General features: G+C 42.8%; 2 long non-coding RNA genes across 2 annotated transcripts; both read right to left on the bottom strand.

The window, feature by feature from the left end:
- Positions 1-36473: 36473 nt before the first annotated feature.
- On the bottom strand, positions 36474-40775 carry LOC310769218. The gene is made up of 4 exons (XR_014551539.1): positions 40667-40775; positions 39248-39397; positions 38425-38571; positions 36474-37475 (listed from the first exon to the last, which is right to left on the bottom strand). It is a non-coding gene; the product is annotated as an uncharacterized lncRNA (long non-coding RNA).
- A 5635-nt stretch (positions 40776-46410) lies between these two features.
- On the bottom strand, positions 46411-49253 carry LOC310769241. The gene is made up of 3 exons (XR_014551564.1): positions 49110-49253; positions 48484-48630; positions 46411-46741 (listed from the first exon to the last, which is right to left on the bottom strand). It is a non-coding gene; the product is annotated as an uncharacterized lncRNA (long non-coding RNA).
- Positions 49254-72089: the final 22836 nt, after the last annotated feature.

Here is a 72089-nt window from a genome sequence, read left to right as displayed (position 1 = left end):
TGATTTTAATGGGAGACCTGAATGGAGTAGCATCAACTTTAATGGATAAAACACAGGGACAGAAAAATCCAAGTTCCAGCAGACTACCAAAGATTTTCTTTGATATGACTGATAAATACGATTTATCAGACATATGGAGGCTACGAAATCCAATGGAGAGAGATTTCACTTTTTTCTCAAATTCAAATCTATTTCTCGCGAACTGACTACATATGGGTATCTAGAGATTTGGTTCCTAAGGTTACTAAAACAGAAATCTGCCCTAAGACTTGCTCAGATCATAATCCAGTGGTTTTGGAAATGAAATTATACCTGCAGGGTTCCTTTAGATGGAGGATGAATGATGAGTTGTTGAGGAATGAACAGATGATTAGTAAGGCCCAAAAGACTCTAAAAGACTATTTTGAACTAAATATGAACACAGAGGTTGAAACAAGAGTCATTTGGGATGCAAGTAAGGCAGCAATGAGAGGTTTCCTCATACAACAGAACTCAATAAGGAAAAAGATACAGAATGGGAAAAAAGAGAAAATTCTGTCTCAAATAAAAGACAAAGAGAAAAGTTTAAGATTAATGCCAAAGAGTCAACAGATTCCAAAAGAAATTAAAGCATTGCAGATTCAATTTTCTCAAATTATTAACCAAGAAATAGAATGGAAAATTAAAATGATGAAACAGAGAAATTTTGAATCTGCAAATAAATGTGGGAAATTGTTGGCTTGGCAATTAAAAAAGAGACAGAAGCAAAGTACTATTGCAAACATTGTATCTGATGGAAAATCTATGGAAAACCCTGCAGATATAAGAAAATGTTTTCAGAAATACTTTAAACAGCTGTATAAAGAAGGTAAAGAAGATAAGGATAAAATTGAGCAATTTCTTGTGGCAAATGAAATGCAGAAAATTCCTGAGGATAAAAGGTAATAATAATAATAATAATAATAATAATAATAATAATAATAATAATAATAATTTATTATTTGTACCCCGCCCATCTGGCTGGGTTTCCCCAGCCACTCTGGGCGGCTTCCAACAAAGATGAAAAATACACTAAAATGTCACATATTAAAAACTTCCCTGAACAGGGCTGCCTTCAGATGTCTTCTGAATGTCAGGTAGTTGTTTATCGCTTTGACATCTGAAGGGAGGGCATTCCACAGGGCGGCGCCACTACCGAGAAGGCCCTCTGCCTGGTTCCCTGTAACTTGGCCTCTCGCAGTGAGGGAACTGCCAGAAGGCCCTTGGAGCTGGACCTCAGTGTCTGGGCAGAATGATGGGGGAGGAGACGCTCCTTCAGATATACTGGACCGAGGCCATTTAGGGCTTTAAAGGTCAGCACCAACACTTTGAATTGTGCTCGGAAACGTACTGGGAGCCAATGTAGGTCTTTCAAGACCGGTGTTATATGGTCTCGGTGGCAGCTCCCAGTCACCAGTCTAGCTGCCGCGTTCTGGATTAGTTGTAGTTTCCGGGTCACCTTCAAAGGTAGCCCCACATAGAGTGCATTGCAGTAGTCCAAGCGGGAGATAACCAGAGCATGCACCACTCTGGCGAGACAGTCTGCAGGCATATAGGGTCTCAGCCTACGTACCAGATGGAGCTGGTAAACAGCTGCCCTGGATACAGATTTGACCTGTGCCTCCATGGACAGCTGTGAGTCCAAAATGACTCCCAGGCTGCGCACCTGGTCCTTCAGGGGCACAGTTACCCCATTCAAGACCAGGGAATCCTCCACACCTGCCCGCCTCCTGTCCCCCAAAAACAGTACTTCTGTCTTGTCAGGATTCAACCTCAATCTGTTAGCCGCCATCCATCCTCCAACTGCCTCCAGACACTCACACAGGACATTCACCGCCTTCACTGGTTCTGATTTAAAAGAGAGGTAGAGCTGGGTATCATCCGCATACTGATGAACACCCAGGCCAAACCTCCTGATGATCTCTCTCAGCATATAAATGTTGAAAAGCATGGGGGAGAGGACAGAACCCTGAAGCACCCCACAAGTGAGAGCCCAGGGTCTGAACACTCATCCCCCCCCCACCACTTTCTGAACATGGCCCAGGAGGAAGGAGCGGAACCACTGTATGACAGTGCCCCCAGCTCCCAGCCCCTCAAGACGGTCCAGAAGAATGTTATGGTCGATGGTATCAAACGCCGCTGAGAGATCCAGCAGAACTAGGAAACAGCTCTCACCTTTGTCCCTAGCCCGCCGGAGATCATCAACCAGTGCGACCAAGGCAGTTTCAGTCCCATGATGAGGCCTGAATCCCGACTGGAAGGGATCCAAATGGTCCGCTTCTTCCAGGTGTGCCTGGAGTTGTTCAGCAACCGCTCACTCAATCACCTTGCCCAAGAATGGAAGATTTGAGACTGGGCGATAATTGGCCATTGTGGCCGCATCTAAAGATGTTTTTTTAAGAAGCGGTTTAATAACCGCCTCTTTCAGCGGGTCTGGGAAGGCTCCCTCACAGAGGGAAGCATTCACCACCCCACAAAGCCCATCGCCCAGTCCTTCCCGGCTAGCTTTTATAAGCCAGGATGGGCAAGGATCCAGGAGACAGGTGGTTGGCTTCACCCGTCCAAGCAGCCTGCCCACATCCTCGGAGGTAACAGATTGGAATTGATCCCACACAACTTGACTAGACAGGACTCTAGCACTCTCCTGCCCTGCACCTGCTCCCATGGTGGAGTCTACTTCTTCCCAAATCTGAGCGATTTTATCTGCAAAAAACTTTGTGAAATCATTGCAGGAGATCATGTGGCCCGTACTGGGCCCCGATGTCGCAGGTGGTTCCGCTAAATTGTGAACCACCTGAAAAAGTCTCCTGCTGCTGTTTTCTGCAGATGCAATAGAGGCGGCGAAGCAAGTCTTCTTTGCTGTCGCTATCGCCACTTGGTAGGCTCGACGTTGAGCTCTAACCTGTGTCTGGTCAGATTCGGAATGAGTTATCCGCCACCGGCACTCTAGCCGTCTCAACGATTGTTTCATTGCCCTCAGATCCGTGGAAAACCACGGGGCTGCCCGGGCTCCATGCAATCGGAGAGGGCGCTTCGGAGCCAAACAGTCAATAGCCCTGGTTAATTCCACATTTCAGCGGGCCACCAGGGAATCGGCTGAAAGGCCATCAACATGGGATAAAGCATCCCCTACCACTCTCTGGAAACCATTTGGGTCCATTAAGTGGCGGGGGCGGACCATCCGGATCGGTCCCACCTCCCTGCAGAGGGGATGGGTTGCAGAGAAGTCCAGTTGCACCAGGAAGTGATCTGACCATGGCACTTCTTTCGTTTCGCTTTTACTTAGTGTCAGATCACCAACATCCATAGAGGTAAACACCAGGTCCAAGGCATGTCCGCGGCTATGGGTTGGGCCAGACTTATTCAGGGACAGCCCCATGAAGGCCATGCTTTCCACGAAGTCCTGAGCAGCCCCTTGTAAGGTCGTGTTGGCATGGATGTTAAAATCCCCTAGGACAACCAAGCTAGGTGTCTCCAGGAGCATATCCGCCATGACCTGAAGCAGCTTGGGCAGGGAATCCTTGGTGCAGCGGGGAGGTCGGTACACCAAAAGGAATCCTGTACTGCCCCTATTGCCCAACTTCCAGAACATGCACTCGGAAAACTGGGTCTTCCCAATAGGACGCCTGGTGCAAACTAATGACTTCCTAAAAATCACTGCAAACCCCCCCTCCCCGCCCACATGACCTGGGTTGCTGTGCGTATGAGAAACCTGGTGGACAAGCAGCGGCAAGGACAGGCCCATCTGCTTCATCCAACCAAGTCTCTGTTACACATGCCAGGTCAAGTCCTCCATCCTTGATCAAGTCATGGATGGCAGTGGTCTTATGAATCATTGACCTGGCATTGCACAGCAGCACCTTCAGGTCATGTGGGTATCCCTTGCTGATTCTAGTATCCATCTAGTCAGAACAAGACCCGGAGGCAGGGATAGTCCTCAGACAATGACTAAACCTGCCTCCTCTGTAATGACATGGTCTGGTCTTAGCGTAACTCCTCCTCCTACCCGTGATCACTGAGATCGGTTGTCCCAGTGCATCCCCCCCCCCTGTGGAACATGCCCCAGCCATTTTGTTGGCTGGGACCTACTCCCCAGCAGCCCTGACCCCTCCCCTTAAGAACAAAATAACACCTTAAAAAAAAACCAATAAAACAATACAAACAAAAAACAGTAAAAATTACAAAAACATAAAATCAAACAAATTCCCAGGCCCAATAAATATCCATCCCACCCCACCCCCCCACATACAAAAAATTCAAAAGAAAATTTTAAAAACATTTTAAAAGCACTCTGCACCCCTCCAGCAGTAACAGCAACTGTCCTAGTGAGGCCCGTCAGGCCCTGCCCTGGGCCAGGTGGTAAGTGGCAGGAAGGAGCAGGCCCCCCAGACACTCACACAGGAGAGTCCTCCTGGGCAGCAGAGCACAACAGTCCCTGTGAGGCTTCAGGCCCCGCCCTGGGCCAGGTAGATGGTAAGCGGCAAGAGCAGGGCCCTCAGACACTCACACAGGAGAGTCCTCCTGGGCAGCAGAGCGCAGCAGTCCCTGTGAGGCTTCAGGCCCCGCCCAGGGCCAGGTAGGTGGTAAGCGGCAAGAGCAGGGCCCTCAGACACTCACACAGAAGAGTCCTTCTGGGCAGCAGAGCGCAGCAGTCCCTGTGAGGCTTCCCAGACCTGCTGAAAGAGGCGGTCATTAAACCGCTTCTTAAAAAAACATCTTTAGACCCAGCCAATTTGGCCAACTATCGCCCAGTCTCAAATTTACCATTCTTGGGCAAGGTGATTGAGTGGGTGGTTGCCAAACAACTCCAAGCACGCCTGGAGGATGCGGACCATTTGGATCCCTTCCGATCGGGATTCAGGCCTCACCATGGGACTGAAACTGCCTTGGTCGCGCTGGTTGATGATCTCTGGCGGGCTAGGGACAAAGGTGCGAGCTGTTTCCTAGTTCTGCTGGATCTCTCAGCGGCCTTTGACACCATCGACCATAACATCCTTCTGGACCGTCTAGAGGGGCTGGGAGCTGGGGGCACTGTTATACGGTGGTTCCGCTCCTTTCTCCTGGGCCGTGTCCATAAAGTGGTGGGGGGGATGAGTGTTCAGACCCCTGGGCTCTCACTTGTGGGGTGCCTCAGGGTTCCGTCCTCTCCCCCATGCTTTTTAATATCTATATGAAGCCGCTGGGAGAGATCACCAGGGGGTTTGGGCTGGGTGTTCATCAGTATGCAGATGACACCCAGCTCTACCTCTCTTTTAAATCAGAACCAGTGAAGGCGGTGAAGGTCCTGTGTGAGTGCCTGGAGGCGGTTGGAGGATGGATGGCAGCTAACAGATTGAGGTTGAATCCTGACAAGACAGAAGTACTGTTTTTGGGGGACAGGGGGCAGGTGGGTGTGGGGGATTCCCTGGTCCTGAATGGGGTAACTGTGCCCCTGAAGGACCAGGTGCGCAACCTGGGAGTCATTTTGGACTCATAGCTGTCCATGGAGGCACAGGTTAATTCTGTGTCCAGGGCAGCTGTCTACCAGCTCCACCTGGTACGCAGGTTAAGACCCTACCTGCCCACGGACTGTCTTGCCAGAGTGGTGCATGCTCTAGTTATCTACTGCTTGGACTACTGCAACACGCTCTACCTGGGGCTACCTTTGAAGGTGACCCAGAAACTGCAATTAATCCAGAATGCGGCAGCTAGACTGGTGACTGGGAGTGGCCGCCGAGACCACATAACACCGGTTCTGAGAGATCAGCACAATTCAAAGTGTTGGTGGTGACCTTTAAAGCCCTAAATGGCCTCAGTCCTGTATACCTGAAGGAGCGTCTCCACCCCCATCGTTCAGTCCGGACACTGAGATCCAGCGCCGAGGGCCTTCTGGTGGTTCCCTCATTGCGAGAAGTAAGGTTACAGGGAACCAGGCAGAGGGCCTTCTCGGTAGTGGTGCCTGCCCTGTGGAACGCCCTCCCAGCAGATGTCAAAGCAATAAACAACTATTTTACTTTTAAAAGACAACTGAAGGCAGCCCTCTTTAGGGAAGTTTTTAATGTCTGATGCTGTACTGTTTTTAATATTCAGTTGGAAGCCGTCCAGAGTGGCTGGGGAAACCCAGCCAGATGGGCCTGGTATAAATAATAAATTATTATTATTATTATTATTATTATTATTATTATTATTATTATTAGATTCTAAGAGGGGACAAAGCTCCCAAAACCTGGAAAGATGCATTTATCACTCTGATTCCAAAAACAGATCAAGATTGATCCGATGTACTTAATGTGGATTATAAAATCTTTGCAAACATTTTGGCCAATAGATTAAAAAAGGTTCTATCAAATTATATACATAAGGACCAGGCAGGATTTCTGCCTGGGAGACATATGAAAGATAACATTAGAAATATAATTGATATAATAGAAAGGTTGGAAACGAAAAGAAATTGTAAAGCAATGTTAATGTTTATTGATGCTGAAAAGGCCTTTGATAATGTTTCTTGGTTATTTATGATGAAAAATCTAGAAAGAATTGAGGTTGGCCAGGAATTTTTAAATGGTATTAATGCGATCTATTTTGAACAAAAAGCAAAAATCATAGTTAATAATGTGGTCTCAGAGGAAATCAAAATTGAGAAAGGAACCAGGCAAGGGTGCCCGCTTTCCCCTCTGCTATTTATTTCTGTTCTGGAGGTTTTGTTAAACATGTTGAGGAAAGAGGAGGAGGTTAAAGGCATTGTAGTAGGATCCAAGCAATATAAATTTGCTGATGATTTGGTTTTAACTTTACAAGATCCAGAAACCAGTGCAGTGAAAGCACTGGAGCTGATTCAAGAGTTTGGGCAGGTAGCAGGATTTAAATTAAACAAGAGCAAAACCAAAGTTTTAGGGGGAAAAAACTTAGATAATGACGAAAGAAAAAACCTTTTTGAAAGGACAGGCCTTGTTTCAGTGAAAAAAGTTAAATATTTGGGTGTGAATTTATCGGTAAAGAATTTGAATCTTTACAAAGATAACTATGAAAAATTATGGAATGAAATCAAGAGAGATCTTGAGGTATGGTCAAATCTAAAACTCTCATTGATGGGCCGAATATCGGTGGTTAAGATGAATGTATTGCCAAAGATGTTGTTCTTATTTCAAGTTTTACCAATCATTGATAATGTCAAATGTTTTAAAGAATGGCAGAAGGTATTGTCTAAATTTATCTGGCAGGGGAAAAAACCTAGAATTAAATATAAATTACTTACAGATATAAAAGAAAGAGGGGGCTTTTCCCTGCCAGATTTGAAGATATACTTTGAAGCTGCTGCATTCTGTTGGATCAAGGATTGGATTCAATTAGAGAATGATGATGTGTTAGACTTGGAGGGACTGGATAATCGATTTGGATGGCATGCATATCTATGGTATGACAAGGTAAAGGCCCACAGGGGTTTTAAGAATCATGTAATTAGAAAGACATTATACAATGTATGGACTAGATACAAAGATCTATTAGTAAGAAAAACACCAAAAGGGATTTCACCAATGGAAGCACAGGCCCCAAAAAAGTTAAATATGGAAAAGAAATGGTTGAGGTATTCAGATTTGTTGTTAGAGAATCAGGAAGGTTTTAAATTAAAACCATTTGAACAAATTAAAGATAAAGTGAATTGGTTGCAATATTATCAAATTAACGAATTATATAAGATGGATAAGAGAAAACAGAAAAAACCAAATTGGAAACGGAGTTGTTAGATACTAATGATAAGAATATGTCTAAAATGTACAGTTTGTTGTTGGAGTGGCATACAAAGGATGAACAAGTTAAATCGGTCATGATTGATTGGGCAAGGGATGTGGGACATAATATAATGATGGAGGACTGGGAGAGGCTATGGAGGAAAGGGGTTAAGTTCACTGCATGTACGATGTTAAAGGAAAACATTATGTAGATGATGTATAGATGGTACTTGACCCCTGTAAAATTAGCAAAGATTTATCACAAAAGTGATAATCTTTGTTGGAAATGTAAAGAAAAAGAAGGTACTTTTTTCCATATGTGGTGGACTTGTCCCAAGGTGAAAGACTTCTGGGAGAAGATTTATAATGAACTGAAAAAAATGTTGAAATATACATTTATTAAGAAACCAGAGGCCTTTCTCCTTGGAATAACAGGTTTAGAATTGCTCAAGAAAGATGTTAAATTATTTTTGTATGCCACAACGGCCGCTCGAATATTACTTGCTAAAAATTGGAAAACACAAGAACTACCAACAGTGGAAGATTGGCAGATGAAGATGATGGACTTTTCGGAGCTAGCTGACCTGACTGGAAGAATCCGCGACCAGAAAGAAGAGGAGCTTCAAGAGGACTGGAGGAAATTCAAGGAATATTTGAATAAATATTGTAATATAAAAAATTAGAAATTACTTGAAAGAAACAAATATGCCTAGGACAAATTAAGTTATAATTAAATAAATGGGATTCAGAATGTCAAGAAAAGTGAATAAGATGACTATAATTGGAAATTGTTTTAGTTTAATAATGATATTCGAAAGCTGTTACTTTTAAATTACAAGGAAACTCAGAAGGGAGTGATTTGAGGAAGTCAATCAAGATGTTTAAAAAGTTGGATTTGTGAAGAATTAAGTTTGTTATTATTGTCTATTTGTTTATTGTTCCCCCCTTTTCCCCCTCCCTATTTTTCTTTTTTTCTCTTCTTCTTCTTCTCCTTTTCCTTTTCTGTTTTTGTGTATTAATTTGCTTTGTGGTTTGTGTTATTATGGTGGAAAAGTTTAATTAAAATTTATTTTTAAAAAAAGAAAAGAGAAAAATAATCAACCATTACAAGATAGTACTTTGCATTGCCTCTAGAGAGCGGTAGAGGACCAATTACATCAGCATACACTCGCTGAAACACTTTGGTAACATTTGTTGGACCTTTCTGGATTTTGGCACCTTCTGAACCTGTTAAACAAGACACGTTAGTTTTACAATCATTACAATCAGTACTATCAAAATGCAACAAATACAGTCCATTTATTCTTTAGCAGAAAGGAATGGCTTCTTATTCTTGAAGATTGTACATCTTCTCTTATTGAAGGACACCACCAGTCCTTGCTTTGTCAACTGCGACACACTGAGCAGGTTAAACTCCAAACTTGGCACATAGTATACATTGTTAATGGTAAAATTGAGACTCTGAAGAAACACTGTTCCAAACCCAGTAGCTTCTAGCTCCTGACCATTAGCTTGCTTCATGGTGAAACGTCGACTCTCAAACTTGGAAAACAACCCCCTTTTCCCAGAAAGGTGGTGCGTGGCGCCTGCGTCTGCCACGAATGAATTCCAGGTTGATGATGAAGACTTTGGCGAAAACAAAGCTTTAGCAGCCTTTGTCTGAGGCTTAGCACGACTTTTGCTACCGACCTCTGTTTTTCCAGAGCTCCCCCTGGCTTTGGGAACTCGAATAATTAGAGTTGATGGGGGGGGCAAAGCATCTTCCCATCCCCTTGCCAGGAATCCATCTTGGCTCCAATTAAACAGCTGCCAGCTCCTTCAAAGCAAGCTGTAAAACTTCAAGCAGTCTATGAGCATCTTAATTGCTCAATTCTGACTCAAGGATTAGCAGCCTCATAAATCAAACACTGATTACTCATAGTTCCTTTGTTAGTGGCAAGCAGTCCATCAGCTCCCAACTTCTTTGACCGGCAGGGAAAAACAGCTATAACAGGCTGCTTAAAACTCCTTGGAATGAGGAACTTCGCTGTGCTTAATTCCAAAGCAGCAGCTTCTTGAGCAGCAGAGATCCGATACATCCTGGCACCACCAGTCGAGCCTTTTGACCATCGATCCGCACCGGCATCCATCTGCAAACTTCAGAGGTCTGGTTTCCAACAGCCGTCCATGGTTCCGCAACCATCCTCTGCTACCAATTGTTGGGAAAACGCCCACCCGGGAGCGTTGCCAGATCCCCAGGCACTCCGGGGCTTTTCTCCGGAGGTCACTCTCTGGCTGGAATCCAGGAATCCAACTTCAGTCCAGAGAGACTGATGAATTCTGAGAGGAGCACACTCACTTTCTCCTGGCATCACATCACAGAAGAAAGAGGACAGTCCGTAGTCTAACAGCTACTTTATTAAGACTGTAAAATACATATCTACTCGCCTTGAGCAGTCCAGCATGAGAGTCTACGACACGACTCTGCTTCAATCCAGAAGCGGAAGAGACATCCAGTAACTCCACCCAGTTACTCTGAGAACTCTGAGAACTGACTCAGACTTCCTGTCTCACGCTCAGTCACATCACATGATGTAAACAAATTTGCTGCTTCCTCGCAGCTGGTGGGAACTGAAATCCCAACAGTCTCAACCACATGATATGAAAGTATTGGTCTGAGCTTTTACAATAACATCACATCACATATAAAATAAATAAATAAAATAAAATAAATAAAATAAAATAAATAAAATAAAATAAAAGGCTTAATGTGCTGCCAGTGGTGGTGAGGGAAATCTCAATCTGGTGCCAGTAACCAGGTGGAGAGGTGGAGAAGTGGCCATCTCATAGGGTGAGAGGCTGGGTGAGGAATTATCCAAGGTGAAAATGGGGAGAGCATGTCATTGGGAGCCAGGGAGTGTGCTTGTGACTTGTCAATGCTGTCACTTGTTTGCAAAAAATATTGAGGAAGTAACTGCTTGCATCCACTGGAAACTTGACCCCTCTGTTACTGCAGATGAATCTCAAGGGGTGTGCAGAGCACAGTCTAGCCCTGTTGTGTTGGATGAGTTTCAGTTGGTAACATTCAAGGACAATGCCCCTCGCCCCTCTTGTCTGAGGAATATTAGCAGAGAGGGGACAGCTGACTGGGTCAGGCAGGGAGGTGATAATGCCTCCTTGCAAAAGGGGGTGGTCCCTGCCCACTTGAAGGAAGCAGTGGTGTGCCATCATCACAGGTGGGTTGGGTGAATCCCCCCAAAAATCATTTTCATGGTGGCCCTTGGAGGTGTGATGGGACTCTTGGGGTGGAGTGTCATATGACAACACCAATTAAACACAAGAGGGGTGGGGAATAAGCAATTGACAGGAAGTAGTATTATTATACTACTGATGCCTGTTGTATGCATGACCAAAGTATCCTGCCAGGTGCAAAGGCACAATGGCACTTTTCCTCTGGTGCAGTTGGGCCCGCCCTCACTTAAATATAGTGCATCCACCTCACAGAACACCAGTTACTTGAATTCTTACAAACTACCCCAGACTCTTTTATTTTTGTAGAAGAATCTCTCCCCTTCTGACTGGAATGAGACCTAAGTAGACTGTCTCTTTCCAGCTTCTACTTCTCCTGGTTCAGCCTCCCAGTTAATTCCTGGCCTATTACTCTTACAGGACACCACACACTGTCCTTCATGCTAAGCTCACAGACACCTTTCTCTAGCTTCTTATATATTACTCAGTGTGGATGCTTCTACCCAGAACCAACTCCTTCTCCTCTCACTCCCTATCTTCCTACCTATCTCCCAACCTATTCTCCCAACCTCTGTCCCAACCGAAAAACCTGTCTCTCCAAATCCTCTCCTTTTCAACTCCCTCTCCTGGAATTCCGGTCAGTCAGAGGCTGCTATTCATTAACCGTTTGCTGGCAGCGGAAAAGAAAACGAAAAAACTTGGGGACCCAACCTGCCCAGCAAAACAAACTTTCCCACCACACCAGGCTGCTCAGTCAGTGGAATTGGGGGGGGGGGCGACAATTGCTTATGGCACCCTGTCTGAAGGCAACTAGGAGAGACAGTTGTCATGCCCCTGGCCTGTACATCAGTTTCAGGAGACATGAGCTGGCAGTGTCCAGGAATGATACACCATTGACTGGAAAACGGAAACTGAATCCTGATACTGAAGCTCCACCATGATTGCCCCAAGGGTCCTGTATCTTTCATCCTTCCTGTCTGCTATATATGCTTCTGCATCTTAAACTCAATTTTAAAAAGACTTATGTTTTGATTTCAGCTCTCAAAACTTACAAAGTCAAAGTCACCCCACAAATCTGTTATGGTGCACAAAAAGGGGATCTCCTCAAGAGCGGAATTTGTAAAACCACGGAATAAAAATATATGTACTATCTTAGAGCTGCCCAAAAAAGACTTGATAATACAGGAAAAACTTAAACTCAATTATAAAAAGGCTGGCCCAAGACATGTTGGCAGCTGAGGCAAACCACAAAATAGTACCTCCCCATTCCAGGGAAAAAGGGGTTAAGTGAAGATCGATATTAGGAACAATGTGAGGGGTGAGGAATAAAGATCTCCACAGGAAACATTTCACATAGAGACCTGCCATCTCGATCCCATGTAATCTGTGGCCCAAAAGCAGCAGGAATCCAATATGGGTACGACTTTCAGATATGCTCATATCTTAGAAACCTGACTGTACCAACCTATTGGCATTTATTTACCAAAGCCAGACTAAATGTATTTCCTTCGGAAGTGCTAAATGGAAGACTGAGAGGCATCCCTTATCAGAATAGGCTTTATGTTCTCAGGACATTGACTGCATGAAGCATATCTTACTGCATTATGGACAGTACGAGCAAGCAAGGGACCAAATGATCAAACCCCTACTACCAAATCTGCGGCGGAAATCTGAAGCCTCCCATTTTAAATATTGTTTGGATGACAGGTCTGATCGTATTACACTGGCCATGGCAAAGTTTCTTTTGGAAGTCAAAAGAAACAAAGATCATCAAGCTCGAGACAAAACAAATTGACCGCCTCGGTTTCTCTCTCTCTTTTGTGGTTGGCTGTCTTAACTGTATTTTGTTCTGAAATTGTTCTATGGGTCTGTGGACCTCAATAAAGATTATATATATATATTTATATCCCCACAGGAAACAAGGACTGGAGGAGACTAGCAGCACCTCCTAATGGCCAAGAGCCCACTGAAGAGGCAACCTGATTTGGGAGGGGAGGTGTAAATCTGGTCTCTAAGGAGTGCAGCTGTTGCTGCCACTGTGGCAGCAGCAGTGGGCAAGGAATTCGTTGGATCTTTGGTGGGCAAGCAGCCTGATAAGCAGCAAGGACTCTCTGTCAGTTTTATGTAAGTTTATTTACAAGAAAAACACATCCAGAGCATGCCAAACCTTCGCGCAGAGATGTCAGGAATCCCAGCCATCTTTAATGGCTGCCTGCCTGGCCCCCTCCATTCGACCATTCATTCCATAGCGTGCTGATTTGGTTGCAGAGTAACCTGTACCATGCTCTCTAATGAGGAGGGGGTGCATCCTGGCCAGCTCATCCAGTAAGTCCCCATTAAGCCCGGCTCGATACAACATCATGAGGTTGCTCTGTCCCAGCTCCTGCCAACCTAGCAGTTCAAAAGCACACCAGTGCAAGTAGATAAATAGGTACTGCTGTGGTGGGAAGTTAAACGGTATTTCTGTGTGCTCTGGTTTCCGTCACGGTGTCCCGTTGCACCAGAAGCAGTTTAGTCATGCTGGCTACATGACAAGGAAAGCTGTCTGTGGAGTAACGCTGGCTCCCTTGGCCTGAAAGCGAGATGAGCGCCACAACCCCATAGTTCCCTTTGACTGGACTTAACCGTCCAGGGATCATTTACCTTTTTTACCTTTCTTCCCCAGAAGATACAGCCTCAGACTCTGGCTTATCTGATGGTTGCCTGGCTTCCAACTCTTCCTCTATTCCTTTTGAGAACAAACAGATTACTCCCTGGGAAGGTGGGGTGGGTGGGCTGTCCTCTCTAAACCCAAACAGACAGCTCGCATCTGCAGAGTTAGCCCTTTGCTAACTCAGCTCAATTTCTGAGGGGGGCCGTGTTCCTGACAGCCCCTATGGATTCAGCCACCTAAGATGGTCACCACACCTTGCCCCATGGGTGGGACCATCCTGCACCTTGATATGCCAAACTATACATTCAGCACCCTCACTATGTAACCTGCATCACAAATACCAAATGGAGGAAAGCATTTACAGTTCTGTGACTCCAGTGTATGAAGTCTGTCATAGTTGAAGGATGCTATCGCCGGATTCCCTATGTAGAAAAAGTTTGCCTACATGGAGATAAGGTTCCTAAATATTTACCCATCTACTTGCTTGTTTGTCCCATCTATGAAGACGTAAGAGAAGGTTTGTTCAAATATTTAAACCTCCCAATTGAGAGATGGATTGGGTATATGATATACTTTTTATTAAGGGACAAGTGCCCATACACCTCTGAAAAAGTGGTCTGTTCTGCCTTTACAGTGATGATTATGAGAGAAATTTTATGTTTTATGTATTTTAGAATTTTGAAATTGCTTCAGCTAAACCCATAAATAATAATTGCATTTGCATCTGAAACAGAACTAAGAACCAAAATTTTATTTCCCATAACCATTTATTATGTTTTGTAATGATCACAATGAAAATTTAACTATTTGTTAATGATACAATACAGGGTTCTTTGTATCGATACAGGCTTCTTAGAATTCACAATCCCCACATTTTGATCCATTTTTCTCTTCCCCTGGCTTCCCTTTACCTCCACCAAATACAAAACAGAGAGAACCACAGACCCTGAGTCCTGGATTTCACCACTAGGCCTCCAATTCCCCCTCATTGCCATGGATTTTGCAATACACAAGGAGGACATCTACACTGTCCTATTTACCCTTCAAGTTCAGGCTGGTGTGAGATTCCTGAAGCATTATAACATCTTTTTTGGGTAATAAAAAGGGTAAATCCCCCAGTTCCAAACATTCTTCTGTTTTTCGGGACGGCACAAAAATCTGTTGTTCCACAACCTTCGAACGTGACATTGTGGTGCTTAGTAAAAGCTGGGGGGAAAGAAAACAAATATTGACATAAGGCCTTTACTCAGGGATTAGAAGATTCTGTCTGTGATGGTGAATGAGAATTTTAATTAGTTTTAAAATGCGTATATTTAAAAAATCTGAAAAATATAATAATTTCATTGGAACATGAATATACAAAATTTTCAACATCAGAAGTTAAGGTAAAAAAAAAACTCATATGTAATTCAGAATTGCCATTATACCCAAAGGAGTCTCAAGACACAAAGATTATTAATAAACAGGTTATATTTACAAAATATAATGAAAGTAGAGGATCTGAAAACAGGCCTAATTAACTAGATTAACCAGATCAAATTCTAGTGTGCAGCTGAGTTCCAATAAAATGGGAGGAATTCTATCCCTGCCATCTCCTGGGCATGTTAAAAGCCACATGCTGTGGCCACACAGCAAGATTTGAAAACAATACTCCCTCCCTGGTGTGGGAGCCTTGAGTGTTTGAACCTGGCATGAGTCAACAGCCACACACACAAAAAGGTGGAGGTGCACTCCATTGTGTCTCAGGATGGTTCGATGCCCACTGAGGCTTCCTCATTGCCCCACTGTGATCTAAGCATCCAGAGAATCCTCCTTTTATTTTATGAGTTTCATGTTAAACACATCTAGCATGAAGTAGGTGAAAAGGGGGGACTACAAGAGCCAATTAGGAACTCCTCTCAGAATTCTTACAAAGCCCTTAGAAGAGAAATTTGCAAAGCCCAGGCTATAAAGGGCAGGAAAAGGATAAGAAGAAAGAATGTAGGACAGAAGCAGCTCAAATGGCCTTGACTCTGCCTCTTCCTTTATGGGGAAATCAACCCATATTCCCTTCCCCCGTTCATTCCAAATACCCTCTCCTTTTCAGAAAGGAGGGATTTGGCAAATTTGTCTTGTCTCCAAACAGCATTATTCCTCAAAACTATGTTGATAGGGAGATATCCATCTAAGGCTGGATCTAGACACATCAAAAAAGCCATTCAGTTAAATGCATTGCAAACTTCATACAAGCAAATGCCATTTACAAAAGACGGGATTCCATCACATCATCTTGTGTCACAGTGTTATAACGATTTTAAAGTGCTATATCTTTACTAATGTAGTAAATCATGACATCAGCAAAATGATGTATTCTTGTGGAACTGAGTATATACTCCCTCTCTTCGTTCTCCTAAATACATTCTGGGTTTTCCCCCAATTCTGTGGAGCAGATTTTGGGACGATACAGAGCACATACAGGCAGAAGAAAACGGACATCCTGTTGCACAACTGTAAATCCTTGCACTAACGGCTGAGTTAGCCAGATACTGCTCATTGTCACAGAATTTAAGGAAACTTATTACATGCCTTTTACATAATGTGCTTTTTGAGCACGAGGGACACATTTTGTCCTGGACTGCAACCCAATGGTGGAGAGATCCAGAAGCAACTGAGGTGAAGCAATGAATGCACTTTTTACTTTTGTTCAGAAGGGTGTTTTATATATACATTTCGCTCTGAATCCTCCTTCTGGACAAGCGAGGCATTATGAGAGTTAAAGGAAACAGTCCAGGTAGGCAAAACACTAAGGAAGGTGGCAGAGTGGGGCCAGTGAGAGATGTGGTCCCTCTCACATTTTTAGGAATATGCAAGGGAAAGGGAAAGGGAAAGGGAAAGGGAAAGGGGGGGAGGGAGAACAGGAGAACAGGAGGGAGTTTGCATGACCCAGCCAATGACTAGGCCATTTCCCCCTGTCTGAGTAGCAATGTTACCTATATTAAGAGCTCCTTTAAAAACAACACACTGGGTCTCATTCTCAAGGCAGTTGATGGTCTTCTCACTTTTACACTGTGTGGTTCCTTTGGAGAAGCAGGCTGGGCATTTCAGGCCATTTTCAGCCAGCACGTTGCGATCAGGAACTGCCAAAATCAAAAGTATAGTGAGCATATTAATGGTTTTATCTGTTTTTGTATCTGTATGTTATATTATTGTAATTAACCCAAGGGCTTTACAGTTTTGGTGGGGCACCAGCAAGCATTATTTTGAAAATAAGATTATCTAGACCCAGTCTGGGTTTAGGATTGGCATTGGGACAGATTCAGGAGAGAGGCCTGGTTGGAAAGGGAACCCATCCCTTCTCAGGCAGAGATGTAGCTGCCCAGTAGGTCCCTCTTCTTCACAGTTTCTCCTCATGCCTGCTTCTTCATCCTGCCTGCCTCTCCACCCCTTGAGAGGTCCTGATAGTGCTGAATGGCTCAACCCATATAGCCACCTGGGGCTGCTCACCCCTTTTGAATGAGGCCCAGGTCCTCTGAGTACTGCTGATTGACTACCTATCCAGCCTTTGGCCAAATCCATTTGTGGATTTTAAAATTATACAGAAACTTACGGCTGAGAGTTGCATTGTTACACAGTTCCGTGTTGCAGCAGTGCTTCTTCATCTCAAAGAATTTACCATCCCCTGCAGTGAAGCTGTAATTGCCTGAGAAACAATCGTCGGATGATGTGCATTTATTCAAAAGTTGCACTTGGAGTACCACTATGAAAAAGAAATTGAAAGAAATATCTAGATCTGGGGAAAATATTCACGACTATTGCTCCTAAAGTACATTCATTGTAATGGTTCCAATTTCCTTTGATGTCTGAATCAGGACCTTTTCAAAGTAACAATATGGAAAGTATTATTAAATTTGGCAATCTAAAGTGAGGTGCTGTTTGTTTCTTTGTTTAAATGTGTGTGCACTGCTATAACAAAAAGGAAAAAATATCAAAATATTTTTCAGTAATAATACATAAAAGGTACAAGAAAAACCACATTAAAAGTAAATAAATAGATATCAATTAACCAGTGTGGAAAGATCTATTCTTAATGATCTGCATAGCCCTGGTGGAACACAATAGTTTTCTGCAGGCATTTATGAGTTCACCTCTCTGCCACAAGCAGTAGTCTCTTGCCTCTTTAATCCATAGGACCAACCTCTGTTTTCATGTTTGCAAGTAATTTATATAATGCTTTAAATTTGGAATGTATGCAGAACTTCATTTCACATCAAATTTCTAGCACGAGGACTCATGCCTTCTCCTATACATCTGACATACACTGCACTCTCTCTGCTGGTCGATCATAACATTTTTCAGGATGGGGGAAATGCATCCCTGAACTCCTGTTGTTGAACACAAGACACTTGGCAAGACTAATAATTTGATCACTGTGAGTTATTTCAAAATTACTTGAGGGGGGAGGTGGAGCCATGAAAGTGTGAAGCACCTCCATTTCCCATCCCAATTGCTCAGCTTTTGAATAGTTTTTTATAGATCTCTGAAAGGACTCTCAATTTCAATGTCATTTATGGAAAGGGGACATCCAGGTTATATTCTAGGCTTATTTCTAGTTTGATAACCAAAACTAAATTGGAGTTCATTATTCATTTCATGTTGATGCAAATCAAGTTCCCTAAGCTTGGAGATAAGCGCCCAGATTCAGCCATTGGTTGTGATCAGGTGATGTTACATTCCCCATTTTCATATGCAAGCTATTGCTTACTTCAGGATTGGGAAGCTATGATCCTCCAGATGTTGTTGGACTACATCTCCCATCATCCCTGACTGATGGCCAGGCTAGCTGAGGCTGATGGGAGTTCTAATTCATCTATAGCTGAAGTGCTACAGCTTCCTAAACTCACTTTTTTCATGGGTGAGTTGCCGTACCATAGACTTCTATATGCTATAGAACCCTAATCTAATCCAACAGCAAAAGACAAAAAGGCAGGAAAATCTTACTTATATTTGTACGCAGAACACTGGAAACACAGGAATCTTCCTTGGAGTCACAAGTTGTTTTAAGATAGTTATTGTAGGTCATTCCAGTATCGTTATAAGTATATCTGCATTTCAGAGTTAATACTGAAGACAGAAGCAAAAGTTTACTTCATGGATTATTATTATTATTATCATCATTATTAGTTGATTTTGCAGTTTGCTTAATGAGACTAAGAGGAGGAGGTGATAGTAAATTAAAAGGGGTTCAATTTTAAAAGCATTTTAACAGAATAAAATAAAAGGAAAGGAAATGAGTAAAACACTCATTAATTAAAACTCTTGAAGCCATTGCCAACAACACTGGTTTACAGGAGAAGTAGAAGCTGTAAAGAGACAGTCTACTTAGGTCTCATTCCAGTCAGGAGGGGAGATATTCTTCTAGTAAGAGAAGACTCCCAAACCAGTGAAACCTTGGAGTACCTCAGGAGTAGGGTTGTCTAGGGGTGTGTAACTGACAGAAAGTACCACCTTGTTAAGAACCAAAGTATTAAGTGTGAACAACTGAGAAAACCTTGAAGTGAAATAACATTGTAAACTGAAGTATCCTAAGTTTTATCTACTCGTGTCATAAACTTCCTTGTTAAATAAAATTGTTATTGTTAATTTGAACAAATCCTGCCTGAGACTCCTAATTATTAAGTTTTACTTCACGCAAATCCCCTACAAAATAATCTGAGGTAGGCTGTGGAAATCCGTGGGATAGGTGTTCTGTGCGTTGGGTGCACTATACTTAAGTGAGAGGACGGGCCCAACAGTGCCAGGGGGAAAAGGGTCATCGGGCCCATCATAATGACATCACAAGAAATATTCATGACTTAACTCTCTGCTGCTTTCTCTTGGTAACCCTGCACTCCTTGCTCTCTGGGGTGTTGATCTGCACTTCTAACTCCCCTTCTCTCCCAAGCTGCAAGTTCTTTTCAGTGTCCTCCAAAGGTAATTAAATGTCCCCCATCTTACCTGGAGAAAGCAGGACCAAGAGGAGGCTTGCGCTTAGGAGTGCCTTCATCATTCTGGAAAGATTAGGAGACTCAGAGCAGAGATGGATCAACAAGGGAATTGATGCAGGTAGAGGCTTACGTGGAGTTATTTATAGGCCATGGTCTCATGTCGCAGGCAACACTTGGGAACAAATGGTTCAGTGAGGATAAAGAGGAACATGCTGAATGTTTCAGTGAGGATAAAGAGGAACATACTGAAATTCAAAGCTCAGCGTAGGAATTGTCTATGATCTCATTAGTTGTTCATAGACACCTCTAAGATTTATTTTTCGATATAGATAATTTACAGTTTACAATGTCAATGATGAAGGCACTCAAGAAAGCAATTTAGAGCCAAATAGGCAAGGGCAAAAGCCCTGAAGCCACCTACAAAATAGCCCCTCAAAAATGCCTCCATCTAAGGATTCCTCTTAATAGTAATAATAATAATTTTATTATTACTACTCCCCACCCTATCTGACTGGGTTACCTCAGCCACTCTGGGTGCCTTCAAGCATATACAGAAACATAATACAACATCAAACATTTAAAATCTCTCTATACAGGACTGCCTTCAGGTGTCTTCCAAAAGTTCTATAGTTACTTATCTCCTTGACATCTAATAGGAGGTCATTCCATAGTGTGGGTACCACTGCCAAGCAGGCCCTCTGCCTGGTTCTCTCTAACCTCACTTCTCACAGTGAGAAAGCACTCCAGAAGGCCCTCAGAGCTAGATCTCAGTGTTTGGGCTGAATTGGGGGTGGGGTAGAGATGCTCCTTCAGGAAAAGCCTGGATACTAGATCCATTCCAGGAAGGCTGGAAAGTGTGGAATGGGCTGTGGATGCAATGGAGACTTTAAGCAGTAAAACTGATCCTGCTGTCTTCGACGTGGTTTCCAGAGAGTGAAAAGAATGAAGTGAGACCTCAGGAGTTGAATGTGCCAATGGCCGAGTGTGCCAGGTATGAATCAGCCACTTACACAACTACGAGGAAGGTCTCGATTGGAGCCAGCAATGGCCATGGAGCTTTCTCTATTAGGGAGCTACACAAATATGGCTATTCTCTCTTTTTTTAAAAAAAGAAAAGAAAATCTTTTTTATTCAATTTTACACGATTCATTTGAATGCAAACATTAGTGACTATCATCAACATATAGGATTCTCTCCACCCCTCCATGGTTTCCATTTTCAAATACTTTCTACTGCATCATATATTTTCTCTATTTTTCTTAAAATAATCCATTTTTACCTTAGCTTTTAGTACATTGCAAGCGTTACTCAAATCCTGTCAAATTTTTAGTTCTTTACAGTGTTCTCTTAAGTAAATTGTATATTTTTTCCCATTCCTAATTAAAGTTACTATGTCCTGGTTTCTGATTTCCCTGGTCATTTTCGCCATTTTGGCGTTGTCCATCATCTACATTAACCATTCACGTCTGGTCAGGACTTTGTCTTTTTTCCATCTTTGGGCCAGTAGTATCCACACTGTTGTCCTTGCATACATAATCTGCTACTTTGGCATCTCTACATCTGAAATTCCTAGTAAAAAAGCTTCTCCCCACCCCAAAAAAAAAACATTATTTTAAACATTTCTTCTGCTCCACTGACTAAGAGTATGCTTTGAAATAAAAATAACATCTTGGCAATACATTCAATTTCATTGCTGAAATTCTTCCCCATAGTGATAAATTCATCCTTCCCCAAACATCCATATTTTCCTTTATTTCTTTCCATAGTTCCATACATAGTTATCCTTAAAGAACTTTATATTCTTAGCTGTCAACCAAACCCCCAAACAGTTCACCTTTTTTTTTCAATTGTCAATTATGTTGCTAGTTGTAACTCATTTTTATGTTGTTCTGTCATATTTTTAACCAGTACTTTCATTTCATTTTTATTTATCTTAAATCCCGCTACCTCACCAAATTCAGATATTTTATCTAGGACCCTTGGTACATTTGCCAATGGGTCTTCTACGGTCATTACAAGGTCATCTGCAAATGCTCTCAGCTTATATGCTTTGCACTCAACTGTTATACCTTTTATTTCTTCATCAGATCTTATATTTCTCACCAGGGTCTCTAATACTAAAATGAACAGTAATGGTGACAGGGGCCAAACTCTGTCTTGTCCCTTTTGTAATTTTACATTTTCTGATACTACATTATTGACTGTCATCATGCCCTGTTGGTCTGCATAACTTGCGTCAATTCCCCTTAGGAATGATTTTTGGAGAAATTTATTGGCAGCTTCGCTTGCCCTCCTCTTTGGAGCCCACACGCTTCCCTGTGTGTCTCTGCTCCCCGGGCCTCCAGCTGCAGTTAGCAGAGCGTAGCACAGCGACAGAAGTAAGAGCCAATGATAGCCTTGTGTGCTCAATAAATCAGTCAGACTCTCGGTGTCTTCCTTATCTTACAAAGAGCTTTAATCACGTACAAATCAACAGATCGTAAAGCTCGGTGACAGCGCACTCATCTTCGATCCTCTCCCGGATCTGGCTAGACTCACTCTGTGTGTGTCTCTCTCTCTCTCTCAGAGATACAGAACACTCCCACTTCCGTCAGTGTTCTAAACACGCCTCCAAGAATGTGAGGCGTCACTCAGAACTTCTTAACCCTGTAAGTTCTGACTCTCTCAATACCCCCTCTCGCATCACATTCTGAGAGGACTTGTGAACACACCTTTACAGACCTCTGTGTGTCCCACACCTTCCCACCTGCCTGGTGAGTCTCCTCACAAATCTCTGGTTCGCACTGTGCGAGACCGACCCACGCATTTGTGACTCGAAACCTCTCAGGTGAAATTCCCTTTGTTGCCCGTGAAGACCGCCTGGGCACAAACTGGGGTTCTTCTTCTGACCCACTGGGGCCAGCAAGTGCATCTCTCTCATCAGACGACTCCCCCTCTGACTTGACCCGTCTGTGAGCTTTCTCCATCACTCTAACAGGAGATGAGGGCTCACTCTTGGACACTCCTTTCACAACCTTTGGAGACGCCTCCCCCTGGTGCTGATCCTGATCATCGAACAGGTCACCATTACCTGGCTCTCCCTCCTCCTCAGATTCGGACAGACAATCTGAGACAACGTCAAGGCTGACTTTGCGCCTTGACCTACTTCCCTGCTGCTCATAGAACTCAGCATGCTTACTGACCAGAAGCTTGGTCTGATCACCTTCTGGGTATGCAAATCTCCACCTCTTCGTCGCGGGTTCATACCCACAGAAGATCATTTCCTGGTACCTTGGACCACCCTCTTGCTGCAGACACTTTGGTACAGGCACCAAGGCCCTGCAACCAAACGAACGGAAGAAATGCACCTGCGGCTTCTGTCCGTTGAGCAAGAAATACGGGGTGTCACCTACCACTGAATTGTAGCACCTGTTCATCGTGAAATTGGCCGTTTTTACTGCCTCTCCCCAGAAACTTTGAGGCAACCCAGAGTCACACAATAGAACCTCTGAAACTTGAACCAGAGCTTTACTCCTCAGCTCTGCCACGCCACTCTCCTGAGGCGAAGTCACCTTGTGACGTATCCCCCTCTGGCGAAAGAAACTCTTTAGAGCAGACCCAGTGACCTCTGAACCATGGTCACACTTGAATCCCTGCACCTTGGTGGAGAGCCTCTGTTCCACCTCCGCAACCCAATCCCTGATCAGTTGCGTTGCTTCCTCCTGCGTTTTCAGCGAAAAAGCCCAGGAGTTCTGAGTAAAATCATCTGTCAAAGTCAGCAGAAACCTGGCTCCGCCCAGACTTGGCTGAGGCATAGGCCCAAACAGGTCTGCGTGCACAAGCTCAAAAGGCTTTGTGGTTACTCTCTCCACCCTGGGATAACTGTATCCCTTGTTCTTGGCTTTCCTGCAAGCCCTGCAATTTAGGGTTTCACCACATTCTTTTACCTTGCACCCTTTGGTGCATTCTGATAACATCTGCAAGTCATCACAAGACCCATGTGCAATCCTCTTGTGCCACACGCATGCACATGAAACATGAGTGTGAATGTCAGCTTTCCCAGCATTCCCCACTCCCTTTTCCTCCAGAGGTGTCCCCAGAACAAAGAGGTTGTTCTGATTTTTCTCAACACGTACCAGTTGCTTCCCCCCTCTGGAAATTGTACAGACATTGTTCTCAAAACAAACCATGTACCCCTCCTGTAAAAGACATGGTACAGATAAAAGACAACAATTCAGTCCCGGCGCCACGTAGACTTCCAGCTGCGCCTGCAAGAAAGAAAGATAAACATTGCCGGCTTTTGTCACAAGCCTCTGTGACCCATCAGCAAAACACACTGATTTCCCAGCTGAAACAGCTCTGCAGTTCTTTATCTGGACACCAGGTGTCTCAGGCACGAGATGTCTGTTAGCAGCAGAGTCAATGACCCAACGTAGCACATTGTCCTTCGTTGCCTTAGCAACAGAGTTCCCTCTGCCCCCTTCCTTGGGGCCTTTACAGGTGTCTTTCAAAACAGCCATTGACGCAAACAGCTGATAAGCACCTCCTTCCCCTTCCGGCCGTCCCTGCGACTTCCCACGCTGGCCTCTTCTCCCGGGCTGGTTCCCATGGGAAATGTCCTTGGGACTTTCCTGCCCTTTCTCTCTCTGTGGACAGCAGCGGTGCAGGTGTTCAGGGGAAGCGCAAACAAAACAGCGACGAGTGGAAAACTTTACAAAGTGGCCTTTGGACTTCTGTGCCCCCCCACTCTTGCCAGCAGCACTCCTTGAGGCTTTGAAACTGGGGACGTGGCTTTTGGCTTCCAGCTCGGTGGTTTCTCTGCAAACCTTCTCCAGCTCCTGCCAAACAGCCTTGGCACTTTCAAGACCCTTGGACTGGCCTTTCTGGCCTGCACCCCCAACACTCCTGGGTGCACAGCTTCCAGAGGAACAGCTAGCCACTGCTTTCCTCTTCCCAGCTCTCAGCAGCTTTCCAGCATACAGCTGCCCATCGCTCTGGCGTGTTGAAGCATTGCAGCAGCTTCCTGGGCACTCTGGGCATTCCTCAGCCCCTGCTGGACTCTCTGGGCGTCCCCCAGACTGGTTCCTAGCCCCCTCTGGCCTGGCTCCCACTGCAACCTTCAGTGCCTGCCACGCGACCCAGGGCTCCTTCCCGTCCACCTCTTCAAAAGGGACTGCACACGATTCATGGCTGTCTGCCATCTTCTCCCCCGGGGCCCAGCTTACTTACAGTAGCGTCTCATGCACCCGGTACAGCACAGCTCCTCCAGCGAGCTCCTTGCCTCACGATCTAGGCACAGCTCCCAGCTCCAGCTGGCTTCAGCGTCTCGGCTTTCAGCTTTTCTCCACTGCCCCTCCCTGGCAGGAGACCACAGCACACACACCGGCACGGACTTGGCTTGCTTCACAGCGTCAGCTGACCCCCATAACCTTTGGAGGAATTTATTGGCAGCTTCGCTTGCCCTCCTCTTTGGAGCCCACACGCTTCCCTGCGTGTCTCTGCTCCCCGGGCCTCCAGCTGCAGTTAGCAGAGCGTAGCACAGCGACAGAAGTAAGAGCCAATGATAGCCTTGTGTGCTCAATAAATCAGTCAGACTCTCGGTGTCTTCCTTATCTTACAAAGAGCTTTAATCACGTACAAATCAACAGATCGTAAAGCCCGGTGACAGCGCACTCATCTTCGATCCTCTCCCGGATCTGGCTAGACTCACTCTGTGTGTGTCTCTCTCTCTCTCTCTCAGAGATACAGAACACTCCCACTTCCGTCAGTGTTCTAAACACGCCTCCAAGAATGTGAGGCGTCACTCAGAACTTCTTAACCCTGTAAGTTCTGACTCTCTCAATATGATTTTCCAAAATTCATCATCTCCATATCCCCCCCCCCCATAAAGGTCCATGACACGTTATCAAAGTCCTTCTCTTCATCCACAAACATCAAAGCTGCTTGCTTTTCATTCCTGACTTCCAGATACTCTATTGTATCAATTAATTTTCCTTATATTATCCTTCATCTGTCAGCCAGGAAGAAAGCTAGCTTGATCTTGATGAATTAGCTCTTTTACATCCTTCATCCTTCAACAGTTCTCCCAGAAAATCCTGTAGTTTTTTAATAATATTTTGCTGATAAATCTGGCCCTGGCAATTTACCTAATTTTGAATGGTTAATTTCTTGTTGCCCTTCCTGTATTATTATTGGTGCATTTAAATAATTGATTTACTCTTTTGGAATCTATGGTAATTTATTGTGATCTAAATATTCTCCAGTTCTATCTTTATTTTCTTTACCGGCTCGATATAGCTCTATATAATATTTTACAAATTGTTGTCTAATGTCATTCGGGTTATCAATTATTTTTCCTTCTACTTTCAATTTATTTATTGCATTCAATTCATGTTTCTTTTTTAACTGCCAAGCAAGCAGTTTTCCTCATTTGTTCGCTTTTTTTCTTAAAATCTGCCTTAACATTTTAATCTTTCATTCAATTTCTTGGTTCACTAACACCTCTGAATCTTTTCCAGGTTTTTAAATCACTTCTTCCAATGTTTCTTTCTTTTTACCCTCTTCAAACTTTTTTTGATAAGCATTTTGTTGAGTAAAAAAACCATCTCATCACTGCCATGGCCATTCTCTCAACCAGTCAAGTTGTTTAATGCTCATCATTAAAGCAGAACAACTAATTTAGTGCTTTGGTTGTTCTACTGCAAACAGAGTGCTTGAATGGTTTGTGATAAGGTTTTTAAATTTCCTCTCACTATGGCTGAGACCGCCAACCACATTCTTCAGTGCGTGGCTGTAGCGCTCATTTGCTACAGACATGTGCCTAAACGGCTAATACTATCACATCCAAGATCTATGGGAAGTTCCTTGGTTCTTGATGGATAAAGGTATATTCTGAACTAGTGTCTCTGTCTTTGCTCTTACTTGATGTGGGGTCTTAATGAATTGGAAAGAGCAATATACTTTTTCTGATCTTCCAGGCTGCTAATCAAAGTGCAATGAAAGCCTCAAGGTTCTGCTCAGATGACTGCTGCAGTGGTAGAGCTAGACATAGCTCAGGACTGTTGAAAGGTTCCAGGGACACACTGGTAGACACTGAGTAGAAAACAATGAGTCCAAGATCATTACTGACAGGTAATGAAATCATTTTACAGAACTTCGACCCTCCTTGTTCCAATTGTGTCAGATGGTTAGGACAGAGAGAGATACTTTAACTCAGCTGATCTGTTTGATGATGACTGCCCTAATCCACATTGTCTTGAATTGAAGCCAGTTCACTGTTTATACCCGTTTGAAATACAATCCTGCATTTTCAAAGAAGAACCTTGGCTGTGCTCTTTTTTGCTCTTCAAGATATGGCAACCCTAACTGGAGGCACTGATGGCTACCAACTTAGATGACTTAAAAAGAGGATTAGAGAAATTCAGGCAGGGCAAAGTTACCCACAAAAGCTATGTTCTACCTCTATTGTCAAAGGAAGTTTGCCTCTGAATTCTTGGTGCCTGCCCTTCATGGATCATTGCCTTGCCATGGCAAAGGGGCTTGAATGACTCAGAGAAGCTATGAGCTATGCCGTGCAGGGCCACCCAAGAATGATCTCGATACGAATCCAAGGCAGACCTTTTAACATCACAGAAATCCAACTACTCTTTTCCAACAACACAAGAGACGACTCTACACATGGACACTACTAATAACAAGGCCAGTGGAAGTGATGATATTTCAGCTGAACTATTTAAAATTTTAAAAGATGATGTGAAAAGCTGGGCTGAATGAATCCCAAGCCGGAATTAAGATTGCTGGAAGAAATATCAAGAACCTCAGATATGTAGATGACACAACCTTGATGGCAGAAAGTAAGGAGGAATTAAAGAACCTTTTAATGAGGGTGAAAGAAGAGAGCACAAAATATGGTCTGAAGCCCTGAGTGCTCACTGGAAGGACAGATCCTGAAGCTGAGACTCCAATACTTTGGCCAACTCATTAGAAGAAAAGACTCCCTGGAAAAGACCCTGATGTTGGGAAAGATGGAGGGCACAAGGAGAAGGGGACGACAGAGGACGAGATGGTTGGACAGTGTTCTCGAAACTACCAGCATGAGTTTGACCAAACTGCAGGAGGCAGTGGAAGACAGAAGTGCCTGCCGTGCTCTGGTCTATGGGGTCACAAAGAGTCGGACACGACTAAACGATTAAACAACACTTGGTGCCTGGGAATTGCTGATGGACAGAATATTGTCAAGTCCAGCTTTCAGGCTTCCCACAGGGATCTGTTGAGATGATGGACTTGAGGGGTGATTGCCATGATCCAGCACGTTCACCTTTAACTGGTGAGGGATTGAGCAATACCATCATCTCCCACCACCCAAGGTATTTTTTAACCACACACAGCACAGAAGCCACAGAGGGTATTCTGCACTAAGCTGTCTATCTGGGGGTGTCCTTCTCTTTGCGTCATGATTTTTGTTAGGACTACTTAGCAGTGCTTATTGGCTTTGGGAAGAAGGGGATAGTACTTAGGACCCTGTCAGAATCCTCACCCCTTCTGCCAGAAGGCGTACAAATGCCTCCTTTTGCTGCTTCTTTCAGACCAGAAAGAAGGGGCTTGCCCAACCAATGCACTGTTCCCACACCTCTGTATTGTTTAGCATGGGCAGTAGTCAAAACTATCTGTTTATTCCTATATGGTAACAGGGCTCTTACAACAATGTTATTTATTTATTTATTTATTTATTTATTTATAAATAAATAAATAAATAAATATGTATTCTGTACTTTTCGTGCTTATTTGGATACAGTGTTTTAGTCATGCTGGCCACACGACTCAGAAAGCTATCTGTGGACAAACACTGACTCCCTTGGCCTGAAAGCGAGATGAGCGCCACAATCCCAGAGTTGCCTTTGACTGGACTTAATCGTCTGGGGTCCTTTACCTTTTTTACCTTTCTTCCCCAGAAGACACCGCCTCAGACTCTGGCTTATCTGATGGTTGCCTGGCTTCCAACTCTTCATCTCTTTCTCTTGAGAACAAACAGATTATTCCCTGGGAAGGAGGGTGGGCTGTCCTCTCTAAACTCAAACAGACAACTTGCATCTGCAGAGTTAGCCCTTTGCTAGCTCAGCTCAGTTTCTGAGGGGGGCCATGTTCCTGATGACCCTATGGATCCAGCCACTAAGATGATTGCCACACCTTGCCTCATGGGTGGGACAATCCGACACCATGATATGTCAAACTACACGTTCAGCACCCTCACTATGTAACCAGGATCACAAATAACAAATGGGGGAAAGCATTTACAGCTCTGTGACTCCAGTGTATGAAGTCTGTCATAGTTGAAGGATGCTATTGCTGGATTCTCTATGTAGAAAAAGTTTGCCTACATGGAGATAAGGTTCCTAAATATTTACCCAACTACTTGCTGGTTTGTCACATCTATGAGGACTTAAGAGAAGTTTTGTTGAAATATTTAATTCTCCCAACTGAGAGATGGATTGCGTATATGATTAACTTTTTATTAAGGAACAAGTACCCATACACCTCTGAAAAAGTTGTATGTTCTGCCTTTACAGCGATGATTATAATGAAAAAAAATAATTCTGCTTTTATCCTGTTTTATGTATTTTTGATTTTGTAATTGCTTCAGCTAAACCAATAAATAATAATTGCATTTGTATCTGAAACAGAACTAAGAACCAAAATTTTATTTCCCATGACCATTTATTTTGTTTTGTAATGATCATAATGAAAACTTACCTATTTGTTAATGATACACTATATGGTTCTTTGTAGTTAGAAATTACAATCCCCACATTTTGAACCATTTTTCTCTGCCCCTTGCTTCCCTTTAGCTCCACGAAAAGCAAAAAAGAAAGAACCACAGATCCGAAGTCCAGGATTTCACCACTAGGCCTCCAGTTCCCCCTTATTGTCATGGATTTTGCAATACAAAAGGAGGATGTCTACACTGTCCTATTTACCCTTCATGTTCAGGCTGGTGTGAGATTTCTGAAGCATTATAACATCTTTTTTGGGTAATAAAAAGGACAAATCCCCCACATCCAAGTCTTCTTCTGTTTTTCGTGATGGCACAAAAATTTGTTGTTCCACAACCTTGGAACATGAAAATGTGGCAATTAAAAGGGGCTAGAAAAAAAGGAAAGAAATGTTGACATTAGTCCTTTACTCAGGGACTAGGAGATTGTGCTTGTGAGGCTAAATGAGAATTTTAGTAAGTTAGTTTTAAAATGTGTATATTTAAGAAATCTGAAAAATTTAATTTCATCGGAACATGAATATACAAAATTTTGAACATGAAGTTCAGATAAAAAAAAATAACTCATATGTAATTCAGAATGGCCATCATACCCAAAGGAGTCTCAAGACATGAAGATTATTAGTAAACAGGTTATATTTATAAAATATAATGAAATTAGAGGATCTGAAAACAGGCCTAATTAACTAGATTAAACTGGTCAAATTCTAGTGTGCAGCTGAGTTGAATAAAATGGGAGGAATTCTATCCCTTCCATCTCCTGGGCATGTTAAAAGCCACATGCTGTGGTCACACAGCAAGATTTGAAAACAACACTCACTCCCTGGTGTGGGAGCATTGAGTGTTTGAACCTGGCATGAGTCAACAGCCACACACAAAAAAAAGCTGGAGGTGCACTCCATTGTCTCTCAGGATGGTTGGATGCCCAATGGCGTCGTTGCAGCTTCTCATCCTTCAGGCCATCGACGAGGCGGTCATGAAGCATGTTCTCCAGCTCTGAGAAGTTGCAGAACTGGGCAGCTTGGCGGAGAGAGGTCACAAACCCAGTTATGGTTTCCCCATGGGCTTGCCGCTTTGCGTAGAAGGCATTTCGACGAGCCACCACTGAGGGCTGTGGCGAAAAATGCCCCTTCAGCTGTTCCATTATTGTTTTGTATGCAACAGTAGCAACGTCTTCAGGCGCAAGGAGAGCCCGGGCGATTTCAAACGTCTCCTCTCCGCAGACGCTGAAGAATATTGCCCTCTTCTTGGCGTCTTCTTCATCGGTGACCCCTTTGGCTTCTAGGAGGAAGGTGAAACGGGAGGCGTACGCTTCCCAGTCTCCAGATGCTGGGTTGAATGGCGAGAAGCTGTTGTCGGTTGCCATTCTGAGTTCCTTGTGTCCCGGAGCTGAAGCCTGGATACACGGTGCGAGGCAGCGGTGCGGCAGGTGGCGGTGCTGCGGTGCTGTGTGTGGCAGTCAGCTCAGCGGGATCCCATTCTCGTCGCCAGTGAAATATACTCAGAGTCGCAAAGTGATTTCATGCTCTTTATTCAGCTCATAGTAGTGAGGAGGAATGAATGAATGTCCCCTCAAAGTATCTGCTTTATATACATTATTTACACAATGGGCTGCACATGATTGGCTAATTCTGGAATTCTACTGTAAGCCAATCAGGTTGTGGATTCACTTCTATCTGGAGCATGATTGGGTGGTTCCTGCCAACCAATCATACTGCTGCATTGTTCTAGGACCAATCAGACTGCTGCATTCTGAATCCTATTGTTCTAGGACCAATCAGACTGCTGCCTTTTGGATCCTATTGTTCTAGGACCAAGGGCCATCTAGTCCAACCCCTCAATTCGCCCCATGGGACTCGACCATGAGATTAAGAGTCTCATGCTCTACTGGCTGAGCTATAGTAAACCCACATCAGCAATGAAAGCCACAGTTGGATAGACCTAACTGTGGACTAGTCACATTTATGGAAGAGGCTATCAGGGGCTATTAATTCTGAGGGATGTACTCTTTCCAGTTGCTGGGGGAGAACAGTGGGAGTGGGTTACTGCCCTCCTGTTATGATAGTCCTGTACCCATGGACATCTGATCAGCCACTCCAAGTAGGATACTGCTACACTGCAGGGTTCTTCTTGTCTTCTGAAAATGGAGGGTGGGATTTGAAGCAGGTATAAACAGCTAGCTGGATTCAGTTCAAGACAACGTGGCCAAGGACAGTCATCACTAAGCAGAATAGCTGAGTCAAAGTATCTCTCCCTGTCCCAACAATCTGACATAATTAAAACAAGGAGGGATTAAGTCCCGGAAAATGATTTAACCAGCTCTCAGTGTTGATCTTGGAGTCCTTGTATTCTATTCACTGCATACCAGTGTGTCCCTGGCATCTTTCAACAGCCCTCAGCTATGTCTAGTTTGGCAGCTGAGCAGTCACCTGAGCAGTCACCTGAGCAGTACCTTGAGGCTTTCATTGCACTTTGATCAGTATATTGCTCTTTATCCATGAAGGACCCAGCAACTTCCCATAGACTTTGGATGTGACAGTAAAAAAGGAAAAGGTAAAGGAGCCCTGGATGGATAAGTCCAGTCAAAGGCGACTATGGGGTTGCGGCTCTCATCTCGCTTTCAGGCCAAGGGAGCTGACAATTTTCCACAGACAGCTTTCCGGGTCATGTGGTCAGCGTGACTGAACCACTTCTGATGTAATGGAACACTGTGATGGAAGCAATAGCCCACAGAAACGCCATTTAGCTTCCCGTCACAAAGGTTCCTCTTTATCTGCTTGCACTAGTATGCTTTCAATGTGTTAGGTTGGAGGAGCTGGGACAGAGCCACATGATTTGTAGCTACTGAGAGTCTTGTTGTTGTTTAGTCGTTTAGTCGTGTCCGACTCTTCGTGACCCCATGGACCAGAGCACGCCAGGCACTTCTGTCTTCCACTGCCTCCCGCAGTTTGGTCAGACTCCTGTTTGTAGCTTCAAAGACACTATCCAACCATCTCGTCCTCTGTCGTCCCCTTCTCCTTGTGCCCTCCATCTTTCCCAACATCAGGGTCTTTTCCAGGGAGTCTTCTCTTCTCATGAGGTGGCCAAAGTATTGGAGCCTCAGCTTCACGATCTGTCCTTCCAATGAGCACTCAGGGCTGATTTCCTTAAGAATGGATAGGTTTGATCTTCTTGCAGTCCATGGGACTCTCAAGAGTCTCCTCCAGCACCATAATTCAAAAGCATCAATTCTTCGACGATCAGCCTTCTTGATGGTCCAGCTCTCACTTCCATACATCACTACTGGGAAAACCATAGCTTTTACTATACGGACCTTTGTTGGCAAGGTGATGTCTCTACTTTTTAAGATGACTGAGAGTCTTATTCTTCATCAATTTGCCTAATTCCCCTCTAAAGCCATTCAAATTGGTGGCATTCACTATGTCTTGTAGAAAATTCCATAGTTTAATTGTGCTCAGATTTAAGCTTGTAACCAAACAGTGGGAAGAAAATATATTTAAGTGAGAGTCTGAATGGGAGGAAAAGTTGGCCGTGGTAAATGGAGGGTTCACCTCCCCACCTCTTGGAAATAATTAAACCAGTGTTCTGGACAATGGCTTCAAGAATTTTAATTAATGGGTGTTTTATTTTATTTTATTTTATTAAAATGCTTATTAAATTGAACCGCTTTTAATTTAAACATTTTTATTCACTATCATCTCCTCTGCTGTGTCTCATTAAGCAAACCACAAAACCAAATAATACTGATGTTAATAATCCACAAAGTAATATTTTGCTCCTGTCCTCAGCATTACCTCTGATGTGCAGATATATCCGAAACTACAATGACACCACATGGCAATTTAACAAGACGTTGTGACTCCAATAAATATTCCTGTTCTGCCAGTGTTCTGCATACAAATCTGGGTAAGATTTGCCTTACTTTTTGTCTTTTGCTGTTGGATTAGATCCAGGTTAAGATCGTTTAACTTAAGGGTTCTTTTATCTCTGTTATGTATTTAATGTTTATGTGAAAAACATTTTGATATTTTTTTCCTTTTATGATATTGCACTGCACACACACTTAAATAAATAAACAAACAAAAATTAAATAGGCCTCTCCTGAATCTGTCCCAATGTCAGTCCTAAAACCAGATTGGGTCTAGATAATCTTTTCATCGAATAATACTTGCAGGTGCCCCACCAAAACTGTAAAGCCCTTGGGTGAATTACAATAATATAACATGCCCAGACTGCTTCTCCAAAGGGACCAAAAGCCTAATAAAAAAAATTTAAAAAAGAAAGAAAGAAAAGAAACTCCAGCTAGGAGCATAGGAAGTGGGGTGTGGTGGGTGCAGTCCGCCTCGGGTGTCACCCTGATGGGTGGTGACAATATTGCATGTGGCACTCACCGCAGGGCCTGCAGCATGCCCAAGCCATGCATCTCAAGAGCCCGCAGGGTCCACGCTGTCTGCCCACTGCCTCCCCCCCCCCCAGCTGTAGGGCATCGTCAGTGTGGGTGCTGCGCGTGCGCTGCCAGGCGGTTCGCCCTGTCTCTAGGCACCCCTCCCTGGGTGCCGGAAAGTCTTCCTCCGCCACTGACTCCAGCCATCATTAGAGGAAGCTGATCTCTTAGAGTTCTCCATGATCCTGCAAACAATGGCCTGGTGGCCCTCTCTGATGGCACATGCACCATCGCCCCAGCAGGGCCGTTCCTGGGTTTTGGCAAAGTGGGCAGCTGCTCCCCCCTCCCCACAGCACCGTGGGCAAGAAACGCTCCCTAGAGCACTTGCTGGCCAAGCAGCATTGGGGGATTTGTATGCCAGCCAACCAGCTGATATTTTACCACACTGTCCCCACCCCCCAAACACCATGATTGGTTGGATTGTTTGCTGCCACGAGGAGGCGATATTCAGCGGTGATATTGTGTGTGATTTGTGGCTATGTTAAGGGTTAAGAGAGCCAGTGTGGTGTAGTGGTTAAGAACAGTAGACTCGTAATCTGGTGAACCGTGTTCGTGTCCCCGCTCCTCCACATGCAGCTGCTGGGTGACCTTGGGCTAGTCACACTTCTCTGAAGTCTCTCAGCCTCACTCACCTCACAGAGTGTTTGTTGTGGGGAAGGACGGGAAAGGAGACTGTTAGCCGCTTTGAGACTCCGTAGGGTAGTGATAAAGCTGGATATCAACTCCAAACCCTCCTCCTCCTCCTCCTCCTCCTACTTTATCATATGACATCATCCATCAAACTCTGGGGGGTTAGGCATAAGCAATTGACAGGAGGTATTATCCTTAAACAAGTGCTGCCTGTTGTAAGCATGACCAAGGTTTCCTGCCAGGTTGCTCAGTCCGTGGAATTTGGGGGACGGGACACTGTCTATGGCACCCTGTCTGAAGGCATCTAGGAGAGACAGACAGACCGGTTGTCATGCCCTGGCCTATAGTTCAATTTCAGGAGAGATGAGCTGGATGAGTTCAGGAAATCTCATATTTTAAATCATTATTTCTGTGCTAATCACACTTCTGCCTGTCTGGTCAAATGTGCTCCTTGGCAAGGCTTCCCCAAGACATGTTGCCAGATGAGGCAAACCACAAAATTGTGCCTCTCCATTCCAGGAAAGAAGGGTTGAGTTAAGATCGACATCAGGAAGAATGCAAGAGGTGAGGAACAAAGAGCTACATTGGAAACAAGAGTGGGAGGAGATCAGTAGCACCTCCTATTGTAGGGTTACCAGATGTCCCCGGTTACCGGGGACAGTCCCCTGATTTGCAAATCTGTCCCTGGACAAATTCTGTCCCTGGAATGTCCCCAGATTTGCAAATCTGTCCCTGGGAAATGTGGCAGCGGCAGCCTCAGCAGCCCAGAGCCAGCCTGTTAGCACAGTTGGCTTTGGCTGGCTTCAGGAGTTGCTCTCTACCGTGGCACCACGGCAGCAAACAGCAAGCAGCTACTGAAACCAAGCAGAGCCAACTGCATTCCCAGGCTGGCCCCTTCTGGGCAACGGCTGTCAGCCCGTTACTCCCGAGCCTCCCCTGATCTGTCAAACAAAGGGGGAAGGGGAAGGAGATCGGGGAAGGCTCAGGAGTCACAAGCAGGTGGCGTGCAGTTGCCCAGTTTTTTTTAAAAAAAACTGTGCATTTATGTTTCACAGAGTGTGAAAGAAGGGCTTTGCACCTTTATACAAAATGCATGTGTGCTTGGGCCCAGAGGAAAATCTCAACCTGGTGCCAGTAACCAGGTTGAGAGGTGGAGAAGTGGCCATCTCCCAGGGTGAGAGGCTAGGTGAGAAATTCTCCAAGGTGAAAATGGGGAGGGCATGTCATTGGGAGCCAGGGAGGGTGCTTGTGACTTGTCAATGCTGTGTCTTGTTTGCAAAAAATATTGAGGATGAAATTGCTTGCATCCACTGGAAACTTCACCCCTCTGTTACTGCAGATGAATCTCAAGGGGTATGCAGAGCACAGTCTAGCCCTGTTGTCTATTGCCCAAGAGGCCACTGAAGAGGTGACCTGATTTTGGGGGAAGGGGCCAATCTGGTCTCTCAGGAGTGCAGTGCAGCTGTTTCTGCCACTGAGGCAGCAGCAGTGGACAAGGAATTCTCTGGAGGCCAGATCTTCTGCTCTTATGGATCCAGCCGCCTAAAATGGTTGTCACACCTAGCCTCATGGTTGGGACAGTCCTGCACTTTAGAATGCCAGACTACTCATTCAGCCCCCTCACCCTCAGTATGTAACCAGCATTACAAATACCAAATGGGGAAAAGCTTTTACAGCTCTACAACTCCAGTGTATGAACTCTGTCATATGAGACTCTGTGTATGAACTCTGTGCAATGTATTTTGTTTTTAACCTCTTTTATGTATTTTATCTTTTGTAATCTCTTTGGCTAAACCAATAAATAATACTTGCATTTGTATCTGAAAGAAACAGATCTGAGATCCGGCATTTTCTTTCCCATAACCATTTATTTCGTATTGTAATGAACATAATGAAAACTTAAGTATTTTTTATTGAAACATTGCAGGGTTCTTTGTAGTTATAATACACAATTCCCACACAACTGTCATGGAAATTCTACTCAATATCAATCCAGAGAAGATCCCAATGTATAGTTAACAGAGTAAAAACTTAAACACGTTTTAGGATTCCCCCCAAAATAGACCGGAGGCAATTAATATTTCATCCAGCAGAGTTTTACTGCTACTGAAGGCAAATGAACACAATGGTCACATATACAATGCATTCAGGATTGGCACTGTCCACAAGAAATCCAGTTGCAGCAGACTTCACATAAACTTACAATAACTTACAATAAGTCTAAACCTTAACACTATATACGGAACTCCACACCAGAAGGAAGAGATATAGAAAGAGAAATGAAACCCGGGCTCCTTCTGGCCTCTTAATATGACCTTAAAAAAGAGATAACAGAACCAGTTCAAGCCAGCAGTACTAAGCTTCTCTGAAGGAGTTACCTAAACATCATGACCCTTCTGCTTGTTTCTTTCATACAGAGAAGTTTCCAGAGCCCCCTTGAATTAATCAGAATAGGGAAGATGTCTGCAGGCAGAGGGCCTTCTCGGTAGTGGTGCCTGCCCTGTGGAATGCCCTCCCATCATATGTCAAGGCAATAAGCAACTATCTTACTTTTCAAAGACATCTGAAGGCCTCCCTGTTTAGGGAAGTTTTTAATGTTTAATGCTGTATTGTGTTTTAATATTCAGTTGCGAGCTGCCCAGAGTGGCTGGGGAAGCCCAGCCAGATGGGCGGAGTATAAAAATATTATATTATTATTATTATACACCAGATCAATATTTTCTGCACCAAGAAATGCAAACTGACAGTTCTGAATCCTTTTTCTCTGCCCCTTGCTTCGCTTTACTGCCACCAAAAGCAAAAAAGTAAGAACCAGAGATCCTGAGTCCTGGATTTCACCACTAGGCCTCTAATTCCCTCTCATTGCCATGAATTTTGGAATACACAAGGAGGGGTCTACACTGTCCCATTTACCCTTCATATTCAAGCTAGTGTGAGATTCGTGAAGCATTATAACAGCTTTCTTGGATAACTAAAAGGAGAAACCTCCCTGTTCCAGTTACACCTCTTCCATTTTTCCCAAGTGCACAAAAATCTGTTGTTCCACAACCTTGGAAAGTGAAATCGTGCTCCTCAGAGAGAGCTAGGGAAAAAAGAAAACAAATGTTGACATTAGTCCTTTACCCAGGGAATAGGAGAGGATGCCTGTGATGCTAAAAAGGGAATTTTACTAAGTTAGTATTAAAATGTGCATATTTAAGAAATCTGAAAAATATCATAATTTCACTGGAACATGAATATACATGAATTCTGATGCACTATAAATCCTTGCAGTAATGGTCTGAGTTAGCCAGATACCGCTCATTGTCACAAAATTTAAGGAAATGTATTACAATCCCCTGAGCCCTGAATTGGCCCTGAGTGCTCACTGGAAGGACAGATCCTGAAGCTGAGGCTCCAATACTTTGGCCGCCTCATGAGAAGAGAAGACTCCCTGGAAAAGACCCTGATGTTGGGAAAGATGGAGGGCACAAGGAGAAGGGGGTGCCAGAGGACTAGATGGTTGGACAGTGTTCTTGAAGCTACTAACATGAGTCTGACCAAACTGTGGGAGGCAGTGGAAGACAGGAGTGTCTGGCGTGCTCTGGTCCATGGGGTCACGAAGAGTTGGACATGACTAAACGACTAAAAAACAAAATTACAATCCTTTTACATAATATGTTTTTTCAGGAAGAGGAATAAATTTTGTCCTGGATTACATTCCAGTGGTGGAGAGATCCAGATGCAACTGGGGTGAAGCCATGAATGCACTTTTTACTTTTGTTCAGAAGGGTATTTTATATACACATCTCACTCTCAATCCTTCTTCTGGACAAGCTAGTGGCATTATGAGAGTTAAAGGATACAGTGTAGGCAGGCAAAACACTAAGGAATGGTGCACAGTGGGGCCAGTGAAAGATGTGGTCCCTCTCATTTTTCCAGCAACATGCAAGGGAAAGGGAAAGGGTGGGAGGGAGAATAGGAGAACAGGAGGGAGTCTGCATGAACCATCTGATGACTAGGCCCTTTCCCCATCTGAGTAGCAATGTTACCTCTAGAAAGAGATCCTTTAAAAACAACACACTGGGTCTCATTCTCAAGGCAGTTGATGGTCTTCTCACTTTTACACTTTTTCTTTCCTTTGGAGAAGCAGGCTGGGCACTGCAAACCATTTTCAGCCAGCATGTTGCGGTCAGGAACTGCCAAAATCAAATGTATAGTGAGGCTGTTAATGGTTTTGTCTGTTTTTGTATCTCTGTGTTATATTATTGTAACCCACCCTAGGCCCTTATAGTTTTGGTGGGGTAGCTGCACATACTCATGGATGAAATATAATCTGGACACAGTCTGGGTTCAGGACTGAGCATGGGACAAAGTCACCATTGGTCTTTGAGATGAATTATCTTTCCCAAAATTCGGGTGGGGGGAGTGTGAACTTTCTTTTCCTTCTTGATCTCTCTGAAGGTTTTCATGCCATTGGTTATGGTGTAGCCTCTTTGAAATTATAGGATCTTAGAACCCTATTTTTGTACAGAGATTATGTCTCTCTTCTGCTCTTCAGCAATAACCTGTGAGTTTTAGTGAACCGCCCTAAGACTACCGGGTATAAGGTTAGTGTTAGGCAACCCATCCCTTCTCAGGCAGAGCTGTGGTTGCCCAGTAGGTCCCTCTTTTTCACAGTTTCTCCTCATGCCTGCCTCCCCATCCTGCCTGACTCTCCACCTTGAGAGTCCCTAATAGTCTTGAGCTGCTCACCCCATTTGAATGAGGCACAGGTCCTCTGAATACTGCTGATTGACTAAGGATCCAGGCCTTGGCCAAATCCAGTGCACAGCCTTAACATGTTAAGGATTCTAAAATGATGCAGAAACTTACAGCTGAGAGTTGCATTGTTACACAGTTCCATCTTGCAGCAGTGCTTCTTCATCTGAAAGAATTTACCATCACCTGCAGTGAAGCTGTAATTGCCTGAGGAACAGAATCTGGATGGCGAGCATTTATTCGAAAGTTGCACTCGGGGTTTCACTATGAAAAAGAATTTGAAAGAAATACCCAGTTTGGGGGTGGGGGCGGGAAATATGCAGGTCTATTGCTACTCAGGCACATTCGTTGCAATGGTTCCAATTTTTTTTGTATTGTCTGAATGAGGACCTTTTCAAACTAACAATATACAAAGTGTTATTAAATTTGTCAGTCTAAAGTGATGGGCTGTTCCTTTTTTATTAATTAAAATATGTATACACCACTATATCATAGAAAGAAAAATATCAAAATGTTTTCCAGCTTTAATGCATAAAGCAGACAATAAAAACTGTATTAAAAGTAAAGAAACTGATATCAATGTATACTTAATGGCTAGTATGGGCCAGAGATTTTGGGGATAACATACAACTTACAGCGTGGGAGAAGTTATCGGATTGGGATTTAAAATTTACAGCATGTTACATGCTGAAAGAAAATTATTTGAAAATGATGTAAATAGCAGTAAATTAGCAAAAATGTACAAAACTGGGTCAATTGTATGTTAGAAATGTGGTGGACATGTAAGATAGTATTGGAGGTTCGGGAAATGATTTATTATGAGTTAAAAAATGTTTAAAATAACTTTTTTATTTAAAAACCCCCCAAAGCTTTTCTTTTAGGAATCCTAGGTGCCGAAATCCCAAGGGAACAGAAATGACTAATTATGTATGCGACCACGGCTGCACGAATGTTATTGGCCCAGAGATGGAAAGAAGATGAACTCCCTACTAGAGGAGAATGGTAGATTAAGTTGAGGGATTATGCTGAATTGACAAAAATGACTGGAAGAATCAGAAAACAGGAAGACTGGAATTTTAATAAGAAATGGGGAAAATTTATAATGTATCTTAAAAACCATTGTAAACAGTCAAAACTTTTAGAAGGGTAAGCAGGGATTTCTCATTAATGCAAATCAAAGTGTCCAAGCTTGGAGAACAGCACCCAGATCCAGCCACTGATTGTGATCAGGTGATGTTAGGTTCCCCATTTTCATTTACAAACCATTGCTTACTTCAGGATTGGGAAGCTGTGATCCTCCAGATGTTGTTGGACTACATCTCCCATTATCCCTGACTGGTGGCTAGGCTAGCTGAAGCTGATGGGAGTTCTAATTCATCTATAGTTGAAGTGCTACAGCTTCCTCAACTCACTTTTTTCATGGGTGAGTTGCCCTAGCATAGACTTCTATATGCTAGTAGAACCCTTAAAGTTCAACAATCTTAACGTGGATCTAAACCAACAGCAAAAGACAAAAAGGCAGGAAAATCTTACTTATATTTGTATGCAGAACACTGGCAACACAGGAAGCTTTTTTCCAGTCACAAGTTGTTTTAAGATAGCCATCGTATGTCATTCCAGTATTGTTATAAGTATATCTGCATTTCAGAGTTAATACTGAAGACAGAAGCAAAAGTTTACTTCATGGATTATTATGATAACTAACATTATTATTAGTTGGTTTTGCGGTTTGCTTAATGAGACTAAGAGGAGGCGGTGATAGTAAATTAAAACTTTTAACTTAAAAGGGGTTCAATTTTAAAAGCATTTTAATAGAATGAAATGAATAAACACTCATTAATTAAAGCTCTCGAAGTCATCATTCAGAACATTGGCTGAATTATTTCCAAGAGGTGGGGAGGTGAACCCTCCCTTTCCATGACCCACTTTTCCTCCCATCCAGACTCTCACTTAAATACATTTTATTCCCACTGTTTGGTTACAAGCTTAGATCTGGGTACAATTAAACTAAGACTCTCAGTGGCTACAAATCATGATGGCTATGTACTACCTCCAATAGCAAAAGTAACATATTTCCTCTTTCAGTTGCTGGAACCCACGGTAAGGCAGAGTGCTGCTGTGCTGAGGTCCTGATTGTGAGCTTCCCATAGTCATTGGGTTGGCCAGTGTGAGGACAGGATCCTGGACTAGGGATGAACCAATAAATCAATGTCACTTGCTCTTAATTTCTATTTTTTCCAATTTATTTATTTATCTGCAGTCACTTCCTCCCAGAAGCTCAAGGCTGTGTGCATAGTTCTCCCCTCCCCATTTTATCCTCAGAAGATTCCTGTAAAGTAGGTTAAGCCAAGGTATAGTGACTGGTCTAGGATCCGCCAGTGAGTTTCGTGGCTGAGTGGGGATTCAAACCCTGGCCTCCTGGATCCTTGTCTAACACTCTAATCACAGCAGCACACGGGCTCTTTTAAATTCAGCTTCACAGATTTCCACAACCAACGAGTAGTAATAGGTAATCCAGAATCCTCTGGATCCTCACCAGTGGGTTACTGTGGGTTAAGTGGGTTAATGTGATCTGTTCCAAGATAATTAAATGTTCCCCATCTTACCTGCAGAAAGTGGGGCCAAGAGGAGGCATGTGCTCAGGAGTGCCTTCATCCTTCTAGAAAGATTAAGAGACTCAGAACAGAGATGGATGCAGGTAGAGGCTTACCTGGAGGAATTTATAGGCCATGGATTCATGGCGCAGGCAACACTTGGGAACAAATAGTTCAGTGAGGTCCGGGAATGGGTGTTGTTTGTTCACCACAAAGATAAAGAGGAACATACTGAAATTCAAAGCTCAGCGTAGGAATTGTCTATGATCTCATTGGTTGTTGATAGACACTTCTCAGATTTCTTTTTTGATATAAATAATTTACAATTTAAATGTAAATGGTGAAGACACTCAAGAAAGCAATTTAGAGCAAAATAGGTGAGGGCAAAAGCCCAGAGATCACAAACAGAAAAGCCCCTCAAAATAGCCTCCATCTAAGGATTCCCCACAATGGCTGAGACAGCAAACCATATTCTTCAGTGCCTGGCTATAGCCCTCATTTGCTACAGACATGTGCACAAACTGCTAATACTATCACATCAAAGGTATATGGGAAGTTGATGGCTCCTTGATGGATAAAGGTATATCCTGAGCCAGTGCCTCTGTCTTTGCTCTTACTTGATGTAGGGCCTTACCGAACTGGAAAGAACAATGTACAATCTTCCAGGCCACTAATCAAAGTGCAATGAAAGCCTCAAGGTACTGCTCAGGTGACTGCTCAGCTGGCAAAGCTAGACATACCTCAGGGCTGTTGAAAGGTGCCAGGGACACACTGGTAGGCACTGAATAGAATACAATGACTCCAAGATCATTACTGAGAGCTAATTAAATCATTTTACAGAACTTTGCCCCTCCTTGGTCTAATTGTGTCAGATTGTCAGGACAGGGAGAGATACTTTGACTAAGCTGTTCCGTTTGGTGATGACTGTCCTAAGCCACATTGTTTTGAATTTACCCCAGCTAGTTATTTATACCCGCTTGAAATCCCATCTACCATTTTCAAAGGATAAGAAGAACCCTGGCTGTGCTCTTTTTTGCTCTTCAAAATATGGCAACTCTAACAGGAGGCATTGATGGCCACCAATTTAGATGACTTAAAAAGAGGATTAGAGAAATTCAGGCAGGGCAAAGTTACCCACAAAGGCTATGTTCTACCTCTACTGTCAAAGGAAGTTTGCCTCTGAATACTTGGTACCTGCGAATTGCTGATGGACAGAATTTTGTCGCAGTCGCAGTCAAGTCCAGCTTTCAGGCTTCCCACAGGGATCTGTTGAGATGCTGGACTTGAGGGGTGATTGCCCTGATCCAGCATGTTCCCCTTATGTTTAACTGTTGAGGGACAGAGCAATACCCTCGTTTCCCACCACCCAAGGTACATTTTAGCCACACACAGCACAGAAGGCACAGAGGACATTCTGCACTAAGCTGTCTATCTTGGGGTGTCCTTCTCTTTGCGTCATGATTTATGTTAGGACTACTTGTTATTGTTGTTTAATTGTTTAGTCGTGTCCAACTCTTTGTGACCCCATGGACCAGAGCACACCAGGCACTCCTGTCTTCCACTGCCTCCTGCAGTTTGGTCAAACTCATGCTGCTAGCTTGGAGAACACTATCCAACCATCTTGTCCTTTGTCGTCCCCTTCTCCTTGTGTCCTTCCTCTTTCCCAACATCAGGGTCTTTTCCAGGGAGTCTTCTCTTCTCATGAGGTGGCCAAAGTATTGGAGTCTCAGCTTCAGGATATATCCTTCCAGTGAGCACTCAGGGCTGATTTGCTTCAGAATGGATAGGTTTGATCTTCTTGCAGTCCATGGGACTCTCAAGAATCTCCTCCAGCACCATAATTCAAAAGCATTAATTCTTCGACGATCAGCCTTCTTTATGGTCCAGCTCTGGCTTTGGGAAGAAGGGGGTAGTACTTAGGACGCTGTCAGAATCCTCACACCTTCTGCCAGAAGCCTTACAAATGCCTCCTTTTGCTGCTTCTTTCAGACCAGAAAGAAGGGGCTTCCCAACCATTGCACTGTTCCCACACCTCTGCATTGTTTAGCCTAGGCAGTAGTCTAAACCAAATCTGCAAAGAAAAACTATATACTCAGTTAAGCCCTCATAATGCCAGAGTGATCAAAAGCCAAGGAAGAACGAACCAGCAGGTGACCTATGGAAGAAGAAGGAGCTGACTTGGACAGATTTATGGGCCAAGGAAATGTTCCAACTAGGAAGGACTGTTCCATTGAGGAGCAGAAAATTATGGAAATAGAGAGTGCATGCTTTCCCAGAAATCCTATATTTCCATATTGTAACACAAAGCTCTTCTTTCATATTGGATGCAATCTTTTTAAGGAACTCTGTGGGAGTCAGCCAGATGTCTCTTCCAGTCTAGCCACACCTACATTGTCAGTGAACAGGTACTTTAAATGAATGTGTACTCACTGATGGTTGCCACATCTCTTTGAGGATCAGAAATTGGTGTTAAAATACACTAGCTTAGACTAAGTCAGATTTGTTGTTTTCTGTGTATGTATTTTCCCAAATGTTCCCTAATTCTTAAGTGACCTTCTTCTATGATCTTTTATTCCTAGATGGTAACAGGGTTCTTACTTCACAGTTGTTGTTGTTGTTGTTATTATTATTATTATTAAATAAATATGTATTCTGTACTTTTTGTGCTTATTTGGATACAGTGTTGATTCAAACCAGAACATCAGCTCTCTTTGTGCATTCTGGGTGATATATTTTGCTAGAGACATCGGGCAACAGCTTCTGCTTTCTGGGTCACCCAGATGTCCTTTGTACCCACAGGTGTCTCCTGGACCTGAAGGGAAGAATGGCTAGCAAGAGTGGTGACATCCTAATATTCTGGGAGTTTGGCCTTTTGTTGAACAGAAATCAGAAGCCAACAAGAGAACAAGCTCTTAGAATGATGGGTCCTTTTCATAAGCTACAGGAATGAAAAGTTTGTAGATAACATCTCCTCTTATGACCTATCTTCAGTGATCTGCCTTTCGAACAGCTTTCATCTGCATTTTAAACAAAGAAACATTCCTCTCTTCCCCATATTTCTATTTCCCCTCTCCTTCCTTCCTCGTTCCTTTCCTTTCCTTTCCTTTTTCTCTTATTACCCCCTTTCTTTTCTCCTCTCTTGCCTACTTTTATGCTGTTCTCTCTTTTATAGACCCTAACATCATCACCATTACCATCATTTCTGCTATTATTTCTATTTAAATATACCTCTTTCTACTCATTTCCTTTGTATAGGTGTGTCTTTCGTATTTTCTGATACTAACAGTATTCAGCTATCTCGAAATCTCAGAATTTAAGATATCTCAACCACATGATAATATGAATGCATTGGTCTGAGCTTTTACAATAAAATAAGATGAAAAAATAAAATAAAATAAGGCTTAATGTGCTGCCAGTGTTGGTGAGGGAAATCTCAACCTGATGCCAGATTGAGAAGTGGAGAAGTCGACATCTCCCAGGGTGAGAGGCTGGGTGAGGTATTCTCCAAGGTGAAAATGGGGAGGGCATGTCATTGGGAGCCAGGCAGGGTACTTGTGACTTGTCAATGCTGTGACTTGTTTGCAAAAAATATTGAGGATGAAATTGCTTGCATCAACTGGTAACTTGACGCCTCTGTTACTGCAGATGAATCTCAAGAGGTGTGCAGAGAACTGTCTAGCCCTGTTGTGTTCAATGAGTTTTAGTTGGTCAAAAGAAACAAAGATCATCAAGCTGGAGGCAAAACAAAATGACCACCTCAGTTTCTCTCTATCTTTTGTGGTTGGCTGTCTTAACTGTATTTTGTTCTGAAGTTGTTCTATGGGTTTTTGGACCTCAATAAAGATTATATATATATATATATATCTTCCTCTTGAGAACAAGCAGATAATTCTCTGGGAAGGAGGGGTGGGCTGTCCTCTCTAAACTCAGACAGCTTGCATCTGCAGAGTTAGCCCTTTGCTAGCTCAGCTCAATTTCTGAGGCTGACTGTCGTGCTGTGCTCTGGGGGGCCATGTTCCTGATGACCCCTATCAATCCAGCCACCTAAGATGGTCACCACACCTTGCTTCATGGGTGGGACAATCCTGCATCTTGATATGCCAAACTACACATTCAGCACCCTCACTATGTAACCTGCATCACAAATACCAAATGGGGGAAAGCATTTACAGCTGTGACTCCAGTGTATGAAGTCTGTCATAGTTGAAGGATGCTACCACCGGATTCCCTTTGTAGAAAAAGTTTCCCTACATGGAGATAAGGTTCTGAAATATTTACCCAACTACTTGCTGGTTTGTCCCATCTATGAGGACTTAAGAGAAGTTTTGTTCAAATATTTAAACCTCCCAAATGAGAGATGGATTGGGTATATGATAAACTTTTTATTAAGGGACAAGTGCCCATACACCTCTGAAAAAGTGGTCTGTTCTGCCTTTACAGTGACGATTATAAGGAGAAAAAATAATTCTGCTTTTATGCTGTTTTATGTATTTTTGATTTTGTAATTGCTTCAGCTAAACCAATAAATAATAATTGCATTTGTATCTGAAACAGAACTAAGAACCAAAATTTTATTTCCCATAACCATTTATTTTGTTTTGTAATGATCATAATGAAAACTTAACTATTTGTTAATGATACACTACAGGTTTCTTTGTAGTTAGAATATACAACCCCCACATTTTGACCCATTTTTCATTGCCCCTTGTTTCCGTTTACCTCCACCAAAAGCAAAAAAGAAAGATCTACAAATCCTAAGCCCTGAATTTCACAACTAGGCCTCCAATTCCCCCTCATTGCCATGGATTTTGCAATACACAAGGAGGAGGTCTACACTGTCCTATTTACCCTTCATGTTCAGGCTGGCGTGATATTCCTGAAGCAGTATAACATCTTTTTTGGGTAATAAAAAGGCCAAATTCCCCATATCCAAGTGTTCTTCTGTTTTCCGGGATGGCACAAAAATCTGTTGTTCCACAACCTTGGAACGTGAAATGGTGGAGCCTAGCAAAAGCTGAGGGAAAAGAAAACAAATATTGACATAAGTCCTTTACCAAGGGACTAGAAGATTCTGCCTGTGACAGTGAATGAGAATTTTAATTAGTTAGTTTTAAAATGTGTATATTTAAAAAATCTGAAAAATATCATAATTTCATTGGAACATGAATATACAAAATTTTCAACATCAGAAGTTAAGGTAAAAAAACACTCATATGTAATTCAGAATTGCCATCATACCCAAAGGAGTCTCAAGACACAAAGATTATTAGTAAACAGGTAATATTTATAAAATATAATGAAATTAGAGGATCTGAAAACAGGCCTAATTAACAAGATTAACCAAATCAAATTCTTGTGTGCATGTCAGGTGCAAAAAAGAAAAAAGAAAAAAAGGAGAGGAATTCTAGCCCTACCATCTCCTGGGCATGTTAAAAGCCACATGCTGTGGCCACACAGCAAGATTTGAAAACAATACTCCCCTGGTGTGGGAGCCTTGAGTGTTTGAACCTGGCATGAGTCAAAAGTGTGATGCAGCCACGCACACAAAAAAGCTGGAAGTGCACTCCAATGTCTCTCAGGACAGTTGGATGCCCACTGAGGCTTCCTCATTGCCCCACTGTGATCTAAGCATCCAGAGAATCCTCCTTTTATTTTACGAGTTTTATGTTAAACACAGCTAACATGAAGTAGGTGAAAAGGGGGGACTGCAAAAGCCAATTAGGAACTCCGCTCAGAATTCTTACAAAGCCCTTAGAAGAGAAATTTGCAAAGCCCAGGCTATAAAGGGCAGGAGAAGGATAAGAAGAAAGAATGTAGGACAGAAGCAGCTCGAAGGGCCTTGATTCTGCCTCTTCCTTTATGGGGCAAATCAACCCATATTCCCTTCCCCCGTTCATTCCAAATACCCTCTTCTTTTCAGAAAGGAGGGATTTGACAAATTTGTCTTGTCTCCAAACAGCATTATTCCTCAAAACTATGTTGATTGGGAGGTATTCATCTAAGGCTGGATCTAGACACATCAAAAAAGCGATTCAGTTAAATGCATTGCAACCTTCATACAAGCAAATGCAATTGACGAAAGACAGACTTCCATCAAGCCATCTGGTGTCACAGTGTTATAACGAATAAAAAGTGCTATATCTTTACTAATGTAGCTAAATCATGACATCAGCAAAATGATGTATGCTTGTGGAACTGAGTATATCCTCCCTCTCTTTGTCCTCCTAAATACATTTGGGAGGATAAAGAACACATACAGGCAGAAGAGAGCGGAAATCCTGTTGTACAACTGTAAGTCCTTGCACTAATGGCTGAGTTAGCCAGATACTGCTCATTGTTACAGAATTTAAGGAAACTTATTACATGCCTTTTACATAATAAATATGCTTTTTGAGCAAGAGGGACACATTTTCCCCTGGACTGCAACCTAGTGGTAGAGAGATCCAAATGCAACTGGGGTGAAGCCATGAATGCACTTTTTACTTTTGTTCAGAAGGGTGTTTTACATACACATCTCGCTCTGAATACTCCTTCTGGACAAGCGAGGCATTATGAGAGTTAAAGGAAACAGTCCAGGTAGGCAAAACATTAAGGAAGGTTGCAGAGTGGGGCCAGTGAGAGATGTGGTCCCTCTCACATTTTTAGTAATATGCAAGGGAAAGGGAAAGGGGGGAGGGAGAATAGGAGAACAGGAGGCAGTTTGCATGAGCCAGCCAATGACTAGGCCTTTTCCCCCTGTCTGAGTAGCAATGTTACCTATATGAAGAGCTCCTTTAAAAACAACACACTGGGTCTCATTCCCAAGGCAGTCGATGGTCTTCTCACTTTCACACTCTGTGGTTCCTTCGGAGAAGCAGGCTGGGCACTTCAGGCCATTTTCAGTCAGCACGCTGTGATCAGGAACTGCGAAAATCAAAAGTATAATGAGCATGTTAATGGTTTTATGGTTTTTGTACATGTATATTATATTATTGTAATTCACCCAAGGGCTTTACAGTTTTGGTGGGGAACCTGCAAGTATTATTGGATGAAAAGATTATCTAGACCCAGTCAGGGTTTAGGATTGACATTGGTACAGATTCAGGAGAAGCCTGGTTGGAAAGGGAACCCATCCCTTCTCAGGCAGAGATGTAGCTGCCCAGTAGGTCCCTCTTCTTCACAGTTTCTCCTCATGCCTGCTTCTTCATCTTGCCTGCCTCTCCACCCCTTGAGAGGCCGAATAGTGCTGACCTGCTCAACCCATATAGCCATCTGGGGCTGTCTCACCCCATTTGAATGAGGCCCAGGTCCTCTGAGTACTGCTGATTGACTATCCAGCCTTTGGCCAAATCCAATGCAAAGCCCTAACATGTTATGGATTTAAAAATTATACAGAAACGTACGGCTGAGAGTTGCATTGTTACACAGTTCAGTGTTGCAGCAGTGCTTCTTCATCTCAAAGAATTTACCATCCCCTGCAGTGAAGCTGAAATTGCCTGAGAAACAATTGTCGGATGACGTGCATTTATTCAAAAGTTGCGCTCGGAGTTCTACTATGAAAAAGAAATTGAAATAAATATCTAGATCTGGGGAATATATTCAGGACTATTGCTCCTAAGGCACATTCATTGTGATGGTTCCAATTTCCTTTGATGCCTGAATCAAGACCTTTTCAAACTAACAATATGGAAAGTATTATTAAATTTGGCAATCTAAAATGAGGTGCTGTTTGTTTGTTTGTTTAAACACGTGTGCACTGCTATAACATAAAAGGAAAAAATATCAAAATGTTTTTCAGTAATAATACATAAGAGATACAATAAAAACAACATTAAAAGTAAATAGATAGATATCAATTAACCAGTGTGGTGTTGAATGGTCTCTTTAAATTTGAAGGTTCATTATTGTTCCACAAGATGTGTATTTCTTTAAGGGCCAGAGCAAATAACGTGACCTAGTTTTACAGCTGTGAAGCAGCTTTCTCACTACCTTGGTGGATGGGTCATGCTTATTGATATATTATAATTAATGTAAAAGGAGTTTTTGTTATTAAAACCTAGCAAAAGTTATATTTGTGTTACTTGTAATGTGTGGTCTCCCCAGCATGCTTTCTGCAGCGCAACTAATCTGCAAATAGCCAACATGTGGAAAGATCTATTCTTAATGATCTGCATAGCCCTGGTGGAACAGAATAGTTTTCTGCAGGCATTTATGAGTTCAGCTCTCTGCCACAAGCAGTAGTCTCTTGCCTCCTTAATCCATAGGACCAACCTCTGTTTTTATGTTTGCAATTAATTTGTATAATGCTTTAAATTTGGAATGTATGTAGAAATTCATTTCACATCAAATTTCTAGCACGAGGACTCATGCCTTCTCCTATACATCTGACAATACCTCTGACATACACTGCACTCTAGCTGCTAGTCGATCATAACAATTTGCAGGTTTGGGGAATTCTTCACTGAACTCCTGTTGTTGAACACAAGACACTTGGCAAGACACTTGCATTGCACCAACCTTAGTGCCCACTTGCCCCTCTCCCTCCAAAAATGTAGCAGTGATGTTGGAACAAATGGTCAAGTGAGCACCACCATCCCACCCAGGATTGCCCCAAGGCATTTTGGCACCTCAGACAAACCAGAAATGGCACCCATGTCCTCCAGGATAGAAGGGGTGGGTTAATCAGGAACAAGCAAGAAGAAGAAGAGGAGGAGTTTGAGTTTGGATTTGATATCCCGCTTTATTACTACCCGAAGGAGTCTCAAAGCGGTTAACATTCTCCTTTCCCTTCCTCCCCCACAACAAAAACACTCTGTGAGGTAAGTGGGGCTGAGAAGTGTGACTGGCCCAAGGTCACCCAGCAGCTGTATGTGGAGGAGCGGAGACGTGAACCTGGTTCACCAGATTACGAGTCTACCGCTCTTAACCACTACACCACACTGGCAAGGGGATCAAATCAACCTTAACCAATGCCTGAAGTATGAAAGAAGTTCGTCAGGTGGAGGGGCCCATACTGAATCAAGCTGGATAACAGAACCCCTTTGTAATAGGCAAACTGCAAGAATACTTAATGTTGGTTCCTTCCTAATCATTTCATCACTGAAAGTTATTTCAAAATTACTTGAGGGGGGAGGGGGAGCCATGAAAGTGTGAAGCCCCTCCATTTCCCATCCCAATTGCTCAGCTTTTGATTAGTTTTTTATAGATCTGTGAAAGGACTCTCAATTTCAATGTCATTTATGGCAAAGGGAATATTCAGTTTATATTCTAGTTTTATTGTATAGTTTGATAACCAAAACTAAATTGGAGTTCATTGTTTTGGGTCAATGGGGATTTCTGGTTGATACAAATCAAGTTCTCCAAGCTTGGAGATAAGCACGCAGATTCAGCCACTGGTTGTGATCAGGTGATGTTAGATTCCCCTTTTTCATATACAAGCCATTGCTTACTTCAGGATTGGGAAGCTATGATCCTCCAGATGTTGTTGGACTACATCTCCCATCATCCCTGACTGGTGGCCAGGCTAACTGAGGCGTTCTAATTCATATATAGCTGAAGTGCTACAGCTTCCTCAACTCACTTTTTTCATGGGTGAGTTGCCCTAGCCTAGACTTCTATATGCTAGTAGAACCGTTAAAGTTCAACAATCTTAACCTGGATCTAATCCAACAGGAAAAGACAAAAAGGCAGGAAAATTTACTTATATTTGTGCGCAGAACACTGGCAACACAGGAATCTTCCTTGGAGTCACAAGTTGTTTTACCATAGCCATTGTTTGTCATTCCAGTCTTGTTATAAGTATATCTGCAGTTCAGAGGTAATGCTGAATACACAAGCAAAAGTTTACTTCATGGATTATTATGATCATTAACATTATTATTAGTTGGTTTTGCAGTTTGCTTAATAAGACTAAGAGGAGGAAGTGATAGTAAATTAAAACTTCTAAATTAAAAGGGGTTCAATTTTAAAAGCATTTTAACAGAATAAAGTAAAAGGAAATGAGGAAAACACTCATTAATTAAAACTCTCAAAGCCATTGCCCACAACACCGGTTTAATTGTTTATAAGAAGTGGGGAGGTGAACTCTCCCTTTCCCACGACCCACTTTTTCTCCCATCCAGACTCTCACTTAAATACGATACATTTTCTTTCCACTGTTTGGTTATAAACTTACAGCTTAGCACAATTAAACTATGGAATTTTCTACAAGATCCCAAGCTGAAAGACATCTGGGAAAAGATTTATAAGGAATTGAAAAAAATGTTGAAATATACATTTATTAAGAAACCAGAACCCTTTCTACTTGGAATAATAGGTTTGGAATTGCCCAAGAAAGATGTCAGATTGTTTTTGTATTCCACAACTGCAGCTAGAATTTTGTTGGCCAAAAATTGGAAATCACAAGAAGTACCAACAGTGGAGGAATGGCAGATGAAGGTGATGGACTTTTGGGAGCTAGCCGACCTGACCGAAAGAGTTCGCGACCAGAAGAAAGAGGAGGAATGGAAGAAATTCAGAGACTACTTAGCTAAATATGTTAAGATAACTTAAATAGAATTACTTGTGAGTATCAGATAGGACTAGGATTTACATATGTGATGTTGTAGAATACTATGTTAAGTTAAAATGAAAAGAAAGAAAGATGTTAATTGACTAAGTAATTTTTTTGTGAAAATAGTTGTGGAAAACTGCTACAATGACCTATATGGAAACTTAGCCAGGGGGACTCAAGAATGTTACCCAACAAAGGTAACAAAAGTGAAACTATTACAATTAGGGTAAATGTTTGTTTGTTTGTTTTTTGGTGTTCTTTTTTCTATTTGTTTGTTATAAATTTGGAAAACTAATAAAAAAATTGGGGGGGGGGAAGGAATTTTCTACAAGAGGTAGTTAATGCCACCAATCTGAATGGCTTTAGACGAGAATTAGACAAACTGATGGAAAATAAGACTCTCAGTGGCTACTAAACATGAAGCCTATGTACTGCCTCCAGTATAAAAAGTTGTATATTCCAGATATCAGTTGCTGGAACTCACAGTAAGCCAGAGTGTTGTTGCGCTGAGGTCCTGTGAGCTTCCCATAATCATTGGGTTGGCCAGTGTGAGGACATGATACTGGAGTAGGGGTGAACCAATCTATCAATTTAACTTACTTTTGGTTTCTATTTTTCCAATTTATTTATTTATCTGCATCCAAGGCTGTGTACATGGTTCTCTCCCCCCCCCCCCATTTTATCCTCAGAAGATTCCTGTGAGGTATTCATTATTTATCTCTATGACATCATTTATCCGGATGACTGTGAAGGAAAAGCTTGTTTTTGCTGGGGCAGGTTGGGTCCCCAAGTATTTTCTTTTTCTTTTCCCCATACCAGAAAAGGGTTAATGTATGGCGCCCTCTGATTGGCCAAGGTTCCAGGAGGGGGAATTGAAAAGGAGAGGATTTGGAGAGAAAGGAGGAGTGAGTTTTGGAGGGAGTGTTGGGAGGAGGTTTTGGAGTAGGTTGGGATTGAGGTTGGGAGGATAGGTAGGAAGATAGGGAGTGAGAGTTGGTTCTGGGCAGAAGCATCCACTCTGAGGAAAATATCACACGCTAGAGAAAGGAGTCTCTGAGCTTAGAGTGAAGGACAGTGTGCGGTGTCCTGTAAGAGTGTTTAGGCCAGGAATTAACTGGGGGGCTGAGGTTGAGAAAGGAGAAGTAGAAGCTGTAAAGAGACAGTCTACTTAGGTCTCATTCCAGTCAGGAGGGGAGAGATTCTTCTAGTAAGAGAAGACTCCCAAACCAGTGAAACCTTGGAGTGCCTCAGGAGCAGGGTTGTCTAGGGGTGTGTAACTGACAGAAAGTACCACCTTGTTAAGAACCAAAGTATTAAGTGTGAAAAAACTGAGAAAACCTTGAAGTGAAATAACATTGTAAACTGAAGAATCCTAAGTTTTATCGACTCGTGTCATGAACTTCCTTGTTAAATAAAATTGTTATTGTTTATTTGAGCAAATCCTGCCCGAGACTCCTAATTATTAAGTTTTACTTCACGCAAATCCCCTACAAAATAATTTGAGGTAGGCTGTGGAAATCCGTGGGATTGGTGTTCTGTGAGTTGGGTGCACTATACTTAAGTGAGAGGACGGGCCCAACGGTGCCAGGGGGAAAAGGGTCGTCGGGCCCATCATAATGACATCACAAGAAATATTCATGACTTAACTCTCTGCTACTTTCTCTTGGTAACCCTGCCCTTCTTGCTCTCTGGGGTGTTGATCTGCACTTTTAACTCCCCTTCTCTCCCTAGCTGCAATTTCTTTTCAGTGTCCTCTAAAGGTAATTAAATGTCCCCCATCTTACCTGGAGAAAGCAGGACAAAGAGGAGTGCCTTCATCATTCTGGAAAGATTAGGAGACGCAGAGCAGAGATGGATCAACAAGGGAATTGGTGCAGGTAGAGGCTTCCGTGGAGTTATTTATAGGCCATGGTCTCATGTCGCAGGCAACACTTGGGAACAAATGGTTCAGTGAGGTCCAGGAATGGGTGTGTTTTTTCCCAGGAACATACTGAAATTCAAAGCTCAGTGAAGGAATTGTCTATGATCTCATTTGTTGTTGATAGACACTTCTCAGATTTCTTTTTCGATATAGATAATTTACAATTTACAATGTAAACGATGAAGGCACTCAAGAAAGCAATTTAGAGCCAAATAGGCAAGGGCAAAAGCCCTGAAGTCACCTACAAAATAGCTCCTTAAAATGGCCTCCATCTAAGGATTCCTCATAATAGTAATAATAATAATTTTATTATTTCTACTCCCCACCCCATCTGATTGGGTTACCTCAGCCACTCTGGGTGCCTTCAAGCATATACAGAAACATAATAAAACATCAAACATTTAAAATCGCCCTATACAGGACTGCCTTCAGATGTCTTCCAAAAGTTCTATAGTTACTTATTTCCTTGACATCTAATAGGAGGTCATTCCACAGTGTGGATACAACTCCCAAGAAGGCCTTCTGCCTGGTTCCCACTAACCTCACTTCTCACAATGAGAAAATGTCCATGAGGCCCTCAGAGCTAGATCTCAGTGTTTCGGCTGAATTTAGGGTGGGGTGGAGATGCTCCTTCAGGAAAAGCCTGGATACTAGATCCATTCTAGGAAGGCTGGAAAATGTAGAAAGGGCTGTGGATGCAATGGAGACTTTAAGCAGTAAAACTGATCCTGCTGTCTTCGACGTGGTTTCCAGAGAGTGAAAAGAATGAAATGAGACGTCAGTAGTTGAATGTGCCAATGGCTGAGTGTGCCAGGTATGAATCAGCCACTTACATAACTACAAGGAAGGTCTCTATTAGAGCCAGCAATGGCCGTGGAGCTTTTTCTATTAGGGAGCTACACAAACATGGCTATTCTCTCTTTTTTTAAAAAAAGAAAAAATCTTTTTTATTCAATTTTACACGATTCATTTGAATGCAAACATTAGTCACAATCAAATCCTGTCAAAGTTTTTAGTTCTTTACAGTGTTCTCTTAAGTAAATTGTATATTTTTTCCCATTCCTTATTAAAGTTACTATGTCCTGGTTTCTGATTTCCCTGGTCATTTTCCCCATTTTGGCGTTGTCCATCATCTGCATCAACCATTCACGTCTGGTCAGGACTTTTTTCAATCTTTGGGCCAGTAGTATCCACGCTGTTGTCCTCACATACATAAATAATCGTTTCTGTTCCTTTCGTATCTCTACATCTGAAATTCCTAGTAAAAAAGCTTCTGTCCCCCGCAAACGTTATTTTAAACATTTCTTCTGATCATTATATATCAGTTCCCAGAATGTTTTTGTTATCTTGCACATCCACCACATGTGGTAGAACGTGCCTTCCTTCTCTGTACCCTTCCAATATACATTTGAAGTAGTTCTATACATCTTTGCTAATTTTGTAGGTGTTACATCATTTTCATATAGTTCTCCTTCAATGCACAGCATGCTGTAAATTTTAAGTCCCCCCTCCATAACTTTTCCCAAGATGAAAATTGAATATTGTGCCCAATATCTTTTCCCCATTGTATCATTACCGATTTATCTTCCTCACCTTTAGTATGCCATTCTAGCAACAACTTATACATTTTGGAAAGTAACTTCACATTGCATTCCAGTACATCTTTTTCAAACCTTGAAATTTCCTTACTAAACCCATTTTTCTTATCAATGTTAAAGACATCATTCAATTGATGGTATTGCAACCTATCTGTTACTAAATGTCTTGTATCCTCAAATCTTTTCAACTTTAATTGTTGTTCTACTTCCATTAGCAACTCTTTATACGTTGCCCATTCACTTTTTGCATTAGTTTTTTTCAAGGATATTGCTTCCAGTGAGGAAAGCCACCATGGTGTCTTCTGCTCTAACAGGTTTTTATATTTCTCCCATACTGCGAAAATGGATTTCCTTACCAAATGATTTAAAAACCCTTTGTGCACTCATACCAAATAAATGCATGCCATCTAAATCTATTATCATGACCCTCAAGGTCTAAAATATATGTATTAAAAAAAGTATCCACTCCCACAGCCAGGAGAGACAGGACACTTCATAATATATTATGAAGTGTTCTGCTCCACTGACTAAGGGTATGCTTTGAAATAAAAATAACATCTTGGCAATACATTCAATTTCATTGCTGAAATTCTTCCCCATAGTGATAAATTCATCCTTCACCAAACATCCATATTTCCCTTTATTTATTTCCATAGTTCCATACATAGTTTTCCTTAAAGAAATTTATATTCTTAGCTGTCAACCAAACCCCCAAACAGTTCACCTTTTTTTTTCAGTTGTCAATTGTGTTGCTAGTTGTAACTCATTTTCATGTTGTTCTGTCATATTTTTAACCAGTACTTTCATTTCATTTTTATTTATCTTAAATCCCGCTACCTGACCAAATTCAGATATTTTATCTAGGACCCTTGGTATACTTGCCAATGGGTCTTCTACGGTCATTACAAGGTCATCTGCAAATGTTCTCAGCTTATATGCTTTGCACTCAACTGTTATACCTTTTATTTCTTCTTCAGATCTTATATTTCTCACCAGGGTCTCTAATACTAAAATGAACAGTAATGGTGACAGGGGTCAAACTCTGTCTTGTCCCTTTTGTAATTTTACATTTTCTGATACTGCATTATTGACTATCAACATTGCCTGCTGGTCTGCATAAGTTGCGTCAATTCCCCTTAGGAATGATTTTCCAAAATTCATCATCTCCATATTCCACCCCCCCATAAAGGTCCATGACACGTTATCAAAGTCCTTCTCTGCTTCCACAAACATCAAAGCTGCTTGCTTTTCATTCCTGACTTCCAGATACTCTATTGTATCAATTAATTTTCCTTATATTATCCTTCATCTGTCAGCCAGGAAGAAAGCTAGCTTATCTTGATGAATTAGCTCTTTTACATCCTTCATTCTTCAACAGTTGTCCCAGAAAATCCTGTAGTTTTTAAATAATATTTTGCTGATAAATCTGGCCCTGGCAATTTACCTAATTTTGATTGGTTAATTTCTTGTTGCCCTTCCTGTATTATTATTGGTGCATTTAAATAATTGATTTACTCTTTTGGCATCTATGGTAATTTACTGTGCTCTAAATAAATATTCTCCAGTTCTATCTTTTGTTGGGTTGAAATAACGACAGACAGGTAGCGAGTGTCATCTGGGAGGCATCTCTTCAGCAAGTCTCAAGGAGCCTCTTTTATTGAATATTACAGCATTGCCACATATGTGCTTATTGTAGATTGGTCAACACAAATACAAAGCAAAGGTTGCATTAATCACCAATAGATTAAAGACTGGGAAAGGGAGCACAGAACTAGACAGGCATGAAGACCTCCTAATTAAATTATAACCAATAAATAATACAGGAAGACTTAAAACAATTACTAATGATTGATATAGAACACTTAAAAGAGCATAATAATCACGTTCCGTAGATGTGATCAACTATGCATTAAGAACGGGTCAAAGTACAATGTTTTCCTGAACTCAATGTGAACTGAACATTCTAGGGTGGTGAGTGAATGTCTTAGTATTAGGATGGTTTGTGCAGCATTATGTGCAGGAGCGAAGCGTGAGAGCAAGACTTCCCATCAGGCCACAGTCGTGTATAGGATCATAGCATCCAGCATCCCATCAATCTTTATTTTCTTTACCGGCTCGATATAGCTCTGTATAATATTTTACAAATTGTTGTCTAATGTCATTCGGGTTATCTATTATTTTTTCTTCTACTTTCAATTTATTTATTACATTCAATTCGTGTTTCTTTTTAAACTGCCAAGCAAGCAGTTTTCCTCATTTGTTTGCATTTTTTTTTAAAAAAATCTGTCTTAACATTTTAATCTTTCATTCAGTTTCTTGGTTCACTAACACCTCTGAATCTTTTCCAGGTTTTTAAATCACTTCCTCCAATATTTCTTTCTTTTTACCCTCTTCAAACTTTTTTTGATAAGCATTTTGTTGAGTAAAAAAACCATCTCATCACTGCCATGGCCATTCTCTCAACCAGTCAAGTGGTTTAATGCCCATCATTAAAGCAGAACAACTAATTTAGTGCTTTGGTCATTCTACTGCAAACAGAGTGCTTTAATTGTTTTGTGATAAGGTTTTTAAATTTCCTCTCACAATGGCTGAGACTGCCAACCATATTCTTCAGTGCGTGGCCGTAGCCCTCATTTGCTACAGACATGTGCATAAACTGCTAATACTATCACATCCAAGATCTATGGGAAGTTGCTTGGTTCTTGATGGATAAAGGTATATTCTGAACTAGTGTCTCTGTCTTTGCTCTTACTTGATGTGGGGTCTTAATGAATTGGAAAGCGCAATATACTTTTTCTGATCTTCCAGGCTGCTAATCAAAGTGCAATGAAAGCCTCAGGGTACTGCTCAGGTGACTGCTGCAGTGGTAGAGCTAGGCATAGCTCAAGACTGTTGAAAGGTTCCAGGGACACACTGGTAGACACTGAATAGAATACAATGACTCCAAGATCATTACTGACAGCTAATTAAATCATTCTATAAAACTTCAACCCTCCTTGTTCCAGTTGTGTCAGATTGTTAGGACAGAGAGAGATACTTTAACTCAGCTGATCTGTTTGATGATGACTGCCCTGATCCACATTGTCTTGAATTGAAGCCAGCTCAGTGTTTATACCCGTTTGAAATCCAATCCTCGATTTTCAAAAGATAAGAACCCTGGCTGTGCTCTTTTTTGCTCTTCAAGATATGGCAACCCTAACAGGAGGCAGTGATGGCTACCAACTTAGATGACTTAAAAAGATAATTAGAGAAATTCAGGCAGGGCAAAGTTACCTACAAAGGCTATGTTCTACCTCTACCGTCAAAGGAAGTTTGCCTCTGAATACTTGGTGCCTGGGAATTGCTGATGGACAGAATATTGTCACAGTCAAGTCTAGATTTCAGGCTTCCCTGTGGTTTCTGCAATACGTAAATCCAAACATATTGAGAAAAATAATCAGACTTCCGTGTTGGCTGCCCGTTCTGCTGGAAGGGTGAGCTCTTTCGCTGGAAAGAGCTCCGGTGCTTTGAAGGTTGGGGAAACTGCTAGAGCGACGCGGTACCCCTTAAAAACCTCGGATTGAGCATTCCGAGGACTTGGTGTTCCTGCGGTGCCTGGAACGACTCACACCCCCTGGTAAGCTCTTGATAAGGGCTCCGAGAGCGGGTGGGGTTGGAGACGGAGGCACTTGGGAATAGACTTGTTTCCTTCATCGCATGAAGCTCCGAGTCCGGCGATCGTAAGTGTCCAATTTCTCCAAGCAACTATGAATGCAAAAGAGTGAGTAACAAATTAAAAATTTGGACATTCATTTGGAAAGGACAGGCTTAAAAAAAACGGAGGTCAGTCCCTTCCTCTGATTGAGAGACAAAACAGCTACATTAGCCAAAGCCGTGATCTAAAATTTATGACTTTCTAAAGACTTTCAAGTTAACCTTTGTATTCCTCCTTCTAGTAGGGGGGAGATACTTTTCAGATTGTTTTAATCCTTGCAGACAGTTTGGATTTACGAGGTATTTTATTTGTGGAAGCGGACTACTCAGTCGGGAAGACTAGACTCCATTGTGACGTCATAAAGAAAAGGACACTTTCAACTTTCGTTTTCCTACTTGGGGAGAACAAAGTAACTGCAGCTGCTTGAACTCAAAGGCTTTTCTTTTCCCTTTCTCTTTTAAACAATACCTCTACCCCCAGATATAAATTGTAAATTGTGACTGTGTTATTAACTTCTAGGGAATTAAGAAAGGATTACAAGTTACAGAGACTGTTGACTGGTATATTAAGACTGGTGGAGCGGCTTGAGAAGAGAAACTGTCTGTCTCCTTATCTCCCCTTTGTGTTTGAGACTGACCTTGAACAAAAGAACTGCAAGTTATGGATGGGGGAGAGAAAGGAGAGAGGACAGAGAAAACAAAAACCAAAGCAAGGAGGGATTCTAAGTCACTGTCTTTTGAGGACTCTGTGTTGCAATTGCTTCAGGAAATTAAAACAGAAGTAAGAGGAAATCAAAAGTCTATACAGGAATTAAAAAGTGACTTTGCTCAATTAAGACAAGATTTGACGCAAGTTAATTCAGATGTATCAGCACATGAGTCAAGACTGGCGCATTTGGAAACTGTGAGAATTCCTGACTTAGAGATAAATCAGCGACAATCTCAAATTTCAATTGCGTCTCAGCAGCTAAAACAGAAGGAATGTAATCTGAGATTGAGGGGCGTACCCCAGAAAGAGCGGGATAATTTGAAGGATTGGTTAATTGAAGAGTTTGCAGCATACTGGGGCCTCTCAAAAGAAGAATTAAATTCCTGGATAGACAAGGCCTACAGATTTGGACTTAAAAAAGATGCTAAGATCACACATGACTGTATGGTGATTTTTAAAACTAAAGAGCAGAGAGACATTATTTTAGGCAACCATTATAAAAAAAGTTTAAAGATAGAGGAGAAGGGAATAATTCTGTTTAAAGATATTCCGACATACTTTTTGGCCCTGAGAAATAATTATACGGATTTGGCCAGTCCCCTAAGCAGAAAGAACATTTTCTTCAGGTGGGAGTTCCCGGAAGGACTATCTTTTAAATTTTAAGGAAGGAAACAAAGAATATCAACTGTCGGAGAGAAAGAAAGATTTTTGGAGAAAGACGCAAAAGAGCTTGGACTGGAAAGTTCTCCTTCATCAGGGGCAGTGGCAGTGGACCCCTAACAAATCAGGATGTCTTTGAAAATCTACTCCTGAAATGTGAATGGTCTAAATTCACATTTTAAGAGGAACCAAGTTTATCACGTATTGGCAAGACAGAATTTGGATATAATTTGTTTACAAGAAACACATGTTATAAGACTTCATAGGAAAATTCTCCAAAATAAGAAACTTGGGCAGGAATTTATTTCATCCGACAAAGTGAAAAAAAGAGGCGTGGTTTTTTATGTTAAAGAAAAATGGAACCCCATATTGCAGTTTAAGATGAGGAAGGGACGTACATTGCAGTTGAAATTACGGCACAAGGCGATAAATTTCTTTTGTTGGGAATTTATGCACCAAATGATGGCAAAGTGGAATTCTTTAAGAATCTGGACTTAAAACTCATGGATTATATGGATTACAAATTGATTTTAATGGGAGACCTGAATGGAGTAGCATCAACATTAATGGATAAAACACAGGGACAGAAAAATCCAAGTTCCAGCAGACTACCAAAGATTTTCTTTGATATGACTGATAAATACGATTTATCGGACATATGGAGGCTACGAAATCCAATGGAGAAAGATTTCACTTTTTTCTCAAATTCAAATCTATTTCTCGGGAATTGACTACATATAGGTATCTAGAGATTTGGTTCCTAAGGTTACTAAAACAGAAATCTGCCCTAAGACTTGCTCAGATCATAATGCAGTGGTTTTGGAAATGAAATTATACCTGCAGGGTTCCTTTAGATGGAGGATGAATGATGAGTTGTTGAGGAATGAACAGATGATTAGTAAGGCCCAAAAGACTCTAAAGACTATTTTGAACTAAATATGAACACAGAGGTTGAAACAAGAGTCATTTGGGATGCAAGTAAGGCAGTAATGAGAGGTTTCCTCATACAACAGAACTCAATAAGGAAAAAGATACAGAATGAGAAAAAAGAGAAAATTCTGTCTCAAATAAAAGACAAAGAGAAAAGTTTAAGATTAATGCCAAAGAGTCAACAGATTCCAAAAGAAATTAAAGCATTGCAGATTCAATTTTCTCAAATTATTAACCAGGAAATAGAATGCAAAATTAAAATGATGAAACAGAGAAATTTTGAATCTGCAAATAAATGTGGGAAATTGTTGGCTTGGCAATTAAAAAAGAGACAGAAGCAAAGTACTATTGCAAACATTGTATCTGATGGAAAATCTATGGAAAACCCTGCAGATATAAGAAAATGTTTTCAGAAATACTTTAAACAGCTGTATAAAGAAGGTAAAGAAGATAAGGATAAAATTGAGCAATTTCTTGTGGCAAATGAAATGCAGAAAATTCCTGATAAAAGGTAATAATAATAATAATAATAATAATAATAATAATAATAATAATAATAATTTATTATTTGTACCCCGCCCATCTGGCTGAGTTTCCCCAGCCACTCTGGGCGGCTTCCAACAAAGATGAAAAATACACTAAAATGTCACATATTAAAAACTTCCCTGAAGTTCAGATGTCTTCTGAATGTCAGGTAGTTGTTTATCACTTTGACATCTGATGGGAGGGCGTTCCACAGGGCGGGCGCCACTACTGAGAAGGCCCTCTGCCTGCCTGGTTCCCTGTAACTTGGCCTCTCGCAGTGAGGGAACTGCCAGAAGGCCCTCGGAGCTGGACCTCAGTGTCCGGGCAGAACGATGGGGGAGGACACGCTCCTTCACATATACTGGACCGAGGCCGTTTAGGGCTTTAAAGGTCAGCACCAACACTTTGAATTGTGCTCAGAAACGTACTGGGAGCCAATGTAGGTCTTTCAAGACCAGTGTTATATGGTCTCGGCAGCCGCTCCCAGTCACCAGTCTAGCTGCCGCATTCTGGATTAGTTGTAGTTTCCGGGTCACCATCAAAGGTAGCCCCACGTAGAGCGCATTGCAGTAGTCCAAGCGGGAGATAACCAGAGCATGCACCACTCTGGCGAGACAGTCTGCAGGCATATAGGGTCTCAGCCTACGTACCAGATGGAGCTGGTAAACAGCTGCCCTGGATACAGATTTGACCTGTGGCTCCATGGACAGCTGTGAGTCCAAAATGACTCCCAGGCTGCGCACCTGGTCCTTCAGGGGCACAGTTACCCCATTCAGGACCAGGGAATCCTCCACACCTGCCCGCCTCCTGTCCCCCCAAAACAGTACTTCTGTCTTGTCAGGATTCAACCTCATTATACATTATACTTATCTCATTATACATTATTCTTATCTCATTATACATGACAAAGCCATTTTTCACCTTCTCACCCCTTGCTTTTTCCTGTAAGACCTATTGCAGTCGTTAAGAGTCGTCAACAGGCTCATCACAGCTATCTGCCAATCACCCATTCCCACCACCCTTCTGAGTAATACCCCTCCCCACCTTCTCACTATATAGAAGGATCTGGCAACTTCTGTTTCGGTGTATCTGAAGAAGTGTGCATGCACACGAAAGCTCATACCAAGAACTAACTTAGTTGGTCTTTAAGGTGCTACTGGAAGGAAATTTTTTGTTTGTTTGTTTTAACCTCAATCTGTTAGCCGCCATCCATCCTCCAACCGCCTCCAGACACTCACACAGGACATTCACTGCCTTCACTGGTTCTGATTTAAAAGAGAGGTAGAGCTGGGTATCATCCGCATACTGATGAACACCGAGGCCAAACCTCCTGATGATCTCTCCCAGTGGCTGCATATAAATGTTGAAAAGCATGGGGGAGAGGACAGAACCCTGAGGCACCCCACAAGTGAGAGCCCAGGGGTCTGAACACTCATCCCCCACCACCACTTTCTGAACACGGCCCAGGAGGAAGGAGCGGAACCACTGTATGACAGTGCCCCCAGCTCCCAGCCCCTCAAGACGGTCCAGAAGGATGTTATGGTCGATGGTATCAAATGCTGCTGAGAGATCCAGCAGAACTAGGAAACAGCTCTCACCTTTGTCCCTAGCCCGCCGGAGATCATCAACCAGCACGACCAAGGCAGTTTCAGTCCCATGATGAGGCCTGAATCCCGACTGGAAGGGATCCAAATGGTCCGCTTCTTCCAGGTGTGCCTGGAGTTGTTCAGCAACCGCTCGCTCAATCACCTTGCCCAAGAATGGAAGATTTGAGACTGGGCGATAATTGGCCATTGTGGCCGCATCTAAAGATGGTTTCTTAAGAAGCGGTTTAATAACCGCCTCTTTCAGTGGGTCTGGGAAGGCTCCCTCACAGAGGGAAGCATTCACCACCCCACAAAGCCCATCGCCCAGTCCTTCCCGGCTAGCTTTTATAAGCCAGGATGGGCAAGGATCCAGGAGACAGGTGGTTGGCTTCACCCGTCCAAGCAGCCTGTCCACATCCTCGGAGGTAACAGATTGGAATTGATCCCACACAACTTGACTAGACAGGACTCTAGCACTCTCCCGCCCTGGCCCTGCTCCCACGGTGGAGTCTACTTCTTCCCAAATCTGAGCGATTTTATCTGCTAAAAACTTTGTGAAATCATTGCAGGATATCATGTGGCCCGTACTGGGCCCCGATGTCACAGGTGGTTCCGCTAAATTGTGAACCACCTGAAAAAGTCTCCTGCTGCTGTTTTCTGCAGATGCAATAGAGGCGGCGAAGAAAGTCTTCTTCGCTGTCACTATCGCCACTTGGTAGGCTCGAAGTTGAGCTCTAACCTGTGTCCGGTCAGATTCGGAATGAGTTATCCGCCACCGGCACTCTAGCCGTCTCAACGATTGTTTCATTGCCCTCAGATCCGTGGAAAACCATGGGGCTGCCCGGGCTCCATGCAATCGGAGAGGGCGCTTCGGAGCCAAACAGTCAATAGCCCTGGTTAACTCCACATTTCAGGGGACCACCAGGGAATTGGCTGAAAGGCCATCAACATGGGATAAAGCATCCCCTACCACTCTCTGGAAACCATTTGGATCCATTAAGTGGCGGGGGCGGACCATCCGAATCGGTCCCACCTCCCTGCAGAGGGGATGGGTCGCAGAGAAGTCCAGTTGCACCAGGAAGTGATCTGACCATGGCACTTCTTTCGTTTCGCTTTTACTTAGTGTCAGATCGCCAACATCCATAGAAGTAAACACCAGGTCCAAGGCATGTCCGCGGCTATGGGTTGGGCCAGACTTATTCAGGGACAGCCCCATGAAGGCCATGCTTTCCACGAAGTCCTGAGCAGCCCCTTGTAAGGTTGTGTTGGCATGGATGTTAAAATCCCCTAGGACAACCAAACTAGGTGTCTCCAGGAGCATATCGCCATGACCTGAAGCAGCTTGGGCAGGGAATCCTTGGTGCAGCGGGGAGGTCGGTACACCAAAAGGAATCCTGTACTGCCCCTATTGCCCAACTTCCAGAACATGCACTCAGAAAACTGGGTCTTCCCAATAGGACACCTGGTGCAAACTAATGACTTCCTAAAAATCACTGCAAACCCCCCCTCCCCGCCCACATGACCTGGGTTGCTGTGTGTATGAGAAACCTGGTGGACAAGCAGTGGCAAGGACAGGCCTATCTGCTTCATCCAACCAAGTCTCTGTTACACATGCCAGGTCAAGTCCTCCATCCATGATCAAGTCATGGATGGCAGTGGTCTTATGAATCATTGACCTGGCATTGCACAGCAGCACCTTCAGGTCATGTGGGTATCCCTTGCTGATTCTAGTATCCATCTGGTCAGAACCAGACCCGGAGGCAGGGATAGTCCTCAGACAACGACTAAACCTGCCTCCTCTGTAATGACATGGTCTGGTCTTAGCGTAACTCCTCCTCCTACCCGTGATCACTGAGATCGGTTGTCCCAGTGCATCCCCCCCCCCTGTGGAACATGCCCCAGCCATTTTGTTGGCTGGGACCTACTCCCCGGCAGCCCTGACCCCTCCCCTTAAGAACAAAATAACACCTTAAAAAAAACAAACCAATAAAACAATACAAACAAAAAACAGTAAAAATTACAAAAACATAAAATCAAACAAATTCCCAGGCCCAATAAATATCCATCCCACCCCACCGCCCCACATACAAAAAATTCAAAAGAAAATTTTTCAAACATTTTAAAAGCACTCTGCACCCCTCCAGCAGTAACAGCAACTGTCCTAGTGAGGCCCGTCAGGCCCTGCCCTGGGCCAGGTGGTAAGTGGCAGGAAGGAGCAGGCCCCTCAGACACTCACACAGGAGAGTCCTCCTGGGCAGTAGAGCGCAGCAGTCCCTGTGAGGCTTCAGGCCCCACCCTGGGCCAGGTAGATGGTAAGCGGCAAGAGCAGGGCCCTCAGACACTCACACAGGAGAGTCCTCCTGGGCAGCAGAGCGCAGCAGTCCCTGTGAGGCTTCAGGCTCCGCCCAGGGCCAGGTAGGTGGTAAGCGGCAAGAGCAGGGCCCTCAGACACTCACACAGAAGAGTCCTCCTGGGCAGCAGAGCGCAGCAGTCCCTGTGAGGCTTCCCAGACCTGCTGAAAGAGGCGGTCATTAAACCGCTTCTTAAAAAAACATCTTTAGACCCAGCCAATTTGGCCAACTATCGCCCAGTCTCAAATTTACCATTCTTGGGCAAGGTGATTGAGCGGGTGGTTGCCAAACAACTCCAAGCACGCCTGGAGGATGCGGACCATTTGGATCCCTTCCAGTTGGGATTCAGGCCTCACCATGGGACTGAAACTGCCTTGGTCGCGCTGGTTAATGATCTCCGGTGGGCTAGGGACAAAGGTGCGAGCTGTTTCCCAGTTCTGCTGGATCTCTCAGTGGCCTTTGACACCATCGACCATAACATCCTTCTGGACCGTCTAGAGGGGCTGGGAGCTGGGGGCACTGTCATACAGTGGTTCCGCTCCTTCCTCCTGGGCCGTGTTCAGAAAGTGGTGGTGGGGGATGAGTGTCAAGAGAGTGAAATCAAGAGATCTTGAGGTATGGTCAAATCTAAAACTCTCATTGATGGGCTGAATATCGGTGGTTAAGATGAATGTATTGCCGAAGATGTTGTTCTTATTTCAAGTTTTACCAATCATTGATAATGTCAAATGTTTTAAAGAATGGCAGAAGATATTGTCTAAATTTATCTGGCAGGGGAAAAAACCTGGAATTAAATATAAATTACTTACAGGTATAAAAGAAAGAGGGGGCTTTTCCCTGCCAGATTTGAAGATATACTTTGAAGCTGCTGCATTCTGTTGGATCAAGAATTGGATTCAATTAGAGAATGATGATGTGTTAGACTTGGAGGGACTGGATAATCGATTTGGATGGCATGCATATCTATGGTATGACAAGGTAAAGGCCCACAGGGGTTTTAAGAATCATGTAATTAGAAAGACATTATACAATGCATGGACTAGATACAAAGATCTCTTAGTAAGAAAAACACCAAAATGGATTTCACCAATGGAAGCACAGGCCCCAAAAAAGTTAAATATGGAAAAGAAATGGTTGAAGTATTCAGATTTGTTGTTAGAGAATCAGGAAGGTTTTAAATTAAAACCATTTGAACAAATTAAAGATAAAGTGAATTGGTTGCAATATTATCAAATTAACGAATTATATAAGAGGGATAAGAGAAATGGTTTTGCAACAGAAAAAACCAAATTGGAAACGGAGTTGTTAGATACTAATGATAAGAATATGTCTAAAATGTACAGTTTGTTGTTGGAGTGGCATACAAAGGATGAACAAGTTAAATCGGTCATGATTGATTGGGCAAGGGATGTGGGACATAATATAATGATGGAGGACTGGGAGAGGCTATGGAGGAAAGGGGTTAAGTTCACTGCATGTACGATGTTAAAGGAAAACATTATGTAGATGATGTATAGATGGTACTTGACCCCTGTAAAATTAGCAAAGATTTATCACAAAAGTGATAATCTTTGTTGGAAATGTAAAGAAAAAGAAGGTACTTTTTTCCATATGTGGTGGACTTGTCCCAAGGTGAAAGACTTCTGGGAGAAGATTTATAATGAGCTGAAAAAATGCTGAAATATACATTTATTAAGAAACCAGAGGCCTTTCTCCTTGGAATAACAGGTTTAGAATTGCTCAAGAAAGATGTTAAATTATTTTTGTATGCCACAACGGCCGCTCGAATATTACTTGCTAAAAATTGGAAAACACAAGAACTACCAACAGTGGAAGATTGGCAGATGAAGATGATGGACTTTTCGGAGCTAGCTGACCTGACTGGAAGAATCCGCGACCAGAAAGAAGAGGAGCTTCAAGAGGACTGGAGGAAATTCAAGGACTATTTGAATAAATATTGTAATATAAAAAATTAGAAATTACTTGAAAGAAACAAATAGGCCTAGGACAAATTAAGTTATAATTAAATAAATGGGATTCAGAATGTCAAGAAAAGTGAATAAGATGACTATAATTGGAAATTGTTTTAGTTTAATAATGATATTCGAAAGCTGTTACTTTTAAATTACAAGGAAACTCAGAAGGGAGTGATTTGAGGAAGTCAATCGAGATGTTTAAAAAGTTGGATTTGTGAAGAATTAAGTTTGTTATTATTGTCTATTTGTTTATTGTTCCCCCCTTTTTCCCCTCCCTTTTTTTTTTTTCCTTTTTTCTCTTCTTCTTCTTCTCCTTTTCCTTTTCTGTTTTTGTGTATTAATTTGCTTAGTGGTTTGTGTTATTATGGTGGAAAAGTTTAATAAAAATTTATTTTTAAAAAAAAGAAAAGAGAAAAATAATCAACCATTACAAGATAGTACTTTGCATTGCCTCTAGAGAGCGGTAGAGGACCAATTACATCAGCATACACTCGCTGAAACACTTTGGTAACCTTTGTTGGACCTTTCTGGCTTTGGCACCTTCTGAACCTGTTAAACAAGACACGTTAGATTTACAATCATTACAATCAGTACTATCAAAACGCAACAAATACAGTCCATTTATTCTTTAGCAGAAAGGAATGGCTTCTTATGCTTGAAGATTGTACATCTTCTCTTATTGAAGGACACCACCAGGCCTTGCTTTGTCAACTGCGACACACTGAGCAGGTTAAACTCCAAACCTGGCACATAGTACACATTGTTAATGGTAAAATTGAGACTCTGAAGAAACACTGTTCCAAACCCAGTAGCTTCTAGCTCCTGACCATTAGCTTGCTTCATGGTGAAACGTCGACTCTCAAACTTGGAAAACAACCCCCTTTTCCCAGAAAGGTGGTGCGTGGCGCCCGCGTCTGCCACGAATGAATTCCAGGTCGATGATGAAGACTTTGGCGAAAACAAAGCTTTAGCAGCCTTTGTCTGAGGCTTAGCACGACTTTTGCTACCGGCCTCTGTTTTTCCAGAGCTCCCCCTGGCTTTGGGAACTCGAATAATTAGAGTTGATGGGGGGGGGGGCAAAGCATCTTCCCGTCCCCTTGCCAGGAATCCATCTTGGCTCCAATTAAACAGCTGTCAGCTGCTTCAAAGCAAGCTGTAAAACTTCAAGCAGTCTATGAGCATCTTAATTGCTCAATTCTGACTCAAGGATTAGCAGCCTCATAAATCAAACACTGATTACTCATAGTTCCTTTGTTAGTGGCAAGCAGTCCATCAGCTCCCAACTTCTTTGACCGGCAGGGAAAAACAGCTATAACAGGCTGCTTAAAACTCCTCGGAATGAGGATCTTCGCTGTGCTTAATTCCAAAGCAGCAGCTTCTTGAGCAGCAGAGATCCGATACATCCTGGCACCACCAGTCGAGCTTTTTGACCATCGATCCGCACCGGCATCCATCTGCAAACTTCAGAGGTCTGGTTTCCAACAGCCGTCCATGGTTCCGCAACCATCCTCTGCTACCAATTGTTGGGAAAACGCCCACCCGGGAGCGTTGCCAGATCCCCAGGCACTCCGGGGCTTTTCTCCGGAGGTCACTCTCTGGCTGGAATCCAGGAATCCAACTTCAGTCCAGAGAGACTGATGAATTCTGAGAGGAGCACACTCAGTTTCTCCTGGCATCACATCACAGAAGAAAGAGGACAGTCCGTAGTCTAACAGCTACTTTATTAAGACTGTAAAATACATATCTACTCGCCTTGAGCAGTCCAGCATGAGAGTCTACGACACGACTCTGCTTCAATCCAGAAGCCAAAGAGACATCCAGTAACTCCACCCAGTTACTCTGAGAACTCTGAGAACTGACTCAGACTTCCTGTCTCATGCTCAGTCACATCACATGATGTAAACAAATTTGCTGCTTCCTCGCAGCTGGTGGGAACTGAAATCCCAACAGTCTCAACCACATGATATGAAAGTATTGGTCTGAGTTTTTACAATAACATCACATCACATCACATCACATATAAAATAAATAAATAAATTAAAATAAAATATAATAAAATATAATAAAATAAAATATAATAAAATAAATAAAATAAAAGGCTTAATGTGCTGCCAGTGGTGGTGAGGGAAATCTCAATCTGGTGCCAGTAACCAGGTTGAGAGGTGGAGAAGTGGCCATCTCATAGGGTGAGAGGCTGGGTGAGGAATTCTCCAAGGTGAAAATGGAGAGGGCATGTCATCGGGAGCCAGGGAGTGTGCTTGTGACTTGTCAATGCTGTCACTTGTTTGCAAAAAATATTGAGGAAGTAACTGCTTGCATCCACTGGAAACTTGACCCCTCTGTTACTGCAGATGAATCTCAAGGGGTGTGCAGAGCACGGTCTAGCCCTGTTGTGTTGGATGAGTTTCAGTTGGTAACATTCAAGGACAATGCCCCTCACCCCTCTTGTCTGAGGAATATTAGCAGAGAGGGGACAGCTGACTGGGTCAGGCAGGGAGGTGATAATGCCTCCTTGCAAAAGTGGGTGGTCCCTGCCCACTTGAAGGAAGCAGTGGTGTGCCATCATCACAGGTGGGTTGTGTGAATCCCCAAAAAAATCTTTTTCATGGTGGCCCTTGGAGGTGTGATGGGACTCTTGGGGTGGAGTGTCATATGACAACACCATTTAAACACAAGAGGGGTGGGGAATAAGCAATTGACAGGAGGTAGTATTATTATACTACTGATGCCTGTTGTATGCATGACCAAAGTATCCTGCCAGGTGCAAAGGCACAATGGCACTTTTCCTCTGGTGCAGTTGGGCCCACCCTCACTTAAATATAGTGCACCCACTTCACAGAACACTAGTTACTTGAATTCTTACAAACTACCCCAGACTCTTTTATTTTTGTAGAAGAATCTCTCCCCTTCTGACTGGAATGAGACCTAAGTAGACTGTATCTTTCCAGCTTCTACTTCTCCTGGTTCAGCCTCCCAGTTAATTCCTGGCCTATTACTCTTACAGGAAACCACACACTGTCCTTCATGCTAAGCTCACAGACACCTTTCTCTAGCTTCTGATATATTCCTCAGTGTGGATGCTTCTACCCAGAACCAACTCCTTCTCCTTCTCCTCTCACTCCCTATCTTCCTACCTATCTCCCAACCTATTCTCCCAACCTCTGTCCCAACCTAAAAACCTGTCTCTCCAAATCCTCTCCTTTTCAACTCCCTCTCCTGGAATTCCGGTCAATCAGAGGCTGCTATTCATTAACCGTTTGCTGGCAGCGGAAAAGAAAAAGAAAAAACTTGGGGACCCAACCTGCCCAGCAAAACAAACTTTCCCACCACACCAGGCTGCTCAGTCAGTGGAATTGGGGGGGGGGGCGACAATTGCTTATGGCACCCTGTCTGAAGGCAACTAGGAGAGACAGTTGTCATGCCCCTGGCCTGTACATCAGTTTCAGGAGACATGAGCTGGCAGTGTCCAGGAATGATACACCATTGACTGGAAAACTGAAACTGAATCCTGATACTGAAGCTCCACCATGATTGCCCCAAGGGTCCTGTATCTTTCATCCTTCCTGTCTGCTATATATGCTTCTGCATCTTAAACTCAATTTTAAAAAGACTTATGTTTTGATTTCAGCCCTCAAAACTTACAAAGTCAAAGTCACCCCACAAATCTGTTATGGTGCACAAAAAGGGGATCTCCTCAAGAGCAGAATTTGTAAAACCATGGAATAAAAATATATGTACTATCTTAGAGCTGCCCAAAAAAGACTTGATAATACAGGAAAAACTTAAACTCAATTATAAAAAGGCTGGCCCAAGACATGTTGGCAGCTGAGGCAAACCACAAAATAGTACCTCCCCATTCCAGGGAAAAAGGGGTTAAGTGAA

This window comes from Podarcis filfolensis (assembly GCF_964270895.1).
Source record: "Podarcis filfolensis genome assembly, chromosome: 8".
Lineage (NCBI taxonomy): Eukaryota > Metazoa > Chordata > Lepidosauria > Squamata > Lacertidae > Podarcis > Podarcis filfolensis.
The sequence above is the reverse complement of the archived record's forward strand: the minus strand, read 5'-3'. Positions and strand labels throughout refer to the sequence as shown.